The sequence below is a fragment of the Polypterus senegalus genome, chromosome 3, assembly GCF_016835505.1.
Source record: "Polypterus senegalus isolate Bchr_013 chromosome 3, ASM1683550v1, whole genome shotgun sequence".
Lineage (NCBI taxonomy): Eukaryota > Metazoa > Chordata > Cladistia > Polypteriformes > Polypteridae > Polypterus > Polypterus senegalus.
In genome coordinates, this window is record NC_053156.1 from 75,723,262 (window position 1) to 75,795,350 (window position 72,089).

Below are 72,089 nucleotides of genomic sequence, written 5' to 3' on the forward strand. Positions count from 1 at the left end.
GCTGATTGAGCACGATATAGTCACGGAGCCCGGGGTAATCGTCCGGGAGAGGCCCTACCGACTCCCGGAGGCAAAACGCGCAGAGGTCGAACTGGAGGTGAAACGTATGTTGGACATGGACATAATTGAAGAGAGCCATAGTCCCTGGTCCAGCCCTATTGTCCTCGTCTCCAAGCCAGACGGCTCCTGGAGGTTCTGTAATGACTTTAGACGTCTGAATCAGATCTCCAAGTTCGATGCCTACCCCATGCCCCGCATTGACGACCTCCTTGAGCGGCTGGGTACGGCTCGATATCTGACTACCCTTGACATGACAAAGGGGTATTGGCAAATTCCTTTAACGGCATCCGCAAAGGAAAAACCGGCCTTTAGCCCCCCTAGCGGGCACTGGCAGTACAAGGTCCTCCCATTTGGGCTGCACGGGGCTCCGGCGACCTTCCAACGCCTGGTAGATAGAGTGCTGACCCCACCAGTCCTATAGTGCCGCCTTACCTGGATGACGTTGTCATCTATTCCGGCACCTGGGAGGAGCATCTACTGCAGGTCGCAGCTGTCCTCCTAACACTGGCTAAAGCCGGCCTCCGCATAAACCCCGGAAGTGTTTTTGGATTAAAGGAGGCCAAATATTTAGGCTACCTCGTGGGACAAGGACAGGTGCGGCCACAGAGCTCCAAAGTGAAAGACATCTTAGAATGGCCCCGTCCGAGTACCAAGAAACAGGTGCAGGCTTTCTTGGGGCTTGCGGTTTCTACCGCCGGTTTGTTCCCGTTTCTCGAAAGAGCAGCACCCTTGACTGACCTGACAAAAGGGCGCCCTATACGTGGTGTGGACCGACAAAGCAGAACAGCGTTCAGTGACCTAAAGAAGGCCCTAACGCCGGCACCTGTGTTACGGACGCCCGATTTTGGGCTCCGCTTATTCTCCAGACCGACGCCGGACACAGGCCTGGGTGCCGTGCTGAGCCAAAGCGCCGATGGTGTCGAGCACCCTGTGATGTACCTTAGCCGAAACTGATGGACCGGGAGACCGCACGCGGCAGTGGAGAGGGAGGCCTTGGCCATTAAGTGGGCAGTGACCCACCTCCGGTACTACCTGCTGGGTCGCGAGTTCGCTCTGGTGACTGATCACGCTGCACTTCAGTGGATGTCCCTGCACAAAGAGTCGAATCCGCGGGTCACCAGGTGGTTCCTGGACTTACAGCCGTATAAGTTCACTGTCGCTTATCGGCGGGCACCCTTCAGGCCAATGCCGATGCCCTCTCGTATTCACGACCTCTCGGTTAGGTCCGCCCGACCTGACGGTCCTGGGCTAAGGGGGATCGTGTCACGCGCTGCAGTAGGAGGCCGCGGATTGATTCGACAGCACCTGGGAAACCACTCCGCCAGGGAATGGTGGGGTATTAACTTTCTCCCTCTGCTTCCTCATAGGAAAAAAGACCGTCCTGCACCATAGGCATGGATGACCGCAGTGCGTACTTCCGCCCTTCCTCCGCCATCTTGCCCTGACGTCATCCTTCCCATCCTCCCTTGCGGTCCTTCCCGACATTCCTCCACTTCCGCTCCTCCCCAATAAAATGGCGCGGCGCCAGGAGTCGGCGCGATATGAACTGTTTTGTTTATAGTTTTGACCAGTTTTTGTTTGCAAATTGCAATATACGGGGCCGGAAAACCCCAACCCTTGCTACTGTCTCTCTCAGTTCTTCACACTGTATATATTATAATTATTATGGAACTTTTTAACAGTTATCCCAAAATTGTATATGCTTTATTTAATGTGATTGCATTTTTAAATTGTGGTCTTAATCCTGTCATATATGGCTTGTTTTACCCATGGTTTCGAAAAGCCTTTAAATTAATTTTGTCTTTTAGAGTTTTTACAGCAGATTCATCTTTAACAACTCTTATGTGAGAAAAACATTAATAAAGGTAATATTACAGTTGAGAAAACAAATAGGTAAATCATAATTTTATGTTTAAAGAAGATCACTAAGAACACAATGTTTTGGCTATTCACCTTTTATCAGGTGTGTATTAAGCTTGGATCAAAATATGGATATATTACAGTAGTCAAGTTCTTCCTGAGTAATGGAATCAGTAATACTAGATACATAATTTTATTTATTTATATAGATAAAACTTTTTTCCATCTGAACCCACAATCACAAAATGGAGTACAAGTTTATACTGAAACGCTGTATGTTGTTTCTGTGTTTCTACGCTATGTGAACAAACAACTTTCAAATTATCAATGCACACTTAGTTTTCCTTTTTCTGTAATTTGGTCTCTGACAGGTTAGGTGTCTTGCTCTAGGTCACAAAATGAGCAGAGATCAAATTTCTGTGGTTAATAGTCAATATATAGCACATGGCAGTTATTAAAGAAAAGTCCATAAATATTAAATAATAAATAAGTAGTTTCAATTAAGATCATGTAGTGTTTCAAATAGTATCTTTCACTAGTCTAGCCAATTTAATCGTATGTAGACGTATTTTTATACAAAAAAATGTTTCATTTCAAAACTATGTAAATAAAAGACTTATTTTTAAAAGGCAGGGTAAAATAAACTTGTAAACTTGTATAAATTGCCAAAGTACAAAATACCTGTAAGACTTTTACCTATTGGCGATTATTTACATATGTTGGCTGTTTCCTTCATTTTCTTTGTATGACAGATGGCAGATTAGTATTAAGTCAGTACTCCACAAAACAGTATTTTGGCCATACATTGGACTTTTTGTGTGAGACTTTTAATAAAATGAATTATCATTACCTTTACTAAAAATATGAATGCATGTAAAGTACTCATAATGTTCTAAATTATAGTTTTATAAAACCCGACATCACTGTAAATGGATGTTTTACACTGCTTTACTATAATTAAGGAATCCACAATTATGGACTTGGTGAATTTTTAATTTTTAAAGGATACGAGTGACAAAAAATTACACTTTAATATGAATTGAAAATTTTCTGCATCTTGAAAATTAAAAATGATCTTTGTGGACATGCCAAACTTACAATTTTAAACTTTTAGATAAAAATAAATTTTTTGTAATTTTCAGTAGATAAGGAAGGTAAACCCTCTCTCATAGTGTGTATTTTGGATAACCTTACTTAGAAAATGATGAATGGAGACTGAATATTAAAATAAAATTACCAGTAGTATTCACATTAATTTATTTTTGCATGGTTGTCTTTATTGAGCATTTGAACAAGACTGTAATGCAATAACGTTACACATTGCAACGTTACATTACATAAATCATTTTAAAGTACAAACTGACTTGCTAGACTCATTTTTCAGTATCATTTATTATCCTTTTCATGGAAAATGTATGGCTAGGCTTTACTATAGTTTTGCATTTTTCTATCATAAGCATACATTTTAATATGTATATTCTGTGTTATGCTTACTTTAGTCAGTTTTCATTTTCAGTATGATTTAATGGGTGTAATGCAAAAAAACTCAATCAAAAAGCACTGTAAGGCTTTTGCGAATTCTTTGTATGTATTCTTTTTAAAATATTCTGCAGTAACCAAATTTACTGTTTATTAAGTGAAAAATTAAAATCATTAGTCAACAGTTATACTGTATTTTTTTAACATATACAGTATGTTTCAAAGGAGCATATTCATTGTAACACTAACTTCCATGGAATTTTTTAGTCAGTTCAATTTTCAACAAAATGTTATACTAAAAATAATGTAGAAATATCAATATTAGTGATATTCTTGTTAATTCTGTTTTTTTTTAAATACTGTGCTCTGTACAATAAACCAATTTAATTGCATGTCATCACTAATGTTATTTTGAAAAGTCTGCTAAATATCTAAATTAACTAAATTAAACTTTAAAAATGATATATAATCTATTTGATTTGCACAGATGACTTTGTGGAATTTTTCACTGACAAAGCATTGTTTACCTGGTAACATATGCAATAAATAAACATGTGTTTTAATTAGTAATCTAGAAATAATTGATTTTAAAAGTGTTCCCCTTCTTTTGTACACACTTGGACATTGATGAATGTTTCTGTCATAAATGGGCTTGTCAGTATGCAGAAATCTAGCTGATGACAAACGATATAATGTGACAAGGCTTGGAGATGACAGGCAAAAGGTTATAAATAACATGTTTTAACTTTACCTTGCTTTTTATGATGTTTATAATCATTATGATTTTTAGTATGTTTTGCCAGGTGTTTTAGTTATTTACTCCATTATTTACTAATGAATATATTAGTGGGTCTGATGCTGAAGTAGCTGCAGCCTTTTATCATTCTGTGCTTGCTCCACTTATTGTCAGTTATCATTATTTGGGTACAAATAAAGAATCAAACTGCACAGAAAAAGACAACCCAATAGAAAAACAACAAAAGAGGGTTAATCATTTAAAGCTAGAACAAAAATACAGATATTTCCAAATGTCTTAAAAATGAAATAATAATATGGCTATGCTTTTCTGAATGCAGAATAAAAGAAGAGAAAAAGTCCAGTTTATTAAACAATAAGATTAATTATAGGGAAAATGACTCACTGATTGTGATACTAGTTGGAACAAAAACCTGCAACCTACATGGGGTATCCAGGGCTGAGTCTAAGCATAGGTCCCTAAACATGTCCTTTAACTTAACTGCAGTTCTGGCCTGTGCCACCACAGAGTTATCAGCCCATATGCTGGCTGCTCTTGTTGTTATCCATACACATCTGACCAGCTCATCACTGGAGTATCTGAACATTATCCTTACCCATCTTTTTACCACCTTGAGTTCTTCTACTACAGACGAGAATGGGAGCTGGATATGATCTGATCGAATGTAGCGACCTACTAAAATCAAACTAGGAAGAACTCTAAGCCATATTTGGAGGTGTTTATTTACTCTTCTTTTCACATTTTTCAAACAAGCATTAGTATTTTGTATACTGTCATTACCCATATCAGTCTAGGTAGCAGTCTGTGCTGGGAGGACTTGAATATACCGGGAAGTCCTGATCTTTCGATAATCCTCAGTCAATTATCTACTTGCTTTTATATGCTAGCAAAGTTGTTTCTATTCTAGCAAAGTTGTTTCTATTGATGATAGAGTCATCATACTATTTCCCCTGGTGTTTGATTTGATTTTTCTAAATTAACTTTACCCTGAACTCGGAGCCTGAACTTTTCAGCCACTATCACCATGCTACTTGATTTCTTAGGCCTGAATGCCTTTCTTGCCTATGATGCCAAGTCTCCCATCATCTGTGTAAACATTCAAAGCACTATCCTCAAAAAGAGGTCTTTCTACCAAAATAGAATATCCTGTCCTAAACAAATTATATAGAAAGAAACTTTAACGTACAAGCCATCTGCAGATTAAAGAAGAACTAAGAAAAGTGCAATGTGACCTGGGTGGTGCTCAAAAGCAGAGGCTGTAGAGCACTGGGTCAGAAACATAAACTGACTCTTTGGATGTGGAATTTTACCTCTCTTAGGAGGAAGGAGCCAGAGTTCGTGGGTGAGTGGGAAAGATACCAACTAGATATAATTGGGTCTCACATCCACTCACTCGCTTGCTTCTGGTACCAAACCCCTTGAAGGAGACTGGACTATCCTTTACTTTGGAGTTTCCAAGGAGGTAAAACATCGGGTGGGACTGGGCTTCACATTGAGTCCCTGCTTGTTTGATGCCCTGTTGGAGTTTGTCTCAGAGAACAGGAGGGCTGCTCTGTAAGGCTGATGGTCGCAGAGCATAGAACACTGACTACCATATGTGCCTATGCACCAAATGTAAGTTCAGAGAACGGTGCCTTCCTGGAGTCACTGGAGAGAATCTTGGAAAGGGTCCCAATTGGGAATTCCATAAATCTAAAATTTTGTTATTGGTCTTCAAAGCTATGCATGGTTTGTCCATAATGAACACCATCTTTGAACATGAGGTGGCTCATAAGTGTACATGGTACAAGAGCACCTTAGGAAAAAGATCTATGACCAATTTTATAATTGTATCATCTGATTTGCAGCCGTATGGTCTGGACACTTAGGTGAAGAGAGTGGCATAGTTATCAACTGATCACCACCTGATGGTGAATTGGGTCAGATGGCGGGGGAGGCACGTAAACAGACCTGGAAAGCCAAATCAAATAGTGAGGGTGGTCTGGAAACATTTGGGAGAGGCTTCTATCCAGAAGACATTAAATTCCAACCTCTGAAAGATCTTTTAACATATCCCGGAGGAGGCTAGGTACAGAGTCAAAAATGGGCCTTGTTCCAAGCCTCCATTGTGAAAGTGGCTCGAAAGAGCTGCAGCCTGAAGGCCATAGGTACCTCATGAGGTAGCTACCCAAGGATCCAATGGTGGACAACAGAGGTGTGGGATGCCATCGGGGTGAAAAATGAGATCTCCTTATATGGTTAGCACGGGAGACTCCCAAAGCAGCAGACAGGTGTTGACAGGTCAAAAGAGCTGCAGCCTTGGGTCAGGGAAGCAAAAACCCGGGTGTGGGAGGAGTTCAGAGGGACCATAGAAAGTGACTATTGATTGGCTCAACGAAGTTCTGGCAAACAATCAGGTGACTCAGAAACGGCAGGCAGGGATTCACCCAGGCTGTTCTCCGCAAGGGTGAAGAAATGCTTACCTGGACTGAGGATGTTATTTGGCAGTGGAAGGAACACTTTGAGGAGCTCCTGAACCCAATGGATGCCCTCTGTGGTGGAGGCAGAGTCAAAAGCTGATGCAAGATCAATGGCCATTACATTGAGGGAAATCACTGAGGTAGTTAACACTAGAATTCCTGAAGTCTACTAAAAAAGTTGTAATCCCAGCCCACCTTAAATCCCTTTGCACCTCTCCATCAGCATCTTTTATTTTGTAACTGTATCAATGAGCACAAGCAGCAAGCTGCCTGATGTCCTATCCCCCACCTTGACGGAGCTCAGCTCAGGCAAAAAGTTCTCCCAGCTCAAGCCAAGGCTCCTTATCTGCATGTGAGGTTAGGTGCCTGGAGTTGTATAGGGTAAATAATACAGTATGTCGTTATTTGGAATACATGCATTTCATATGTGTTCTGTGTCTATAAAGGTCTGGGTAAGTGTAGGATGAAAGGAAATGTGAGAAATTCAAGAAATGCTGAAAACATACCTAAAGCAGAAACTTTTTCCATGTTATACTAATAATGATCTGAAGTGTATAATGTGTGAAGACTTTAGTCCAAATATCAAATAAACATGTGCGCTTTTATTCAAGGATATAGCCAAAGAATAAAAAAAGCATTTAATTTACATGTGGCTGTCAATGAGTTAAAAAGTCAAGCTCAAATGTCAATCAACAGGGAGTTTACATGTTTTGTTGAATGGTGTGGAGTTAAAAACTGCTGCCTTATAACCCAAAGGTCCTGGGTTTGAGACTGGGTGCTCCGCGTTTTGAGTAGTAAGCTACTATTATTATTATTTCTACAATATAATAAAAACATACATTTGATTTGAGTCTTTAACACCCGGTGTAAATTTTGGCTACTTGCAAAAGTTAGCGCTTCTGTTTTTATTATTCAATTTTATTCTTTCAATGACGTTCACGTGGTACAACAAACTTGCCTCTCCCTCTCTGAGTTGATGGCATTTATCTCCATTCTTTTTGCAAGATCAGCACTATGGCCGAAGCCTGCTCAGAAGTATTTGTACCAGCAATCAAAGATACAATGTACCGTGACTGCTATCGGACTGGACAAAGGAAGGACCGTAACAACAGACAGCTTCTTCACAGCGCTTTCGCTGGATAATACACGGCTGCACCACAATGCAGCTCTGCTTGGCACCATAAGTAAAATGGGACTTCCACCTGCAGTTAAAGTCACTTCAGTATTGCACAATGTGTACACAATTTGCCACGCTGCTAGATGAATAAGGGATCAGCTCCCAGTATCACTGGAAAAGGTGGATTTGGAAAGACCGCCACAGGGAATTTCTTTAGCGATCCTCCATTGCTGATAAGGCATAAGGCAGTTTTATATTGTTGGATTTCTCAGTGTATACAAGTTATACTGGTCTTTACTTTCACTCAATGTCACGGTAATACATATTGGCAATCAACAATTGAAATTTTGCTGCCGGAATCAAAGAGTGCTTCAAGTTTAAATCCAGTTACAACCACTACTCCTGTATGTGATATTGTCAGGGCATTTGTAAGTGCACACAACCCTCCTTTCTCTCTCCATGTGCATTCCTCTCCATTCCTGAGTAAGATGCGCATCCACAGGTCCAGGGACTTTGGAACAGGCTCCAGCTTGTAAGGGACAGACAGATTTTGTGGGACGTAATCTCCATGGTGTCCGCTAGAGAACCGTTTTGCTCTCCCAGATTGCGAGACTGTCCTAGAAGTAACAAGTCCTCATTTATGAGTGGTGTCCAAAGAAATCCACCACATACCGTATTTCAGTCTATAATGGATTTGAATAACTTGCAGAGGCCCCGCATATTTGAATGATGAGCTAATGGTGAAAAAATAATCTCCTATCGTGAGGCCCCCCTCAGGCGCGGGGCCTGAGGCGATTGCCCTAGTCACCACCCCCAAAGGCCGCCTCTGCGCCATTCTACATAATGACTTAGTCTACATATGCCAGCACACAAACTTGTTACAATATCAGCCCCTGTAAAGTAAAGAAATGTTAATGTGTACAGAATCATAAAGAACCAGCAGAAAATCCAAAGACCCATTCTATTATTAGTTACTTTAATGCTGTAAAAAAATGGCTCATATAGCAAGGCAGTGGTCAACTGATATGTTCACCATGTTTGCAACAGAAACTGTATTTAGAATTTATAGAAATAAGTGAGATAAGAACAGCAAAATGTCTTAAAATACCAGCAATTTTCTATAGCTGCAGAAAACTGGAAAGGCATCGCAAAGAAGCCAATAAGGAAATCTGCTGCAGCCAAAGACACAACAAGTAAGTTTGAAGGTGTATGAAGCTGCTTGAAATGAGAGACTGAAATAATCACAAGAAGGTTTCCACAGATTGTTACTGTTGTTACAAAACCTGCAAAAATGTAAAGAAATAAATAGAGTTCTTGTTTCAAAATGTGTCTAAAGCAGGATGTATTATTGTTAGGATAGCAGTAATCCAATCCAAAGTCCTTTGGTCTCATTTTGTTTCTTGGATTTTTTTTCCAACGATATATCAATTGATTCAGAACTGAAATTGTGTAAACAGATGTTTAGAATATGGTTATTTATATAAAAGGCACTGGCAGAATATTGCTCTGTGGTTACCCTTAGAGGAATGCAAGGTCTCCTGTGACAGGAAATTCCTTATCAATTTCACAATTGCTTAGTAAGCATCAAATTTAAAAAAAATGACTCCATGGTGTCAAGGAGGGGCTTGGAAGCTTTTGCCTCAATTTACTTTGATTGCTTAAACATTTTAACTTAACAAATTCAGCTTGACGATATTGGAAAATGTGAAGTATACAGGAAATACTGAGTTTTGCACAGCTAAATATACTGTTCACATGAAAAGGTTCTTTTATTACTATAGACATCATTAAGCAGGTTGAATATTCAGGAAAAAAAGAAAAAGTAATATGAGACAAGTTCAAAACCTGTACAGTACAGATAACAGTGTGTTGTATTTTACTGAAAAATTAATTGTACACTTTTAGGAATTTCTGAAAAAGAATGATGAGTAACATTTAATGAAATGGAGTGTTAAACATGTAAGTTGGTTTCTAATTGAGAATCTTGTTAGAGCAAAAGCTGACAGTAGCAAAACCTGACATGTCATAAAATTATGATGTGTTATTAAAATAACCTAAATTTAAACGTAAGTATCCAATACGTAGTGTAAAATACTTGACATTCAATAATATTTTGGATGGTCGGGTAGTGTACTGTTTAGCATAGCACCCTTACAGTTTCAAGAGGCTGGAGTTAAGAAAGTCCCAGCTAGGATTACTTTCTATGCACAGTTTGCATTTTATCAATGTGCCTGCTAGGTAGGTTTGGTGTGGTGGTGGAAACTGCATTATATATTTTGAGCATAATGTCCCTTTACCTATATTCAGTACTTTTTATGATATAACCCTACATTTTATTTGCTTTTTTGATAACTTTAGCACCTTGCTTAGACAGTAAAAACTTTGTGTCAACATAAACCCCTAATACTTTTTAGAAGCTGTTTCCTGTATGACACTTTCTCCCTTCTTGTATTTATAACTGATGTTCCTTTTGCCCATGTGTTGCACTTTGCACTTTTCTAAATTGAACTTCACTTTCTAGGTGTTCATCCAGTTCTGAAGATTATTCTGAAGTCTTTTTAAATTCTTTTTGCTGCCTCCTCACTGTCTCCAATTTTAGTGTCATCTGTGAATTTCTCAAATTAATAACTCTACTAGATTCAATGTAATTAATAAAAATCATGAAAAAGTAACAGTTTAAAGAGAGACCCCCTAAGGAATTTGACTGATAATCTCATTCCATGTGGAGCATTCTACTGTTATCTCTATTGTTGTCTGCTACCAATTAAATATCTAGAGATCCTGTTTTGTAGGTTATACCTACAGCTATGATTTGGTACTGTATCAAAGGATTTTTGAAAGTCTAAGTAAATTATGTCATATGCTTTGGCTTTGTCAACTACTGCCTTTTCAAAAAATCTAAAAGATTGGTTTAGCAGGACCTTCCTCTCATAGACCTATGCTGGCTGTTATTTGGTACTGTACATTATATTAATTTAGATCTCCTTCTTCTTTGGGCTGCTCCTGTTAGGAGTTGCCTTCTGCATCTTGCTCTGTTACACCCATACCCTGCATGTCCTCCTTCACCACATTCATAAACCTTCTTTTATGTCTTCCTGTTTTCCTCTTGCCTGACAGCTCTATACTTAGAATCCTTTTCCTAATATATACCCAGCATCTCTTCTCTGCACATGTACAAACCATCGCAATCTCGCTTTCTGAATTTATCTCCAAACTTTCCAACCTGTGCTTACCCTCTAATGTATTCATTCCTAATCTTATCCATCCTCATTACACCCAATGTAAATCTTAATATCTTTAACTCTGCCATCCGCAGCTCTGTCTCCTGTTTTTTGGTCAGTACCACCGTCTCTAACCCATATAACACAGCTGGTCTCACTACCACCCTGTAGACTTTCCCTTTCACTCTTGCTGATACCTGTCTGTCACAAATTACTCCTGACACTCTTCTCCACCCATTTCACCCTGCCTGCACTCTCGTTTTCACTTCTCTCCCACAATCCCCTTTACTCTGTACTGTTGACCCCAAGTATTTAAACTCATCCACCTTCGTCATCTCTTTTCCCTGCAACCTCACAATTCTACTGACCTTCCTCTCATTCACACACATGTACTCTGTCTTGTTCCTATTGACCTTCATTCCTCTCCTCTCTAGAGTATATCTCCACGGTCTTCTCAACCTACTCTCTACTCTCACTACAGATCACAATGTCATCAGCAAACATCATAGTCCAAGGGGACTCCTGTCTAATCTTGTCTCTCAACATTGAAAATAAGAAAGTGCTGTCACACACATGTGCATGGGAGGCAGCTAAAGGGCTTGAGTAAGGGCAATTCCGAATCAGACCGGGATGTGGCAGAGTGCACTGACCTATTTTCTCCCTTTCCTGCAGACCATTCACAAGAGATTCCACCTGGCCTTCTTGAAGTCACTTCCGGGTCCGAGCCTGTGAAAGAAGACCTTGCCGGCTCCGGTCCCTGTGATATCACACCGGGCTCAAGCCTATGGCTGAACACCCTTATGAGTCCGACCCCTTTGACCTCACTTCCTGTCTTCCCCTTTAAAAGCCTCCACCTTTTCCCTATTCCCTCATTTCTGTTTTGGACTCGGTTTTGTGCACATCAGTGCTGTATCCATTTAAAGCAACTTTGCAGCCAGGAAACCAATTATACGGGTCGTTGCCCCCAAAACTTTGTATGACTCTGTCTCGAGTATATATATATATCATTGCGTACACAAAGCTTCAGTTAGTAGCACACATTATCTGTGTGATGAAGCAGCTGTGAAGGACTGGCTCATTCCACCATTGTTTGATGTTGCAACTTCAGACACAAATAGAATGCCTATTTCTTTGCTATCTCTGTGCAGGTGCTTTGCATTTTTTTCCTTCCATGAAGATGATAGAAATTCCTCTTTCCTTATAATTATTATTTCACAGGGTTGTATGTGTTTTTTTTCTTTTGGGGGTTCCTTTAAGGCTTGTTTTGACTAGTAAGGGCAGCACACTTCTAATTATGCATGCGAAATAGACATGTGTTGCTGTGCTGCTAGTGTATATTTACTAGTATTATAATGTGGCAGTACAGGTATCTAAAGATGTACATTCTGTGCTTCCATTCAAGTTATCTATTTTATATTTGTCCTAACATTTCAAACAATTAAAAAAAATGATTGCACTGCTAGACATATAAGGGTACAGTACATATCTAAATTATAATGCAAACTGTATATGCACTTAACAGCTATAATAAACAGATATGTTTCAGATATATGTATGTAATGTGGACTTCTCTTTTTACTAAGAAAAAAGAACATTGTACTGTATAACATTTTGCCATCAGTCTCATAGCGTATCAGGCGCCAACTCCTTACATTCAGTCTTGCTCACTTACATCTCCTGTGTGCGGTTCATTTTTAACTCCTATTTTCGTAAAAGCAAGTGCATCATGACCCTTAAATGCCACAAGCATAAAAAAGGGTGAGATGAACAGTGAAGCAGGTTGGATGGTCTGACCTGGCAAAGGAAAGAAGGCAGCCAGTGCTGTGTGGAGACTCGGGAGGACAATGATTCCCCTTGACGATGAACACAATGAGAGTTGTTTCTTAAAGAGACATTAAATGGTCCTTTCAAGGACCTTTAAACAGATGCTTATGTTGGTGTGTCTATCTGCCACTCATGATCTGGCTCACAGGAAAACCTTTTAATTCTTACAGCTAGCCATTACAACAACATCAGGATCACAACAAAAGGAACTTGAAAGACATGTGTTTTGTTCATCCCAAGTCCTAGAATACCCAGATGCAACATTAACATTTGTGTTTGAAGCTTATGCCTAGAATATTGGATACTGCACCATAGTGTTACAAATGTTCCAGATGTTGTAAAATCGATTTTGCCACTGACTGGAGAGGGCTGATCATCACATTGTGAACTATCATGTACTTGAAAACAGACAGACAAGTAAATGTCCAACAGTCATGCTGAGGATTTTTCAGCTGCTTCAGATGTGTTATTTTTATTCATTGCTGAAGTGACTGAGAAGAAATAAGAACCAGATTACATAATAGCGGCTTATTTGTCTGAAAGCCTACTCTCAAATATGACAGGAAAGACTGTGTAAAGGCAATTGAGGTAAATAATTGTGCCAGAAAATAAAATTAGAGCTCTGTTTATATGCCTCAAGGCCAGAAGGAAATGTCTTCAAAACTCCAGGACCGAGTTTGAGAATCCCTGGTTTAGATCATTAAGGAATTCACTTTGCTTTAGGTGGGTGTTTGTAGTGTGCAACTGCAGATTTGAGCATGCTGGCCTAAATGAAAATCAGATTTTCAGTGCCAAAATAAGAGGGGAATGCAAGCATTGTTTTATAATAATTGTATTCATATACACCTGTAATATTTTTTTGATACATAGTGGATTTGTTTTGTGTCTAAGTGAACCTGTAAATTAAGTGGGAGTGTTGAGAACAGTAATTGACAGGTGCAAAAGTAAAAATACAGCCAGCTAAGTTCTTGGTTTCTGTGTATCTGGTCTATTGGCCAAAAAGGGGAAATGAAGGGAGTGGAGCAATCATGCATATGTGCTGTAAAAGAGCTTAGTGGCTGAATCTGCACCACAGTATTTTTTCTCTTTTGCTTGCTAATGAGATAAAAATAAAAACAGTGCTGTTTAAGAACACATTAATGTTTTTGGAGAATCCATCATGTCAAAAGCTACTTTGCTTCAAAATGAATGAATCACAGGCTGACCTGGGCCACATGTTTGCAAGTGACATCTTGGATGACTTGTGCATTAATGTAAGGTAACTGGTTACATTTAACAGAAGCAGCTTCATTCTCGCTAGGTGCCATTATTGCAATACAAATGAAGTCAATTGCTCTGATTAAGTTATGAGAACCATGCACTGCTGCAAATGACCTTTTTATTTTGACAAATGTGTTTTTTTTTATATGTACACCCTTACCATATCAAAAAGGATGTCTTGCCAGTTAGTTAATGATGGTGAAGCCTGGCTGAGATACTGTTGACCTGTCAGCCAATATAAACTGATGAAAAAAAACAAAAAAGTTCTTCAGTGCAAGTATGTATTATTGGCCCTCTTAAAATGGAACTAAAATACAATCTGTACATAATATTCATCATTTTTCAGGTGCAATATGTTTATCACATCAACTCAAATTGTAGTAATGGCACAGTGATATTAATTATTATGTGTGCAAGTAGTCATTTAGCTGCATTTCCTTCCTTGATCGATGATGTTGTCATTTTTCCAGTGAAAAGTTGTTTATGCATGGACAAGAGATGCCATAAATATATGTATATGTATGTAAGTTCCATACGTACACTTCAAGTTTATGTCTTATTCTGTGTACATAAGCTTTATTAATGAGGCCCCTGGAGGAGAGAGAGAGAGGTAGTAATTTACATTTGGGTATGAACATACAACAACCTCAATGATGTTGATTAGAATGGATTTTCTAGGTGACAAAAATATGCAAATATGATCAGGTGCAAGCTAGAGGTGAAAGGCAGCAATTCATACTTGATTACACAGAAAAATATAATTAATTAAATGTTTACAATAATATATTTGCAGTGCAGCTATTTAGGAAAAGTCAATGACAGACAGAAGCCTTACATGATTACTTATAAAATAATTAAAAATGTAAAAACACAGCACAAATTTTCTTTTATAGATGGAAAATGATGACAAAATACTGAATACCACATGCCTTGACTGACAAGTAGTCAGGAACTAGCATAAAAACAGTAAACAACATGATTGCAGTCATGAAAATCAAGCAAGAAATTGTCTAGAATGCAAATGGTATCATGGTAATGTTACTGAATACAATGATAAAATTTAAAACAAAAAAAAACACTGCACAATTTGTGTAAAAATTAAACATAGTGTGACTGACAAGGTATTATATTAACACATTTTTATATGTGCATCTTTGTATGTATTTTGTGTTTTTTATTTGAGGATTTTTGAGGTTTATTTTTCATTTTGATTTAGTTTTGTAAAGTTAACTTTTTGTTCACATCTTTTTTCCTTTGTTTACACAAGTTACAACTGTCACATGACCACGTTCGTTCCTTCGATGATGTCACAAGGGTGATGCTATAAATCTGCAACAGTCACTACTGTGGATACTCAATGTGCTGAAAGTTGTCTTCGGGTTCTGTTACATCTAAGTGCTTTTGTAGTGTGACAGGTGTCTGGTCACACTTACGGGTAATCTAACTTAGACACCATTTAAATATCCAACTACGCCACCCAGTTTTATTAAGAGACTGGGAACTCCTGAAATTTACCAATAATAGCACACAGGTTTCTTTAAATTGGGCAGTGAGTAAACACACAATGAAAGACACAATAGTAATTTCAAGAAAAGCAACAGTAACATCTATTACACCTGACAATAATAAGTACATTTAAAAGATAAATGAACATAAACAAAATCTAACAATATCAAGAACGAATTTCCTTTTTTTAAAAGGAAAACACACAGTCCACACTCTAAAAGTCCATTAAAAATAGAATTGGAGGATACAATCTTTAGTAGTGCAGAGTCCAGTTTGTACACTGTGCTACCCCAACAATTAATCGTCCAACTGTCCACCGATGCAGCGTCTCCTCGCCGTTCTTTTTCTCCATTCTGGGCTCCTTGTGTTGCTGTGACCTAGTCACGCCTCACTTCTCGTCTGCCAGCTTTGCTCGGTCCTTTCATGCAGCTTCCTTCTCTCGCTGGACCCACAACCGTCTTCGTGTAGAGCTGTCTCTTCCTCCTTCGGGGTAAGTGTTGCTGTCCGTGTTCCTCATGTCGCACCAGCCACGTACCCCAGTCTGCAAGTGAGCCCCTGTGCTCTCTGCGAGTCTTGGCAGCGTTCTCAGTGGACTGTCCCTCTTTTGCCTTCTCCTTCCCAGAAGCTTAAATCTCCTTCAGTCCCTGCAATTATCAGTTCTGGACAATCGGATTAAACAATGGCACACCTAAATTTCCTAGGTTTAACAATTAATGAAAACACAAGTTAACAAAATGTATTGTTACCAACCATCAATGAGTACAGATATGCTGATTAGAAACCAATATTGTCAGACATGTAATCTCCAAGTCAGGTAGATACAAACATCCTCCAAGGAAGGAGCAGGTCTGTTATCACAACTTTGTATTGTTTGTATACTCAACCAGTCAAAGTTCAAAGAGGTGACTCTTTTGCAAGACAGCAAATACCTACATCCTGTAGACAGCCATCACAAAAATCAGTTACAGGATAACCCAGGAAATTTGCCTTTTAACTTCTCACCTCAGTCCAAACAATGGGTGCCTATTGCCTGTTCATCTGCTGGGTTTTAAATGTAATATTTACATGTTTCTTTTCCTAAGAGAGAATTGGAATGACCCAGTGTACAAAAATGTCCCCCTCTGACAGTTGTGCTTTAGTACCAGACTAGAATGTTCCTAAAACATGAGTAGTGACACAATTCATTGTTTTTTAAGTACAGTGGGGAACAGCCCGGACACAGACAGGCAGACACCGATGGTTTACACTCAAGCATATGTTTATTTGGCATTTCTGTATACAAAGTAGCACGCACAACCCAGTACTCCCGCACTACCCTTTGTCAATGCCTCTCCTTCTGATTGCCTCCACTCCTCTCCTCCAGGCTTCGTCCTCTTACACCCGACTGCAGCTAACGAATGGAGGGAGGCGGCCCCTTTTATGTTCACCCGGACATGCTCCAGGTGTCTCCCGAGGAACTTCCGCCAGCACTTCCTGGTGTGGTGGAAGTGCCGGCTGAGCACCCGGAAGCACTCCGAGTGTCCCTGGTATTCCTCCCCCCAGCACCTCCGGGTGTGGCGGAAGTGCTGATGTCCAGGGCTTCTCAGGCATCCGGGCGTCCCTTGGCGGTGACTACTGGCCCCTATAGGGTTGAGCTTCTGTGCTCTGTTCCCGTGGTCCCCATACCAACCAGGCCGGTTTCCCTCTCGTGGTCCGGACGAGGTGTAATCCCTATTCCGGTCCTTCAGGGTGTCCCTGCTGGGTGCTGCTCCCAGCTGCTCGCCACAGTGCATACAGCAGTGTTTGTGGGTTTTCAGCCAAGAGGATGTTCCATTGAAAGTGCTGGTTAAAAAGAAAAAAAAATTTTTTAAAGCAGTTTTATAGGAACTCTTTCTTTTACAGGAACCTAACCACTTCCTGAAAGAGAAGCAGCTTTTCATCTAGAAAAAATCATTCTAATGTTGTTGTGCACACATGTGCCTCAGTCATATAGTGACAGCTATTGAGGAAGATGTGAAGTATGCACATATCTTGCAATTAGGTGAGATGAACTGAACAATAGTTACAGGTAAACATTTAGTTTTTAACCAAGCTGATGTTTAATAAGTTTAGTACAGATGTTTTAACATGCAGGGACCATTCACACTTGAGAATTGTATATTTCCAGGGTTTGTTTGGAATTTTCAAGATTTTTATGCTTTTTTTGCCATTTTCAGGAGTTTTTCACATATTTTCAATGAATTGTTTTGCAGGAAAGTGATTGCAGGAAAATGACTGACAGCACTTCCTCTTACCATTTTATGGGTTATGAGGTGAGGTCTCCAGCTGTGTTGGGCAGAATACTCTAAAAATTATTTAGATGCTGCATATGGAATAAACAATCCTTAATGTATTCAAATTTGTATTCTGAATGGATACTCAAAATTATGCTGAATACTTTATGAATACTTTTCAGATACTTTTATAAATTAATTTATAGGCCACTTCATAAAAATGGTATAACAAGTTAAATGTTTAAATTAAATTGTGAAATGAAAATGCAGTCCAACCTCACATAAAAAAGAAACTCCTGAAACCATTTACAAATAAAAGCTGAACACTTGAAAAAAAAAGTCTGTAGCTCAGAGTGTGTTTAAACTATTTCACATTCTTGAGTTGTCCTGCTTTTAGGAAACAAACTTAACAAACAATATTATTAAAATTAAGGTTATGCATTTTCCACATGGCATACTTAAACTTAACTAGCCTGCCAACTAAATCATTCACAAAAATATTGATAATTATATAAGGTTGTATACAGCTGGGGGCACAAACTTCCTGGGAATGGGCATTTAGTGATTGCAGCGTGTCATTTAAACAGAATCTATAAAGATATAAAATAAATGGTGGTACTGTTACTTGTATTCTGTTACAGCTCAACCCTGGTTTTCAGAAGGTCTTCTATGACTTTAGTGCTTTAATCCCGGTGATCACAGTACTGAAAAGGAGGTGTTGTCAGCGCTATGAGAGCAGATACCAGGTTTACCCTGTTCTGTGGGAAATTGAGGAATATACATGGGTGTGGATAATCACATACTTCGGTATGTAATAGTATAACTTGTTCCCTGCACATCCACACACACTTAATGTGTACCACATCTCTCATGTTCTTCTATCATAAAGATCATGTTAATGTTCAATTCTGTTGACACATTGTCACATATAGAAAATGTTATGCATGTACAGGATATGCAATTTGAATCTAAAATATATTTTATCTAAATTAAAATTGTTATTAATATTTATGTTTAACCTTTAAAAGAAAATGCAAAGTTCATTTTTATTTTTTATCTTGTAATTGGTCATCAATACTTTCAAGTATTTCCTCAGTTGAATTATACCATGTTTCATCATTTTGCGGTTATACCCCAGGGTTTACATTAAAGGTGTAAAGGGTAATTGAAAAACAAGTACAAATGTCACTTTCTGTTTCCTGCATGTTTGCAATTAACAAATTGCTTCTTTACCAAAACATCACAAGAAGATATACTTTGATATTACTAAGTAAAACCTATTTCTGAAAAATATGGGACTACAAGAATTTCAACAGCAGTATTGTGGTCAGAAAGAAAATATAACCTGTTCCAAGAAATACACATCACTTCTTCCTAATGTAATACTTTATTTTATCTACACAATTGCAATTTCCTTAACTACTCTTGGAAACTTGCTAGTGACCATTTCAATTTCTCATTTCCAGCAGCTTCATACCCCAACAAATATTCTTGTGCTATCAATGGCAGTCACTGATTTACTGACTGGACTATTTATTATGCCAATCGAAATGGTGAAGACGTTGGAAAATTGCTGGTACTTTGGAACTGTAATCTGCATGGTTGAAAAGTTTATTTATTCTTCATTAACAAGTATTTCTACTGTTCATGTTTTATTTCTTGCTGTTGACCGCTATTATGCTGTGAACTATCCTCTGCTTTATCCAACAAAAATGACTATTAATATAGCATGGATATTTGCTTTAATAAGCTGGCTTTGGCCCATTCTGGAGTATGCTCTGTACTACATTTTTATTATTAATATACTGGATAGTTTGCAAAATGACTGCTATCAGCTATGTAGATTTTTGATAAACCTGATATCAACACTCACTGATTTTCTTTTTTCTTTTCTCATGCCTTGCTTAGTTATGCTAGTGCTATATGGCAAAATCTTTATTATTGTGAAACAACATGTAAAAGCAATTGAGAATGTAAAAGATGGAAAACAAAGTGAAAAAAAGAATGTGAATGGATATCAAAATAAACAACATAAAGCTACTAAAACAATTGCTATTGTAATTTTCACATTTATATTATGTTTGTTACCTGTATATATTATAATTATTATGGAACTTTTTAACAGTTATCCCAAAATTTTATATGATTTATTTAATGTGATTGCATTTTTAAATTGTGGTCTTAATCCTGTCATATATGGCTTGTTTTACCCATGGTTTAGAAAAGCCTTTAAATTAATTTTGTCTTTTAGAGTTTTTACAGCAGATTCATCTTTAACAACTCTTATGTGAGAAAAACATTAATAAAGGTAATATTACAGTTGAGGAAACAAATAGGTAAATCATAATTTTATATTTAAAGAAGATCACTAAGAACACAATGTTTTGGCTATTCACCTTTTATCAGGTGTGTATTAAGCTTGGATCAAAATGTAAATACAGTATAGTAGTCTAAGTTCATCCTGAGTAATGGAATCAGTAATACTAGACAAATGATTTTATTTATTTATATAGATAAAACTTTTGCCAACTGCTCCCACAATCACAAAATCGAGTACAAGTTTATATGGCTGTATGTTGTTTCTCTGTTTCTATGCTATGTGAACAAAAACTTTTAAATTATAAATGCACACTTAGTTTGCCTTTTTGTGTAATTTGGTCTCTGCCAGGTTAAGTGTTTTGTTCTGGGTCACAAAATGAGATGAGATCAAATTTCTGTGGTTAATAGAAAAGTTGATAAATATTAAATAATAAATAAGCAGTTTCAATTAAGGTCATGTAGTGTTTCAAATAGTCTATTTTACTAGTCTAGCCAATTTAATCGTATGCAGATTTATTTTTATACACAAAAATGTTTCATTTCAAAACTATGTAAATAAAAGTGTTATTTTTAAAAGGCAGGGTAAATTAAACTTGTAAACTTGTATAAATTGCCAAAGTACAAAATACCTGTAAGACTTTTACCTATTGGCGATTATTTACATATGTTGGCTGTTTCCTTCATTTTCTTTGTATGACAGATGGCAGATTAGTATTAAGTCAGTACTCCACAAAACAGTACTGTATTTTGGCCATACTTTATGTGTGAGACTTTTAATGAAATGAATTATCATTACCTTTACTAAAAACTCATAATGTTTAAAATTATAGTTTTATAATACCCGACAGCACTGTAAATGGTTGTTTTAAACTGCTTTACTATAATTAAGGAATCCACAATTATAGATTTGGTGACTTTTTTATTTTTAAAGGAGACGTGTGAAAAAAATTGCACTTTAATATCAATTGAAAATTATGTGCATGTTGAAAATTAAAAATGATGAAACTTACAATTTTAAACTTTTAGATACAAATAAAATTATTGTAATTTTCAGTAGATAAGGAAGGTAAACCCACTCTCATAGTGTGGATTTTGGATGACCTTATTTAGAAAATGATGAATGGAGACTGAATATTAAAATAAAATTACCAGTGATATTCACATTCATTTATTTTTGCATTGCTGTCTTTATTGAGCATTTGAACAAGACAGTAATGCAGTAACATTACACATTGCAACGTTACATTACATAAATCATTTTAAAATACAAACTGCCTCCCTAGACTCATTGTTCAGGATCATTTATTATCCTTTTCATGGAAAATGTCTGGCTTGACTTCACTATAGTTTTGCATTTTTCTATCATAATAAGCATACATTTTAATATGTATATTCTGTGTTATGCTTACTTACCAGGATTGTTAGTCAGTTTTCATTTTCAGTATGATTTTAATGGGTGTAATGCAAAAAATCTCAATCAAACAGTACTGTGAGGCTTTTGAGAATTCTTTGTATGTGTTCTTTTTAAAATATTCTGCAGTAACCACATTTCTTGTTTATTAAGTGAAAAATGAAAAACATTAGTCAACAAACAGTTATACTGTATTTTTTAAACATATACAGTATGTTTCAAAGGAGCATATTCAGTGCAACATTAATTTCCAGGCATTTTTCAGTCAGTTCAATTTTCAAATGTTATAGGGAAAATAATGTAGAAATATCAATATTAGTGATATTCTTTGTTAGTGCTGTTTTGTTTAAATGCTATGTTCTGTACAATAAACCAATTTAATTGCATGTCATCACTAATATTATTTCGAAAAGTCTGCTAAATATCTAAATTAACTGAATTAAACTTTAAAAATGATATATAATCTATTTGATTTGCACAGATGACTTTGTGGAATTTTTCACTGACAAAGCATTGTTTACCTGGTAACATGCAATAAATAAAAACGTGTTTTAATTAGTAATCTAGAAATAATTGATTTTAAAAGTGTTCCCCTTCTTTTGTACACACTTGGACATTAATGGATGTTTCTGTCATAAATGGGCTTGTCAATATGCAGACGCTATAATGTGACAAGGCTTGGAGAGTACAGGCAAAAGGTTATAAATAAAATGTTTTAACTTTAACTTGCTTTTTATGATGTTCATAATCATTTTGATTTTCAGTATGTTTTGCCAGGTGTTTTAGTTATTTACTCCATTATTTACTAATGAATATATTAGTGGGTCTGATGCTGAAGTAGCTGCAGTCTTTTATCATTCAGTGCTTGCTCCATCCACTGTTAATTATCATTATTTGGGTACAAATAAAGAATCAAAATGCACAGAAAAAAACAACCTAATAGAAAAACAACAAAAGAGGGTTAATCATTTAAAGCTAGAACAAAAATAAGGATATTTCCAAATGTCTTATAAATGAAATAATAATATGGCTGTGCTTTTCTGAATGCAGAATAAAAGAAGAGAAAAAGTCCAGTTTATTAAACAATAAGATTAATTATGGGGAAAATGACTCACTGATTGTGATACTGGTTGGAACAAAAACCTGCAACCTACATGGGGTATGCAGGGCTGAGTCTAAGCATAGGTCCCCAAACATGTCCTATAACTTAACTGCAGTTCTGGCCTGTGCCACCACAGAGTCATCTGCCCAAATGCTGGCTGCTCTTGTTGTTATCCATACACATCTGACCAGCTCATCACTAGAGTATCTGAACATAATCCTTACCCTTCTTTTTACCACCTTGAACTCTTCTACCACAGGCGAGAATGGGAGCTGGATATGATCTGATCTAATGTAGCAACCTACTAAAATTAAACTAGGAGGAACTCTTAAGACACATTTGGAGGTGCTTATTTACTCTTCTTTTCACACTTTTCAAAGAAGCATTAGTATTTTGTATACTGTCATTAGCCATTTCATTCTAGGTAGCAGTCAGTGTTGGGAGGACTTGAATTTACCGGGAAGTCCCGATCTTTCGATCATCCTCAGTCAATTATATACTTGCTTTTATATGTTAGTAGAGTTGTTTCTATTGATGATAGAGTCATCATACTATTTCCCCTGGTATTTGATTTGATTTTTCTAAATTGACCTTACCCTGAACTTGGAGCCTGAACTTTTCAGCCACTGTCCCCTTCCTTATCACCATGCTACTTGATTTCTTAGGCCTGAATGCCTTTCTTGACTATGATGCTAAGTCTCCCATCATCTGTGTAAACATTCAAAGCACTATACTCAAAAAGAGGTCTTTCTACCAAAATAAAATCTCCAATCCTAAACAAATTATATAGAAAGAAACTATAAAGTACAAGCCATATGCAGATTAAAGAAGAACTAAGAAAAGTGCAATGTGACCTTGGCGGTGGTCAAAGGCAGAGGCTGTAGAGGACTGAGACCCAGAAACATAAACTGACTCTTTGAATGTGGAATGTTACCTCTCTTAGGAGGAAGGAGCCAGAGTTGGTGGGTGAGTAGGAAAGATATCAACTAGATATAGTTGGGCTCACATCCACTCACTCACTTGCTCCTGGTACCAAACCCCTTGAAGGAGACTGGACTATCCCTTACTTTAGAGTAAAACATCGGGTGGGACTGGGCTTCAAATTGAGTTCCTGCCTCGTCGATGCCCTGTTGGGGTTTGTCTCAGAGAACAGGAGGGCTGCTCAATTGAGGCTGATAGTCGCAGGGCATAGAACTCTGACTACCATATGTGCCTTTGCACCAAATCTAAGTTCAGAGAATGGTGCCTTCCTGGAGTCACTGGAGAGAATTTTGGAAAGGGTCCCAGTTGGGAATTCCATAATTCCAAAATTTTGTCATTGGTCTTCTGTGCTATGCATGGTTTGTCCATAATGACACCATCTTTGAACATTAGGTGGCTCATAAGTGTACATGGTACATGAGCACCTTAGGAAAAAGATCTATGATCAATTTTATAATTGTATCATCTGATTTGCAGCCGTATGGTCTGGACACTTAGGTGAAGAGAGTGGCATAGTTGTCAACTGATCACCACCTGATGGTGAGTTGGGTCAGATGGCTGGGGAGGCACGTAAACAGACCTGGAAAGCCAAATCAAGTAGTGAAGGTGGTCTGGAAACATTTGGGAGAGGCTTCTATCCAGAAGACATTAAATTCCAACCTCTGAAAGAGCTTTTACCATATCCCGGAGGAGGCTAGGTTCAGTGTCCAAATGGGCCTTGTTCAAAGCCTCCATTGTGAAATGGCCGCAAAGAGCTGCGGCCTGATGGCTATAGGTGCCTCTTGATGTAGCAACCCAAGGATCCAATGGTGGACACCAGAGGTGTAGGATGCCTTTAGGGTAAAAAATTAGATCTTCTGTGTATGGTTAGCACGGGAGACTCCCAAAGCAGCAGAGAGGTGTTGACAGGTCAAAAGAGCTGCAGTCCGGGTGTGAGAGGAGTTCAGAGGGACCATAGAAAGTGACTATTGATTGGCTCAAAGTAGTTCTGGCAAACAATCAGGTGATTCAGAAAGGGCAGGCAGGGATTCACTCAGGCTGTTCTCAGCAAGGGTGAAGAAGTGCTTACCTGGACTGAGGATGTTGTTTGGCAGTGGAAGGAACACTTTGAGGAGCTCCTAAACCCAATGGATGCCCTCTGTGGTGGAGGCACAGCCAGAAGATGATGCGGGATCAATGGCCATTTCATTGAGGGAAGTCACTGAGGTAGTTAACACTAGAATTCCTAAAGTCTATGAAAAACGTGTAATCCCAGTGCACATGCTTCCGTTAGGTCAGATTATCTCAGGTTACAACGTGAGTTACCACAGCTATGCTGATGACACACAGCTGTACTTATCAATAGCACCTGATGACTCTGACTCTTTCGATACATTAACACAATGTCTTACTGGAATTTCTGAATGGATGAATAGTAATTTTCTCAAACTAAATAAAGAGAAAACTGAAATTTTAGTAATTGGCAATAATGGATTCAATGAGGTTATCAGAAATAAACTTTATGCACTAGGATTAAAGGTTAAGACGGAAGTAAAACATTTAGGGGTAACCGTCAACTGTAATCTGAATTTTAAATCGCATATTCATCAGACCACTAGGACAGCATTTTTTCACTAAGAAACATAGCAAAAGTTAGACCTCTTATATCATTGAAAGATGCTGAGAAATTAATTCATGCTTTTGTTTTCAGTAGACTAGATTACTGTAACGCACTCCTCTCAGGACTACCCAAAAAAGACATAAATCACTTGCAACAAGTGCAGAATGCAGCTGCTAGAATCCTAACTGGGAAAAGAAAATCCGAACACATTTCTCCAGTTTTGATGTCACTACACAGGTTGCCTGTGTCATTCAGGATTGACTTTAAAATACTGCTTATGGTTTATAAAGCCTTAAATAATCTCGCTCCATCTTATATATCGGAATGCCTGACACGTTATATTCCAAATCGTAACCTTAGATCTTCAAATGAGTGTCTTCTTATAATTCCAAAAGCTAAACTTAAAAGAAGTGGTGAGGCGGCCTTCTGCTGTTATGCACCTAAAATATGGAATAGCCTGCCAATAGGAATTCGCCAGGCAAATACAGTAGAGCACTTTAAAACACTGCTGAAAACACATTACTTTAACATGGCCTTTTTATAACTTCACTTTAACTTAATACTGATACTCTGTATGTTCAATTCTTCATAATAACTATTCACAGTGGCTCCAAAATCCATACTGACTCCTACTCTCTTCTGTTTCTTTTTCCGGTTTCTTTCTGGTGGCGGCCTGAGCCACCACCACCTACCCAAAGCATCATGATGCACCAACATTGATGGACTGAAAGCCAGAAGTCTACGTGACCATCATCATCAAGTCCTTCCATGAAAACCCTAAATACAAAGAGGACTGTTTGACTTATGTTAGGTAGATTGCCCAGAGGGGACTGGGCGGTCTCGTGGTCTGGAACCCCTACAGATTTTATTTTTTTTCTCCAGCTTTTGGAGTTTTTTTTTGTTTTTTCTGTCCACCCTGGCCATCGGACCTTACTTATTCTATGTTAATTAATGTTGACTTATGTTTATTTTTTATTGTGTCTTCTATTTTTCTATTCATTTTGTAAAGCACTTTGAGCTACATTTTTTTGTATGAATATGTGCTATATAAATAAATGTTGATTGATTGACCTCTCCATCAGTGTCTTTTATTTTGTAAATATGTCGATGAGCACAAGCAGCAAGCAGTCTGCTGTCCTATCCCCCACCTTGACGGAGCTCAGCTCAGGCAAAAAGTTCTCCCAGCTCAAGCCAAGGCTCCTTATCTGCATGTGAGGTGAGGTGCCTGGAGTTGTATAGGGTAAATAATACAGCATATCGTTATTTGGAATACATGCATTTCATATGTGTTCGTGTCTACAAAGGTCTGGGTAAGTGTAGGACAAAAGGAAATGTGGGAAATACAAGAAATGCTGAACACATACCTAAAACAGAAACTTTTTCCATGTTATACTAATAATGACCTGAAGTGTATAATGTGTGAAGACTTTAATCCAAATATCAAATAAACATGTGCGCTTTTATTCAAGGATATAGCCAAAGAAAAAAAAAAAGCATTTGATATACATGTGGCTCTCAAAGAGTTAAAAACTGAAGCTCAAATGTCATTCAACAGGGAGTTTACATGTATTCTTGAATTGTGTGGAGTTCAGAACTGCTGCCTTATAACCCAAAGGTCCTGGGTTTGTGACAGGGTGCTCCGCGTTTTGAGTAATGAGCTACTATTATTATTATTTCTACAATATAATAAAAACATACATTTGATTTGAGTCTGTAATACCTGGTGTAAATTTTGGCTACTTGTATAACTTAGCGCTTTTGTTTTTATTATTTAATTTTATTCTCTCAGTGATGTTCACGTGGCACAAAGAACTTGCCTCTCCCTCTCCTAGTTGATGGCATTTATCTCCATTCTTTTCACAAGAGCAGCACTGTGGCTGATGCCTGCTTGGAACTATTTGTTGTACCAGCAATCAACGATACAATGTCCCGTGACCGCTATCAGACTGGTCAAAGGCTTTCACTGGCTAATACACGGCTCCACCACAATGCAACTCTGGCACCATAAGTAAAATGGGACTTCCACCTGCAGCTAAAGTCACTTCAGTACGCAAACAATTCGCCACACTGCTAAATGAATAAGGGATCAGCTCCTCCCTTTAACAGGGTTCTCATCTTTTGAATTATTATATGGACGACAACCCCGGGGCATATTGGATATTTTGAAAGAAGAATAGGAAGGAAAGGCTCTTCCCTCTACAAACATATTGGAATGTACTGCGCAGTTACCTGATCGATTTGGAATGATTCGGCCCATACTAAAAAGTCACATGGAAGAGGCGCAAGCAGCACAGGCCCACTATTATGACTGTGGTACAGTATGACTCTCTGAGAATTCCATCTGTGGGATTGTGTCATGGTCTTAGTTTCTACCTTCCATTCTAAATTGCTAACCTGTTTCTCCGAATTGAAATTGCATCTTGGAGAAAGGGTCCAGTCTGACATCAAGGGGCAGGGTTTCTTACTAGCTCGTCAAATCTCTGGGTGATGATGTTTCTGCTTGCGACAGGAATCTCCCCTTCCCCCTCTTGGTCTTCCATATCTCTCTCTGACAGCTGATCACATGGTGTGGAAACAGCTTGAGATGGGTCATTCCCATTTAAAACTAGGCCTAAATTATTTTTTGGAGTAGTCAGTACTAAAGCACAGTTATTGTCAGACCAGTCCCACACCAGTATCACTGGAAAAGGTGGATTTGGGAGGACCACCACAGGGAATTTTTTTAGCAATCCTCCATTGCTGATGAAGCATAGGGCAGTTTTATATTGTCGTATTTCTCAGTGTATACAAGTTATACTGGTCTTTACTTTCACTCACTGTCATGGTAGTACATATTGGCGATCAACAATTGAAATGTTGCTGCCAGAATCAAAGAGTGCTTCAAGTTTAAATCCAGTTACAACCACTACTCCTGTATGTGATATTGTCAGGGCGTTTGTAAGTGCACACAACCCTCCCCTCTCTCTCCACCTGCATTCCTCTCCATTCCTGAGTAAGTTGCGCATCCACGGTTCCGGGGACTTCGGAACAGGCTCCGGCTTGTAAGGGACAGACAGATTTTGTGGAACGTAATCTCCAAGGTGTCCGCTAGAGAACCGTTCTACTATGCCAGATTGCAAGGCTGTCCTAGATGATTCAGTGAGCTCTATGAGTTCATCCATATTTTGAAAGTCTCCCCAGACCACCCGGGTGAAATTTTTGGGAAGGGTCTTGATTAACAGAAAGCAGGCTAGCTGCTGTGCCATCTGGATGGTGGTATATTCAAATGGCCTTGGCCATAGTGCCATCTTTTTCCAAAGAGCAAAGGCTTGCTTCTGGGTTGGTCGCTCTGGGTCAAATATCCACTTCTTTATTTTTTTCACCTGCTGGTCTGGGAATGCCCCATATTTAGCTAGGGTCTTGACCCTAGTGGGGGGTGGCAGATCTCTCCTCTGAGAGCACATAATAAGCCCCCTTCGCTTTCCCCATAGGGACCAGCCCACTTCTGTGTGTCTCTCCCACACACTACCTTGGTTTCTTTGATACCCTGGTTATGTAGATTGGGAGAAACCCCCCACTTGGAAACTCTGCCCTAGTACTGGTTATCTGTCAGGTCCTGTCCCTGTTTCTTCTGGGCTTCTTGCATCCTTTCAACTACGCCACTGTCACAAGAATAGCCTAAAGACATCAAAAAGGTTTGGGGCAGTCACCAGTATATTGTGTCCTGGCTGTAAAATACATAAAAAGATTGTTTGATGTTCACAGTTCTGAGTTCAAACCAGAACTGACTTATGGTTGCAAAGATGGTTGCTTTAAAGGCCATGGCAGGAAGTGACATCATCAGTGGGGCCGGAACTGCAAGTGATGTCATCAGTGGGGCCTGAACTGTACGGGATTTCCCATTGATGGTCTGCAGAGGATTAACAGAGACAGTTAGTTCACCTTGCCACCCCCTGGTCTGATGTGGAACTACTATTATTCAGGTCCTTTAGCTGCCTCCCAATTGCACGTGTGTGACAGCACCTAAAAATAAGAAGCATTTGATCTGTAACAGTTTTGCTACCTGTAAAAGACATCACTGAAGGCATATCAGCAGACACACAAATGCTGGTGAATAATGTCTGCTGGGTATCTTGATTTTTTTGTTATTCAGTTTCATCTATACTAATAAAAGGCAAAGCCCTCACTGACTGACTGACTGAATGACTCACTCACTGACTGACTGACTCACTCATCACTAATTCTCCAAATTCCCGTATAGGTAGAAGGCTGAAATTTGGCAGGCTTCATTTCAAAATTCTATGCGTAATGGTCATAACTGGAACCTATTTTCGTCCATATACTGTAATAAACGGCAGCTCCATAGCCACGGGAGGCAGAGTTTCTTATTAAAGCATTTAACCAATCACATTTCAGCCATCATTTGTTGCCAGGCAGAGAGGCTTTCACAATCCGTTGCGAAGGCACTCTTACACAGAATAAATGTCGATTAACCTGTTGCTTCAACCAGTCAGATTATGAGTTGGTGTCAGTAGGGCCCTTTAGCAGGCGTATGGCAAAGTCACCATATTCAGACCCATTGATTGGATAGAAGCCGATATGAGTAACTCTACGAGGCCACTGAACGCACCGCAAACGCTCCGAGCGAAAGATCATCGCGCGCACTACGGCCAACTCCATGGCAGGATTCTGGACAATATTATTTGCCAGACACAGACTAGATTTTAAGACCACGCAAACCTGATGTTTGTCATGCTCCTCGAGCCCCAGAAGTTTCGGGAATACAAGAAAAATTCACACATGCACTTTAACACAAGAGCCACGGAGCTGTTTTTGATCTGTCTCGCTAAAAACAGAACTGACTGTAATGTATGCCATGGATGATTTTGCAGGAAAATCTCCCACTGATCTCCTTGACTTCCTTCATCAGAAAAATCTGAAAGAGAGCATGGGGCAGCTGTTCACATTGGTATATTTGGCGGTGAGCATTCCGTGTACACTGCTTCTGTCGAATGGACATTTTAGCCCTAAAGCAAATTCAAACTTATGCCAGAAATATGACAGTGCAGGTTCGACTTTCAGCATTAGCTTCGATGGCAATAGAAAGGGACGTATTGATGAAACTGAACCACACGGATAATCCGTGCGACAGAGTAATTGAACTGTTTTGAGGAAAGAGAGAAGGATGGATTTTGTTTACAAATAATCCGAATTTTTGGTGAGTAAAATGTTGCAATTTTCCTAAATAATATTGCAAGTTTATGAGTTATTATTGATGTTTTTTATGTGTGTCGCGGCTGTGGCTGCAGTAGAAAGGAACTTGTTCACTCCTGGTTTGTCTATTCAATAAAGGAATTTATTGTGGCTACAGGAGTTATCTTATATATATACTAGAAAATACCAGCCTCAGCGGAGAAGTAGTGTGTTAAAGAAGCAATGAAAAGAAAAGGAAACATTTTGAAAATAACGTAACATGATTGTCAATGTAATTGTTTTGTCACTGTTGTGAGTGATGAGTGTTGTTGTCATATATATATATATATATATACATACATATACATACACACACATATATACACACAAATACATATATATATATACATACACACACATATATAAACATATATATACATATACATACATATCTACATATATACACACACAGCTATTTCAGATCAGTGCAATACGCTGCTTGTTAAAACGGATAACTCCGCTCTTACGTGCAAGTCTGCGTGGATATTATGAACTATCGATTTGTTCAAGTTCTATTTAAATTTTAAATAGAAGGAATTTTTATTTAGTCGACAGAAATATCTTTGGTAGGAATGGTAAAACAGACAGGAATATTATTCTGAATAAATCAACTCAAACCTTAAACAACTTATAATATTTTGCTCTCCATAAAAATATATCCTGTCTAAATTATACAAGTTAGAAATAAAGTAAACGTTAAAAGAACAAACATTCAAATTTCTTTACTCTTATGTAATTTTATATAAAAATAAACTTAGATTTTAAATATCCCAAAAGATTTTGCTCTCCATAAAAATATATCCTGTCAAAATTATACAAATTCAAATATGAACATGCTGCATAACAAAACCTGGAAATATAAATAAAATGTGTTCCTTTCAGCAATAACAAATCAAATCATTCAGTTGTCTTTGCTCATATGTCATTTTAGAGCTGGACGCCTGGCATCTTTTTGGCAACAGGTTCGTTTATGTTTGGTGTGAGGTTCTGTGTTGTGGAGATTCTCAGGATGGATTGCAGGTGCTCATCAGTGAGGCGACTCCTGTGTGCTGTTTTGTTAGTCTTTATCACTGAGAAGAGCTTCTCACACAGATATGTGCTACCAAACATGCACAAGGTTCGAGCCGCATGTAGACGGACTTTTTGTTCTTCAAAGTCACCAAAGCGCCGTGCAAACTCAGTGCAGTGCGCTCAGTTTATCAGCAAAGTGCGTGTTTGGGAACACCGTAGTGACGACTTGGTTTAACATTACTTGGCAACAGGGAAAGTGGGCAAGGTGCACTGGTGCATTTGTGTCTCCCATAAAAGCAGCTTCACTTGAAATCACTTTGTGATTGTGCACGGGTAAAACGTCCGCTGAAGTGTCAGATTCTTATTTAATTATTCTGCTTTCTGTATCTTCTGCATTGCATTCAGGTTACCCTGATGTTTTGTCTCATAGTGCCGTCTTAGATTAAATTCTGTAATTACAGCCACATTAGCTCCACAAATGAGACACACGGGTTCAGTAAACATATACTCAGCCTCCCATCGGTTTTAAAGGCTCTATTTTCAGAATCAACTTTTCTCTCAGCATCGTGTGAGCTAGCTTCGCAATAACTTGCAGCATCATAAGCTAGACTTGATTAACGCGTAAGTGTTCGCAAGGCAGCTGAAGCGCTGCATTATGGGATCTGTAGTTTATTGTGTTACCAGCGCTTCATATACCGGGCCATTAATAACAATAATACAGTATATAAAATGATCTCGGGCGGATATAATTACACGCCGGGCGGATGTGGCCCGTGGCCCTTGAGTTTGACACATATGGACTAAATAGAACTTGAAAAGATATATTTTTCAAATGTGATCGCGCAATTCAGATAGAGTTGACGCCAAGACTACAGCCTGCATGCCTCAATAAGTCATCCTCCCTCGCTCTTACTTTTTTACCGTTCATCTAATGAATACGCTGAGTATGGCTTTACCAAAACAATCATTGATGGCGAATAAAGTATCCATTATTCGAGTATGTAGATCGGGATATATATATACATATATATATACCCGCGATCGCAGCGAGAAGTAGTGTGTTAAAAAGCTAGAAAAGAAAAGGGAACATTTTAAAAATAACGTAACATGACTGTCAATATACAGTATTTGTTTTGTGAGTGTTACTGAGTGTTGCTGTCATCAAGGATTTGATTATCATTATTTCTTTCAATCAGGTTCGTATTTGTAGGATGTGTTGTGTTCAAGTTACATTCCGTGTTTGTCAATCGTTGTAAAGATGACAGGTTTCATTCATCGATTCGTTTCTTACTGCATCAATAAACAGCTCGTCTTCTTCTTTATCTGAGACCTGACACACTGCATGCACGGGTTTTTTACACTGTCTTCCTTTAGCGGGACATTGACTTTTTCCACCGTGTGCTTTGTTTCCGCAGTAGCTGGATTTATGAATATGCTTATCAGACGCTTCATATTTTTGCTGCCTTTTCAATTGTGTAATTCGGTTTTGTTCAGCGCTTTTGGAACTGTTGCTTTTATCTGTGCACTGCGCCAGTTCACGTGAGCCGCTCGTGTACATGCATCGAAGGTTCCCAGCTGTGCTGGTGCCATCTCGTGCTATGTCCATGGCTGTATTTAATGTTACCTTAGTCCTGGCACTTAAAACTTTCTCTCGCAGTTTCGCTGAGTTTGTGTCAAACACCACCCTGACCATCTCATCTTCCTCTCCATAAGCACAGTCCTTCACCCGTGAATATTTAGTGGCAGTTTGCTATTGGATTGCCGCTGACGGACGGCCTTATATGGGCAGGCACTAAATTACAAACGCCAGCGCAGCCTGTCTATGAACTTAATTTAAAGTGTAGGTTTACATCGTGCTTTGTTTCAAGTAGCAGAACTCATGAATATGGTTGTATATGTCACTCGCCGCTTCTTATTGTTTCGCTGCCTTCTCAATTATATAATGCATGTTTTCTTCAGCGCTTTTGGAGGTCTTCCTGGTTTTCTATGTACTGCGTGATTACGTGGGAGGCGTGATGATGTCACACGAAACTCCGCCCCCACAGCGTTCAAGCTCATCTCCATTACAGTAAATGGAGAAAAACAGCTTCCAGTTATGACCATTACGCGTAGAATTTCGATATAAAACCTGCCCAACTTTTGTAAGGAAGCTGTAAGGAATGAACCTGCCAAATTTCAGCCTTCCACCCACACGGGAAGTTGGAGAATTAGTGATGAGTGAGTGAGTGAGTGAGTGAGTGAGGGCTTTGCCTTTTATTAGTATATATATATATATATATATATATATATATATATATATATATATATATATTGTAAACGCTGGCCGGACACAAACAGTTCACCCAACACACAGTTTATTTACAATATTTACAAGTTTGTAGTGCATCAACCCCAGTGCCTCTTGCACCGATTCCCCCAAAGTCCAGGGCTCACAGTCTCTGTGCCTTCTCTTCCTGGCCGCCTCCAGTCCTCTCCCCAGCTCACTCGCTACCTCCCGACATCCACCAATGACTGGAGGGAGGCGGCCCCTTTTAAGGTAACCTGGATGGGCTCCAGCTGCTTCCAGGCAATTAGTCCTGGCCACACCCCTGTGTGGCGGAAGTGCCGGCTGCGCACCCGGAAGCCGTCCGGGTGTCCGCTGTCGTCTTCCTCCCGGCACTTCCTGGTGTGGCGGAAGTGCCGGGCTCCCGGGATAATAAGGCACTGGGGCTCCAGCCCCGGCCGGGGACCACATGGGATAAACCGGCATCGGGGCACCGCCTGGCGGTGGCCACGGGTCCCTACAGGGCTGGGCTTCCAAGCCTAAGCGTTTTCCTTCGGAGTCCGTTAAAGGACCCTTTTGTCATGTCAAGTGTGGTCAGATATTGAGCTTGTCCAAGCCTCTCGAGGAGGTCGTCCACGCGTGGTATTGGATAGGCATCAAATTAGACCTGGTTAAGTCGACGGAAGTCATTGCAGAACCTCCAACTCCCGTCAGGCTTACCGACGAGCACAATGGGACTGGACCAGGGACTAAAACTTTCCTCAATTACACCTAGTTCCAGCATGCGCTTGATCTCAAGCTCCACTTCAGCCTTTTTTGCCTCGGGAAGACGATACGGGCATTCTCGGACAATAACCCCGGGCTCTGTCACGATGTTGTGCTCAATCAGAGAGGTCCTTCCGGGATTCTCACTGACTACCTACCGAACGGTCCGGATAACTGTTTACAGCTCCTGCCGCTGTCTGGGACTTAAGTCTGTGCAAAAGTTAAGGTCGTGTGTGTGAGCGAAGAGTGAGCGGGGCTGGCCGGAGGAGGGAGTGGGGACCCTGTCCTTCCACTGTTTCAGCAGGTTCACATGATAAACCCACTCCTTCGGCCGACGATTGGGTTGACTCACCAAATAGTCGACCAGTCCCTTCCTCTCCTTAACTTCGTAGGGGCCCTGCCAGTGGGCAAGCAAGTTAGAGTGGGAGGTAGGCACTAGGACCATGACCCGATCTCCCGGGCGGAACTCCCGAAGAGACGTGCCGTGGTTGTAGTACCGGGCCTGTGCTGCTTGAGCCTCCTCCATGTGACTTTTAAGGAGAGGCCGAATCTTTCCAAATCTATCGCGTAACTGCGCGATATACTCCAGTATGTTTGTAGAGGGAAGAGCCTCTTCTTCCCAGCCTTCTTTCAAAATATCTAATATGCCCCGAGGTTGTCGCCCATACAGTAGTTCAAAAGGGGAGAACCCCGTGGAGGCTTGTGGGACTTCCCGATAGGCAAAAAGGACGAGGGGTAGGAGCTGATCCCAGTTCCTTCCATCCTCGCTGACCACCTTGCTCAGCATTTGCTTGAGAGTTTGATTAAACCTCTCTGCTAATCCATCAGTTTGAGGATGATACATCGAGGTCTTTAAATGCTTTATTTTCAGTAACCTGGCAGTCTCCTTGAACGTCTCCGAGGTGAAAGGGGGTCCCCTGGTCTGTCAAGACTTCCTTGGGGATCCCCACGCGCGCGAATACCCCTAGTAATTCCCGTGCGATGGCTTTAGAGGTAGCTGAGCACAACGGAACAGCTTCGAGGTATCGTGTAGCATAATCCACGAGGACTAAAATGTACTTGTGTCCTCAGGCTGAGGGCTCTAGAGGTCCCACCAGGTCGACCCCGATTCTGTGAAAGGGAACGTCAATCAGTGGAATAGGAACGAGAGGAGCATGGTCCCTCCTAGGAATTTGTCGCAGTTGACAATCCGGGCAGGAAGCGCAAAAGCAATGAACCTCCTCATTAATTCCTGGCCAGCTTGATCCGCTCCAGAGTTTTCTCGGTGCCCAAGTGGCCACCTAGGAGGTGGGCGTGTGCTAGTTCGCAGACCTGCCGCCGGAAGGTACGCGGAATTAGCAGCAGCTTTCTCTCCTGCCCGTCATGCATCGCTACACGGTAAAGAAGGTCGTTGTCTAACACAAAGTGAGGGCCCTGTGGCATCGACTGATCAGTGCGCTGGCCATTGACAAGGACCACTGCATTTTTTACAAACTTCAGGGAGTCGTCGTTCCATTGCTCCTTCTAAAAGAAGCCGGCGTTTCTTTAAATTAGAACCGCAACACGGAGAGAGGGTCAGCGTCAACCTCCCTGGGCGTGGTTTCCTCCCGGCCCGGGAGTTGTCACGTCACTTAGGGCGACCGCTTCATCTCTCTCTGCCGGCTGATTACACTGCGTGGAGGCAGCTTGAGACGGTTCATCTCCGTCCATAACGAGGCTCAAATTAACCCCGGGAGTGGTATGTGTCTCACCGCTTTTAATTTTAGACCAGTCCCGCCCTAGTATCACTGGGTGTGGAGGATCTGGTAGGACAGCTACGGTGAGTTTATGAACTGACCCTCCGTAACTGATGACAAAAGCAGCAGACCTGTACCAGCGGATTTCTCCATGGACACAGGTTATACCGGTCTTAAATTTTAGCCACTGTTGCGGTTGCACAAAGCGCACAAATAAGAGGGAGTGCAGTGAGTGTGTACGCCTGATGAGCCCAGAATTAGGGCGAAACACGTGTCGCGTACTCTTTGCATTATTTGACAGAAAAACTATTTCAACCATTCTATGATCTTCTTCTCGCAACTGAAAGAGGGCACCGTGGCGGACGTTAGCCGACTTGCTGACCAACCACGAGTGTTACCTGGTAGGTAACCACCCACACAGTCAGATTGTGATTCAGACTATGAATGCCTTGAATATGTATATATACACTCATAACAGTGACAAAACAATTACATTGAAAATCATGTTACGTTATTTTCAAAATGTTTCCTTTTCTTTTTCATTACTTCTTTAACACACAACGTCTCCGCTGTGAAGCGCGGGTATTTTGCTAGTTCTTGAATAAAAGCACAATTGTTTTGTTATACCTTTGCAAAAGTGTCCCACAGTATGAGCTGGCAAGTGTGGCTGGGGTAAAGGACATTTGGGCTTCACTGCTAAGATTGTTGCCCCTGTGACCTGGCTTCAGATAAATGGTGGAAAATTGAAAGTGTAAAATAAGAAAAGGCCACTCCATACAATATATATATATATATATATATGGTTTATGAGCTGTTTGTCACAGTACATCCAGTTGCACAGAAATGCAGTAAGGCAGCCACAAAACACCTATAGTCGTGGACAGGTGCTGTGGGTCAAATCTGCTTGACCTGTAGGTGAGCATAACTAGAAACTGCTCCAGTTTGGAAGCATACAGCTAATTCGAGATGTCTTGCAACTAGCCCACCACCTTCTTTTTGCCGCAGCAGCACTCCAAGTACTCAGTGGTCTGGACGCTAGGGATCGTTGTTGCCCTGTTGAACCCACCAGACAGGCGTTCCAGACACACGTGTAAAAGCACAAGAAGATTTTAATAATTATATTATTCAAATAAAATGCACAAAGCATCGCACTCTCCACAATTCTCCAATAATTAATAACAATAATCACAATGATCAATTACAAATAAAAATCCTCCACTCCCAGCAGCTCCGTCACACTCCCACCTAACTCCGGCTCTGTCTGCTGGGGTTTCCCAAAGTCCTTTTAAAGTCCATGACCCAGAAGTATTCCATCTCTGGATCAAACGCCTTCTTCAGGTGGTGCCCCGGAAGTACTGTGGGTTTCCATCCTCGTGACTCCTATATACTTCCGGGATAATGTCGTGATACTGTCCCCCTGGTTCTTGGTGAGCTCCCTCTGGTGGCCCCCATGGCACCCAATAGGGTTGAAGAACCAGACTCCATGTCCCATGCTGCCCTGCAGGAATCCAGGAAACCATTTCTGTCCAGGGAAGCTGCCATCTAGCGTCCCGGGGGATGTAGTGCCATAAAAAGACTCTTTCTTCCAGTTGAGGGACAACCCGGCCAGACTGAAACGCTGTCTGTCCATCACAGTGGCCATGAAGTATCATTCTTCCCTATCAAGATCCACCAGACAGTCTTGTAGAGTCCTGCTCCCATCAACCTGCGGTTGCACGCCTGGCAGGTGAGCTTGATCCCAGGAACTGGAGTTTAAAATTGCAGGCCCTTATAGGGAGCCGGGGTGTGCCATAAAAGACTATCACAAAACATAATCACAAACAGAACTTTGAATGACACCTTGGCAAGCTCTGTAAGCCCTGCTGTATCGTTGAAGGACATACATGTGGCAGATTGACTGTCAGGATGAAAGCCAACCTGTTGCTGCATCCAAACAGTGCCATCTTTCGCCAATACGCGTAGTGCAGCTGTGTTGTTCTTATGTGTGAGTGGATGTTTCTTTCTTCATCTGAGTTCACCTGTGTTATGGAACATCTTTATTTGAAAACAGCAGTGTTAGATTGAGAGAACAAAACTGAATAAAAAAAATGCTAACCTTTACAAGTACCATACATTTACACCGGCTGTTATAGACTCAAATCAAATGTATGTTTTTATTCTATAATAGTAACAATAAATGACTTCTTTGGCCGGTTTGAGAGACAAAACAGCACACCATAATTCCTGTCCCTTAGGGCAGGTTTATACTTCACGCTCAGAACGCATACACGCCCACATCATGGCTGCCACGCGTTCCCACCATTCATTTCACGTGTCCTCTGAGCAGGTCCTCAGAAATTAATGCGACGTGTGTGCAAGTTGCAGTTCCATCAAAAAGTCAGGGGGGCACAGTGTGCTAAAAGTCGGAATGTGACGTCAGAATCTCTGTTTATTATCTACATGTGACAGAATGCCTCTATGCAGATCCTATGATGATCGATATGCCCGCTTTGATGTTAAATAAATGGTTTGATGTGGTGAAGCAAAATGCCAACATACAGATGCATTTGTGGTGCTTTTATATTCAAGTGTTGCATATTACTGAACGTAATGACACAATACATTTTAAAATTCTCACATACCTTTTTTGGTCCTGTGTTTTTTTTTTTTTTCAACTTCACAACAGAAACATAATGGACAGTGCTGTATTTGAGCCACTGAGAAAAAAATATTAAGGACATGGTGAAAATGTGTATTTTGTGCTTAAAGTGGAAATTTCGACTTTAATCTCAAAATGTCCACTTTATCCTCGTAGTTTACTTTATCATTAAAGCAGACCATCGTAAACGTCATCCCAGTTTTTAATCACTATGGCAAGCAGCAATAGATCACCACACAGAACACATTAAATGTATGATATTCCAACTCTCTGCACATTTAGAATCTTTAGATTTATACTTGATATCACTTTCATGATGAAATGCATTAATTTATGTTACATTTTACAGATAAGTCGTTAATTTCGTTTAAATAATGAATACTGTTAATAATTACACACATGGGGGTCACACGGTGGTGGAGCGGTAGCACTGCTGTCTCGCAGGGAGTCATGTTGCTGATAGTCCCTGCTTGGATTCCACATTGTGCTCCGGTTTCCTTCCAAAGATATGCAGATTTGGGGATTTGGTGCCACTAAAATGACGCTAGTGTATGTGTGTGCTTGCATTCACCTTGTGATGAGGTGAGGCCTCGTCCAGGGATTGTTTCTCACTAGTGCCCATTGTTTGCTGGAATGAGCACATCGTTGGATTGATAGATTTAATCAATAGGCATTCTTTTCAGAGATATTGCGGTAAGGTGTCATCGGAATTTAATGAGTGTTCCAGGCAATTCACAACACAGAACATGTTCTCACCGTGATAATACCTTGCACTGCCACCTGTTGGATTCCTCCAGATTTATGTAAAGTACGCGCACAAGTATAAACACTACAGTGTTTGTGTAGCAGGAGTGTCCTCTGCAGCATGCATTGTGTCATGTGAAGTATAACCCCGGCCTAAGAAGCCCCTCCCATCTAGCTATAATGACTATCAGCCCGTAGCACTGACTTCCACCATCATGAAATGTTTTCACCACTGCACCACCCAAGCAGTCATATCAGTGTTGTACCTTAACCCGATTTATTTTTCTTCAGTTATATTCTTCAATAAAAGTACACTTTTTGTTATATGTGTACCTTTTGTGAAAGAGTTTATTTGATATTTTGACTTCATTCTTGACACATTATACACTTCATGTCAAAATTTTGTCATTAGTACATCTTCTCTAATGGCTGCTTTTCTAACCCTCTTTAATCTTTTTCATTTCTCATGGAATTTTTCCTTCCTTTCCTCTATATGTAGCCAGTTTCTTTCATTTTTATTCACAATTTTGATTATACCTACACAGCGAAAATGTTGAATCTCAAGCCTTATTTTTATTAGTGTGGAAATTAACCTTTACCTTTTTTCCTTGTGCAGATGCACACTGACCCTCCTCTTTTACTAATTAAAGTTAAATTATTATAATTAAGACATGAAACGCCATTATAACACAAAACTGTTTTGTGTATTATGTTAGCTCCAATATAGTTATTACCAAAAAGAACTTTCTAAAAATTTCTGCACAATATACACTTGTCCCAAATGGCTATTTATTGGCCTTTGCCATTTGGACATTGTTAAAAGTACCTGTGAAAATTAACAAATTCTTTATTTTGACTTTTACATAATTTACAGTATAGTACTCTATTTAATATACAGTAACTCTTTCTTAGATTATATAAAGGTTACAGTGATTTGTGGTCTGAAGCTTTATGAAGGTTAGGACAGCCAATTTCTCACTGAAGAAAAAGTGCTACAAGGTAATTGATTTAAAAGATGACTTTCTGAGAAAACATGGAGGAAGTAAACAGAAACACATGCAAATAAATTTGTCTCCCATTCTCCAGACACAGTGGTTTCATTTATTTTTATTTCTATATTGTAATCTTCTCGTGAAGACATCTTGCTGATATAAAGTAATATTTCACAGAAATTCAGAAATATGTCAACATGGGTTCCTATAATCTGAAGGGAAAATGCCCCATTACCAAGCAGTCAAATAAAATGCTCAGTATAAGCATTAAAGCTGAAGAATACTTCCAATTACTTGCTACTTTAAGCCTGTCATGTTATTATAAATGCACCCATCCAGCATGTTTTACAACAAATTAAATTTTAGTAAAATATTGATTATATATGGGTTGTTTTGAATGGTGTAGTCACTCTTTATAGTGTTATAGGTAAACATGTAACATGGAGATAATATGAGAAATAATGCAGAATTATTATTAATACATTTTTTATGTATTACTTTGCACAAAATATACATAATAGGTGTCTACATAAAATGCCACATTACAAGCAGATGGTCAAAGTAAACAAATGAATCTGACACAAGAATAATAGCACTAATTCTTTAGTGCATATATATTTCAAATATACTGTACATTTGCAGTTCTATTCAATATTTTGAACTACTCCTCTCGGTAAAAAAGTATGTATTGTTTAACGTTGCAGTTTTAAGGATTTTTTTTGTATTTATTTCTTTTTTTCTCTAATTGCAGTCTTACGCATAATCTTAGGTTGCAAAAAAGTTTGTTTTGCATTATATTCTTGTTTGTGCTGTGAAATACATGTTTATGAAACACATTGTGAAAGGCAAAATATCAATCAAAAGCAGGTTATGCTATAACAAGTTGAAAAAAATATGAAAAAGGTTTTAAGACAAATAATTTGCATATATGCTTCGATAGTGTCTTATACAATCTGTACTATTTTGGAAATAAGTTCACTACTGAGGAATCTCGATTAAGTATTTTTAAAGTTATTATCAGTTTTAATGACTTTCGGAACCAAGGATAGAAAAGAGCATAAATAACTGGGTTAATTCCTGAATTTATACAACTTAACCAAATAAATCCATCTAACACATCCATCAAATGTATCTCTGAAACCGATGTAAAAATTATGCATGCATCCAGTATATTCATAGGTGACCAGCAGATAATAAAGACTGCTACAACTATTCCTAGTGTTTTTGCAGCTTTTCTTTCTGATGAAACGGAAACGTTACATTTTGTTCTGTCTATAGATTTTATTTTTTGCAACATATCAGTAATAGCCTGTGCATGAGTTTTTGCCACTATAAATACTCTTGCATAAAAACATATCATGAGTGTAAACGGCAAAATAAACATGACTACACAATGAATTATCCACCATTCTACATAATGACTTAGTCTACATACGCCATCACACAAACTTGTTACAATATCAGCCCCTGTAAAGTAAAGAAATGTTAATGTGTACAGAATCATAAAGAACCAGCAGAGTAAAATCCAAATACCCATTCTATTATTAGTTACTTTAATGCTGTAAAAAAATGGCTCATACACAGCAAGGTAGCGGTCAACTGATATGTTCACCATGTTTGCAACAGAAACTGCATTTAGAATATATGCATAAGTGAGATAGGAAGAGCAAAATGTCTTAAAATACCAGCAATTTTCTATAGCTGCAGAAAACTGGAAAGGCATCACAAAGAAGCCAATTAAGAAATCTGCTGCAGCTAAAGACACAACAAGTAAGTTTGAAGGTGTATGAAGCTGCTTGAAATGAGAGACTGAAATAATCACAAGAAGGTTTCCACAGATTGTTACTGTTGTTACAAAACCTGCAAAAATGTAAAGAAATAAATAGAGTTCTGGTTTCAAAAAACGTCTAAAGCAGGATGCATTATTGTTAGGATAGCAGTAATCCAATCCAAAGTCCTTTGGTCTCATTTTGTTTCTTGGATTTTTTTTCCAACGATATATCAATTGATTCAGAACTGAAATTGTGTAAACAGATGTTTAGAATATGGTTATTTATATAAAAGGCACTGGCAGAATATTGCTCTGTGGTTACCCTTAGAGGAATGCAAGGTCTCCTGTGACAGGGCATTCCTTATCCATTTCACAATTGCTTAGTAAGCATCAAATTTTAAAAATGACTCCATGGTGCCAAGGAGGAACTTGGAAGCTTTTGCCTCAATTTAGTTTGATTGCTTAAACATTTGAACTTAACAAATTCATCTTGATAATATTTGAAAATGTGAAACATACAGGAGATACTGAGCTTTGTTAGGCTAAATATACTGTTCAGAGTAAAATGTTCTTATATTGCTATAGACATCATTAAGCAGGTTGAATATTCAGGAAAAAAAAAGAAAAAGTAACATGAGACACGTTCAAAACCTGTACAGTACAGATAACAGTGTGTTGTATTTACTGAAGAATAAATTGTACACTTTTAGGAATTTCTGAAAAAGAATGATGAGTAACATTTAATGAAATGGAGTGTTAAACATGTAAGTTGGTTTCTAATTGAGGATCTTGTTAGAGCAAAAGCTGACAGTAGCAAAACCTGACATGTCATAAAATTATGATGTGTTATTAAAATAACCTAAATTTAAACTGTAAGTATCCAATATGTAGTGTAAAATACTTGACATTCAATAATATTTTGGATGGTCGGGTAGTGTACTGTTTAGCATAGCACCCTTACAGTTTCAAGAGGCTGGAGTTAAGAAAGTCCCAGCTAGGATTACTTTCTATGCACAGTTTGCATTTTATCAATGTGCCTGCTAGGCAGGCGTGGTGTGGTGGTGGAAATTGCATTATATATTTTGAGCATATTGTCCCTTTACCTATATTCAATAATTTCTATGATATAACCCTACATTTTATTTGCTTTTTTGATAACTTCGTCACATTGCTTAGACAGTAAAAACTTTGTGTCAACATAAACTCCTGATACTTTTTAGAAGCTGTTTCCTGTATGACACTTTCTCCCATCTTGTATTTATAACTGATGTTCCTTTTGCCCATGTGTTGCACTTTGCACTTTTCTAAATTGAACTTTACTTTCTAGGTGTTCATCAAGTTCTGAAGATTATTCTGAAGTCTTTTTAAATTCTTTTTGCTGCCTCCTCACTGTCTCCAATTTTAGTGTCATCTGTGAATTTCTCAAATTAATAACTCTACCAGATTCAATGTAATTAATAAAAATCATGAAAAAGTAGCAGTTTAAAGAGAGACCCCTAAGGGATTCGACTGATAATCTCTCTCCATGTGGAGCATTCTACTCATTTTCTCTATTTTTGTTTACTGCCAATTAAATACCTAGAGATCCTGTTTTGTAGGTTATGCCTACAGCTATGGTTTGGTACTGTATCAAAGGATTTTTGAAAGTCTAAGTAAATTATGTCATATGCTTTGGTTTTGTCAACTACTGCCTTTTCAAAAAATCTAAAAGATTGGTTTAGCAGGACCTTCCTCTCATAGAACCATGCTGGCTGTTATTTGGTACTGTACATTATATTAATTTAGATCTCCTTCTTCTTTGGGCTGCTCCTGTTAGGGGTTGCCACAACGGATCATCTTTTTCCATAACTTCCTGCCTTCTGCATCTTGCTCTGTTACACCCATAACCTGTATGTCCTCCTTCACCACATCCATGAACCTTCTCTTAGGTCTTCCTGTTTTCCTCTTACCTGGCAGCTCTATACTTAGAATCCTTTTCCCAGTATAGCCAGTATCTCTTCTCAGAACAAGCCCAAACTATCTCAATCTTGGTTTCTGACTTTGTTTCCAAACTGTCCAACCTGAGCTGACCCCCTAATGTACTCATTCCTAATCCTATCCATCCTCATTACACCCAATGCAAATCTTAACATCTTTAACTCTGCCATCTGCAGCTGTCTCCTGTTTTTTGGTCAGTGCCATCATCTCCAACCCATATAACACAGTTGGTCTCAGTACCGTCCTGTAGACTTTCCCTTTCACTCTTGCTGATACCTGTGTGGTACAGCGGGTCTGCAGCTTCCAACAAACAATGCCAGGTTTTAAATCCATATAGCCATGCCGTTCTCTGTGAGCGGGATTGCATGACCACGGGGAGCTAATGAGGTAGCTTGAGCAAGTCGCACCTGCACGTGTGGGTGTGGTCATTCTTGATAGTCTCATTGGCTTTCTGCGGTTTGTGATTAAGGTGCTGTGCCCATGGAAGTGCGCGGAGATATGTACTGTGTATATATATATGGGTCGACACCAGGAAAGGGGGAGAGATAGAAAAAATGGAAGGATCGAGGAAAAGAGAAAGGAAGTTAAAGGACGGGAAAGAGCAGTCCTAGGAGGATGATCTGGACACCTCTAGCAGGAGACACCACGAGCTGGGGCCCCGCGGAGGAGCATTTGTTTGTGACGCTATGGGGGCTAGTTTGCCCCACTGAAAGTCTGAATGAATGGGGTGAGTAGATCAGGTGTCTCCCGAAGGATCCGAGGAGTGACTACGGGTGCGTGAAGGATGAAGGGAGGAGAGACGACCTTGTCGGTTTGGCAGTGACATCCGTAAGGGGGCCGACGGAGGTTGGCTTAAGGAGCTTGTGACTTTTGGGTCTCCGCCGGCTGCGAGAGCAATGGGTGAGCCGGAGAGAAAGATAGACGGAGGTGGGCCGGAGAGTAAAGGGAGAGAGAGACTGCATTTTAACTTTTGCATTTTTAACCTCGAGATTTAAAGGATTTATTTATTGATGATTTTATCCTCACTGGACACTCGTTATATGGATTTATTGAAAACTGATGTACTGTACTATTGACTTTTGTTTGAACACTGTTTTGATTGATTGTAATAAAAGAACTTTTGGAAATATCCCCTGGCTTCATTTGAGAATTGTCCTCACTTTTCAGCACATCTCGGTGACATTACTGACGGTGTTGGGTTCAGGGCTCCCATAGGGACGTTGTGAGCGTGGAGCGAACCCAGAGCATCACATCCTATCTGTCACAAATTACTCCTGACACTCTTCTTCACCCATTTCACCCTGCCTACACTCTTTTTCACCTCTCTTCCACAATCCCCTTTACTCTGTACTGTTGACCGCAAGTATTTAAACTAATCCATCTTCGTCATCTCTTTTCCCTGCAACCTCACAATTCCACTGTATTCTGTCTTGTTCCTACTGACCTTCATTCCTCTCCTCTCTAGAGCATATCTCCACCTCTCCAGGGGCTTCTCAACCTGCTCCCTAGTCTCACTACAGATCACAATGTCATCAGCAAACATCATAGTCCAAGGGGACTCCTGTCTAATCTTATCTGTCAACCTGTCCTTCAACACTGAAATAAGAAAGTGCTGTCACACACGTGCACATACGAGGCAGCTAAAGGGCTTGAGTAAGAGCAATTCTGTGTCCGAGCCTATGGTCTTGCCGGCACTGGCCCCTGTGATGTCATGTCCGGGTTCGAACCTATAGCTGAAGACCCTTATGAGCCCAACTCCTTTGACCTCACTTCCTGTCTCCCCCTTTAAAAGCCTCTACCCTTTCCCTATTCCTTCAGTTCTGCTTTGGACTCGGTTTTGTGCACACCAGTGCTATCATTTAATGACAATGTACATCCAGGAAACCGAATTTACGGGTGGCTGCCCCAAACCTTGTTATGGCTCTTTGTGGAGTTTGTGACAGTGCTCATTGCTAATCCCTCATGTAATCCCACCTCCATGTTGAATGCATCCGTCACTCCTACTGCAGACCTCACCACTGTCCTACTTCCCTCATACATATCCTGTACAACTCTTACATACTTCTCTGCCACTCCCAACTTCCGCAAACAATAGCACATCTCCTTTCAAGGCACCCTGTCATATGCTTTCTCCAGGTTCACAAAGACGCATTGCAATGCCTTCTGGCCTTCTCTGTACTTTTCCATCAACACCGAATAATATTTCCCCTCATATATAACAATCTTGCACTAATATCACACTTCATAAATTCAACTTCAATATAACATAAAAGAGAACTTTCATGGATGCTAGGTACAGTACCAGTGTAGTCCCTGAAAGCCAAGAAGTGTGGGCCAGAACAGTTGAAAGAATAAGACTCAGCTTGCTGTCTGCCATGCAATTGGATCAGACCTCCCCAATTCCAACACTGTCGTATAAAAACAGACCCAAACCTGCACTCATGACAACAGAACAACAGTGTGTTTTAAAATTAGAAGTCATTCGATAGTGATCCATAATTTCCAGTCTTGTTGTGGACCTTATTTCAGAACTTTTTGTGCGCCACCACATCTCCAAAATACTGACAACACTATTCGAAAGGATGCTCTAGCCAGCTACTGCCTTCTTCATGTACAGTTTTCTACAACACCATGCTGTGCAAATGCAAAGCTAGTCACACTTGATAGGACAGAAGACTGGAAGATATTTTTATTCTTTTTCAGAGTGCAGCATGTAGACATGCATGGACTGGTGCTGAACAAGTAGATTGGCTCTATGCAAGACTCAGAAGACCAGCTATGGGTTATGTGTGTTCACTCCCTGAAATCATATGAGAGGACTAAGCCCTTCTGGGTGGAGCAGCTAACCCAGTGGTTTGGACAAGTGGACCTTTCAACCACCATTCACAGACAACTCTGTGAGCTTCACCAACAAAAGAAGTCTGTGGCAGAGTCCACAGAGGAAGTGCATCATCTGGTAACATTAGAATATCCTGGACTAAATTTGGACTTGCATAACCAGTTAGCTGCTGATATTTTTCATGAATGAGCTCTGCAACTAGTGTATGTCTCATCAGTACTGAATAAAGATTCAATAACTCTATCTGATGCCCAAAGGTTGATTGAAGTGCATGAGCACAATTGTAGAGGAAACACTTTGCAGAGACCCTGAAGCAAGAGGAGAGGTCAGATATTTTTACTGGGGCAATTAATAAATGGATGTTACTCAAAATACTGTCCTATATCATCAAGAAACCCCAAGTCACATGCCTGTGACTAGGGAGCAGATTCAAGCTATACATAATAAATTGGAGAGACTGCAAGTAACTCTGGATGATGTCCTAAATCATAGTGGGCACCCTTCACATGTGCCATCCCCACACCCAACAGACAGGTCTTCTAGTATTCAACCTGTAGTGGATAGGAGAAGGAGTAGTGCATGCTAGCTCCCAAGCCCTAGCAGAACAGCACAGCTTTATTCACCAAGTCCATGTGCCTCTGGCAAAGGAGTTTGCTACTATGGTAGTGAAGAAGGCCATTTCAGACGTGAATGCAGAAAGCTTAAAATGCAAGAAAAATCTGTCCCAGATGTTTCACGTTCCAGAGACCGTGATGGAAGTGTCAATAGGCTGACCAACTTGTCTGTTGCCATTGTGGGAAGGATTGCTGCCCTAGGACCCAGCCTGCATATTTCAGTCACCATAAACAATTTTCCTATTCAAGCCATTGTGGATTCAGGAGCTGAGGTCACCATCATTTCATTAACACTAGAATTACCAGAGCCTATGAAAAAACTCGTAGATCCATCCCACCTTAAATCGCTTCTCACCTCTCCATCAACGTCTTTTGTCCTTTAAATGTGTTGATAAGCAGCAATCAGCAAGCAGTAAGCAGTCTGCTATCACATCCCCTACCGGCACAGAGTTTTTTCTGCTCAAGTCTGTTTACCTGCGTGTCAGTTGCTTGGAGTTGTATAGAGTGAGAAGTCAAGCAAAATCACACCTTTTATAAAAACTATATCGCTATTTGGAACACATGCATTTCATGTGTGTTCCGTGTCTACAGCAATCTAGGTAAACACATCATTAAAAAAGAAACGTTTTTCATGTTTTAGTAATAATTGATAAAATGTAGACATGAAGTTTATAATGTGTGAAGCCTGAAGTTCAAATATCAAAGAAACACTTTCACAAAAGGTACAAATACAACAGAACAAGTGCGCTTTTATTCAAAAATATAACTGCAGAAAAACAACATGCATTAGGGTGCAACATTGACATGCATTTACTACGACTGCTTCGGTGGCGCAATGGTATTAACAGTTGACTGGTAATCAAAACTTCACGGGTTTGATCCCCAATGAGTCCGTTTTGAGAAGTGAGCTGCTTTTATTCTTACTGTTTTAGAATAAAAACATAAATTTGATTTCAGTCTGTAACAGCCGGTGTAAATGTATGATACTTGTAAAGGTTAGCTTTGTTTTTTTTTAAATTAATTTTCATTCTCTCAGTCGCGTTCACGATCCTGCCCTACCCCACCCCTCCCCATCTGACACTGCTGTATTCACATAAAGATGCGCTATTGCTCTGCACTCTGTAGGAAATAAGTAAATGGCATTCGATCTGGCTTTTATGTAAGTAACATATAAATGTTGAAGTACAAGTATAACAAAACGAGTGCACTTTTATTCAAGACAATAACCGAAGAAAAAAGAAACTCACAAGTATACCGCAGAGCTTCCTGTGCTTTAGCGACATGGGCATGCTCAAAAAATACACATGTAATGCCACAAAAAGTGCACAGAGACACTTTAGTTCACAAGAATTAGTACAAGAATGCAGTCAGACTTCTTTTTAGGGCACATACACCGTCCAGATGTTATTTATTTGGATTTATTTACTTACTTCCTACAGAGTGCAGAGCTATAGTGTGTCTTCATGTGAAAACAGCAGTGTCAGATGGGTTTCATTTCATTCAGTTTCATTCTCTCAGTCGCATTCACGATCATAAACCACAACCTGCCCGCCCGCCGCTGCCACCACCGTCACCACCACATTTGACACGGATGTTTTCACATAGATGCACTATAACAGAGGTAAAACTGTCCTTTGTATGTAAGAGCTAGATCGATCTGGCTTTTATGTAAGTAACATATAAATGTTAATGTTTTGGGCACATACACTGTCCTTACACTGTCCTTTGTGTGTAAGAGCCGGTCATGATTTGAGTTTACCTCTGTTATAGTGCGTCTATGTGAAAACAGCACTGTCAAATGCCCTGGGGGTGGGATCGTGAATGCGGCTGAGAGAATAAAACTTAATAAAAAAAACCAAAACTAACCGTTACAAGTATCATAAATTACACCAGCTGTTACAGACTGGAGTCAAATGTTTTTATTCTAAAATAGTAAGAATACGTGCAGCTCACTTCTCAAAACAGACTCGTCGGGGATCAAACCCATGAAGTTTAGATTACCAGTCAACAGCTGATACTGTTGCGCCACCAAAGCGCTCATAGCAAATTTGTGTCAATGTTGCACCCAATGTTGTTTTTCTGCAGTTATATTCTTGAATAGAAGCGCACTTGTTCTGTTATATTTGTACCTTTTTTGAAAATGTTTCTTTGATATTTGGACTTCAGGCTTCACACCTTATACACATGTCGTAAATGTAAGAAGGACGGTCCTTGGGTGTGTGTGGGAACTGTTAACATTTGAATCTGATGATTGTATATAGCGCGGAACTGACCTCTCTGTACTATTCTGTCCTCTGCATTTCCTTGTGTTGAAAAGAGATATCAACATGCAGCAGCATATGGACACTGGCCAAGATTGGAAAAAAAAAAAAACAAACGCAGTCACGTCATGACTACAGCCGCATGAAGGTATTAAAATGAATATAATGTTGCATTAGTGAAACAATGTTTTCCGAAATGTACAATACAGGTCATAAAATGAATTATTCCAAATGTCATGTACTGTATATCCAAGTCTCTCTTTTTTTGTCAGAGCGGCTTTGACATCATGGATCAGAAGGCACCTACTAATTCAGCGTGAGCAGGAACACACAAGAATAAAACTGAATAAAAACAATTCACATCCACAGTCATTCTCAGTCACACACAACACTCACATCCACGTCTACAGTTTTCCCAGTCTTATTCGCGCACAAAATCTGACAAGGTTTTCAAATAAAGAGGGGTTATAACAAAACAAGTTTGTACCTACCACGTCTTTATCTGAAAAACAGAATAAAACTGAAAAGAGAAATCAACAAGTACTATAAATTTACAGACGCAACTCAAAAGTATGTTTTTATTCATATGATATAAACAATAAGAGTAGCTCACTACTCAAAATGGTAAATTTGGGAAGCAGCTGATATCGAAACTGCGACCTCTTGATTGAAAGGCATCAGGTCTTAGCATTGCACCACGCAAGCTGTCATATTAAGCGCCTACCATAACCTGCTTTCTCTTTTCTTCAGTTAAATTAAAGTAAACCAGAGAAGATAGGAAATCGGGCAGCAGGTCGCAAGTACGGTGTTCCAGAGTCATGTGTTCGAGATTGTCGACAGAAGAAAGAAAAACTTTCGTCATACAACATAAACAGATGGGCATTTCGCGGAAAACGTGCCCAGTTCCCACAAGTTGAAGTTGCACTCGCTGATTACATTCAAGGCAGGCGTCAGCTTGGATATGCAGTGTCCATGGAAATGACTCAGATGAAAGCTTGTGATATAGCGAAAGAACATGGAATACCCATCACTCAGTTTAAAGCAAGCTGCGGATGGGTTATGCTCTTCATGAGAAGGAATAGTTTATCAATAAGACGCCGCACGACCATTTCGCAGTGTCTACCAGACGCATATGAAGAAAAGTTACTAGCTTTCCAAAAATACGTTATTCAGTTGAGGCAGCAGAAAATGTATTTAATTGGGCAAATTGGTAATGCTCATCAAACGCCAGTTTATTTTGAGAACCCCTCAAACACTATTGTTAATGCAGTTGGAGACAAGAGTGTCCCTTTACACACGGGAGTCAGAGAGAAGCAGCGGTGTACCGTGATGTTGACAATTCTTATGGATGAAAAGAAACTACCGCCGTACCTAATATTTAAAAGAAAGACCTTGCCGAAAAATGAGAAGTTTACTCCTGGGATCATTGTCAGAGCTCAACAAAAGGGTTGGATGGACAATGATCTTGTAATCGATTGGTTGAAATGTGTGTGGCAACGTCGGCTGGGCAGTCTCTTGAAAATGCCAAACATGTTGGTCATGAACAGCTTTCGTGGCCATTTAACGGAAGGTGTTAAAGAAAGACTGAAAGATTGGCTCCTCCAACCTCTAGATGTCTGCATCAATCAGCCGTTTAAGGCTCATGTATCAAGAATGTACACCAAATGGGCTGCAACAGCGGTACACGACACAACGCCAACTGGCAAAATGAAAGCCCCAACATTGGCGCAGATGTGTGTCTAGATCATCGCTGCTTGGAAGCTTATTCCAGAGGATTTGGTTGTGAAAAGCTTCAAAAAGTGCAGCATATCCAAGTGAAGATGACACCTTATGGGACATCAATACTGATGGCGAATCAGAATCCAGCAGCAAATTGGAAGATGATGATTAAACTGGAATAGTCTGGTGAGCACAATAATTTTCCACTTCCCGTTACAGTCCTTTACCGATTGTCTCTGTATGGTTCTTTCTTTTCTCATTTCACAGGGCTATTTGTCATTCCCACCTTTCGCAGCATGGTGTGACAAACACTTAACGTTTTGCAGTAGGGGTACTGCTTACAGTTAGTACTCCAATACAATATACTGTATCATGTGCAGAAAGAATTAAACGAGACATAATTATTCTCCATTACAGTTATTCACGTCGGTGTCTTACTCCAGCCCCACTCACTTCCTATGCAATCACAATGCGCGTCGTACACGGGGCAAAAGATTTTTTCCCAATTTTCTTTGTAAAAACTAGGGTGCGCATCTTACACGAGGGCGCGTGGTACACGAGTAAATATGGTATTTATAAATGTCTAATAAATGTAAAAATCATGCTGCTGTGCTTTTCTGAATGTCGAATAAAAGAAAAAATATACCAGCTAATTAAATGAGCTCAGTGTTATCAGGTGTTCCTGTTCCCCAGGACCGAGTTTGGGAAATGCTGATCTAGAGCGCTCATCAACAATCTTTCCATGTAGTGAACATAGGGGAATGTTAAATATCCAAGGTCTGTTGTTACATCAATACTAACGCCAACAAGTTTCACAGATGGCATATCTTCAGGTAGTGTGCTGGTTCAGATGGAAAACCATATACCTGGTCACAATTTATTTGGGAAATTCCAGACTGGTTTCCGCACAGGTCATAGTACAGAAATGGCAATAATGCGAGTTGTAAACGACATTCTGATATCCTCTGATGAAGGAAACTCCACTGCAATTATGTTGTTAGACTTAAGAGCAGCATTTGACACCATTGGCCATTCTATTTTACTGCACAGACTGGAAAAAGATGTTGGGCTTACAGGCACCGTCCTTGCCTGGTTTTGTTTTTATTTATCAAATCGATTCCAGTATGAACAAAAATGTGCTGACAGTACTCCATCATTATATACAGAACTGAGATATGATGTCCCACATGACTCAGTACCGGGACCTTTACTGTTTTCACTTTGCATGCTTCCACTAGGATCTATCATTAGAAAACGTGTTAATTTTCACTTGTACACACTTGAACACCCAGTTATACCTTTCTGTTAGACCAAATGAAGTTTCTCAAATGTTGTCCTTAATTAGTTCTGTTAGTGAATTAAAGGAGTGAATGGATGAGAACTACGTTTCTTTAAACACTGATAAAACAGAGATATTAATTATTGGAGGGAATGGTGCTGATCGCAACAGTATTTTGTCATCATTTAACTCAGTTGGAATCACCATTACTTTTACTGAATCAGCCCGCAATCTAGGAGTTATTTTTGACTCTAGCATGTTGTGGCCGGGACACCCCTTTGACACTGGGGAGCAGCCATGGGATGCACACTACGTCCCCCGGAATGCATGGTGGCAGCCCTCCTGGGTTACACTGGGGGCCATCAGGGCTCAGACCACCCAGAGGAGCTGCACGGCTTAACGAACTTGTGTGGGCTGGAAGGCAACCACACCCGGAAGTGCCGCCTAATTAGGCCAATTACCACCTGGAGCACTTCCAGGAGGTCTATAAAGGGAGCCTGCGGCCACTTTCCAGGGCGCCAGAGTCGGAAGGAGGAGGACGATGCTGCCTGGGAGGGTTTAGTGGAGGAAGTGTGTTTTTGGGACTGTGTAGGGCCTGTGGGACATGGGGAAGATGTGCCCCATGGTTGAAGACAAAAATAAATCTTTTTATTTATTTTTACCTGTGCCTCTGTTGGCAGTCTGTGTCGGGTCAATGCCGATATAGCGCCTTTGCCACACATATCATAACATTGCCAGCTGCAAGAAGGAGTTGAAAAGGTCATCACATATCACTCATGCTTACAAATCACCAAGCAGTGTTACTGTGACTCAAGAAGAGAGCTCCTTGTTGTGGTGATGTTTACATAGCACTTTACACATTATCTTCTTGGCTGTAATCTTCTCATTCTTACTGATAATAATAGTTTTACTTGCCTCTTTAGATTCAGATATCCAGAAGGACAGTTAGTCTAATGGTTAGAGGAGCTCAGCAAGTATGACTTCCAAAATGAACATCGCAAGGGAATACAACATGCCAATGCCCTTTCCAGGAAGGAAGTGGAGTATGCACGTGAGTGCTACCAAGCTGGATTGTGACAACCTGCCACATTGTCAAAAGCTGCAATGGCAGTGTAGTCACTTTGACAATGATGGTGATGATGTGACCCTTCTTGCAGTGTGGCAGAGTGCACTAGGGGGTGGGCACACTGAAAATGAAGTCTCAACTTAGACAAGTTCAATAGGAGACCATAATGAGGTCCAGGATGCCTCTCAACCAGTGAGTGGGCCAGGAACTAGCTGAACTCTGGAATTCAGCAAGCACCGTTTGAAGGAGGAACAGAGAAAGGGTCTTATTGTGTCCATTCTTCATGTTTCGATTAGGTGTTATGTGGATGAAAATCAAAAGAACTGGGACTTGGCCACATGCAGTTTCTCTCTATTGGGACTTACTAAGACTCAAGACAATGTCATACAGCTGCCCATTGTGACACTGTAAAAAATTATTTAGACTTTTTATTGTTATAAACCTTTATGTTTTGTCAAATCAACTTACATTCACCAATGTTAATAAGATAACCTAATAATGTGTGTTTTTGTCCTGGAAACTAACATTTTCAATTAATTGATATAAATCATTATTTTTTGTTGGTTTCACAACATTCATTTGTTAACTGTGAATTTGCGTTATCACTTTGCCGCCACCAAAATTAACACTGCCAAGGAGATGCAGGACAGAGAACTTCTTCAGAATTTTTGGTAAAACGCCAATACATTTAGTTCAGCTGAGCTCATAAAATAATATATAAAATATTATGATTTTTATAGTCACTTGTTGCATAGTTTTGTGTGTGGGTGCATTTTTAAATTTTGCGTGGGATTGCTTTACCTGGACTAGGAACGACCAGAAGACATGCTGTGATCTGGGTGGCTTTCCCAAGTTGATTTACAACTTGAATAAAACCATTTCAGTTTTTTATTGTTGAAAGCAAAATTACAGTTTTCAATCATTTGGAAACATATTAAGTCAAGGCAATACTTTTGTGTACAGTGAAAAATTGTATAATATTACAGCATTGCTTTCACAATTCACAGATTATGTTGCAAATGTTAGGCAGCTTAATGGACCAAGTATAATGCTTGTGTACATTACCAGCCTGCAATATATTTTGAGGCTTGCGCACCTAAAAGGTGTGCACTGGATTCACTTTTGTTTTGCTGCTTGTTTTTCTACACTACTTCTGTACATTCCTAGTGTCTGGTAGCTCCTATCACATTTTGTATTCAATTCAGTGAGGGGCAGGTGCTGTCTTCTGGAGAAGTATCTTATTTGTTATGCTAAGTCAGTACTTAAAGATAAACAAATAACTGTATATCCTGTCATGACAGCTTCTTCTTCCTTTTTGTACATATATAACATGATGCATTATTTACTGTACATATTTAATTTGGGGGTGTGAGGTCATAGTGTGTGGTGGAACCGCACCAGTATCAGTCCACTTCAGGCGATGTGCAGAGTGATGTGAAAATTTTGTCCCCAGTGACTTTTTTACTTTGCCTGTAAAAGGCTCATGATTTGCACTGTCTTTTCTTTACAATCAAGTGTGATCTTTCTCAAAATAGGGCATAGTGTTACTTACATTAGCAGCTTTTCAAAGTTTGTTTCTCAACATTGTTGGGTTTATTTGACTTTCACTGTGCCAGAGGGGTTCAATATTTCATCTGGGACAACTGCCTATCGATGGTTATGTCTGTTCATATTTATAATGCAGGCTGCAGTTCTGCATTAAATGTGCCAAATGTCTGATAACGTAGCAAAGCTGCCTGTAATTGTGTTTGTGGCTGTCTACTACGTGGCACTCAGCATGTTCTCCCATCCTTACGTCAAATTCATGCTGCAGTCTATATTGTATTCCACAGTGTGCGAAAAACATTGTGATGCTATTTCAAGTGAGTTTTTTTTTTATTTCCTACTTAACTGAACTAACTGGGGCATTGACAGTTCATCACAAGTACTGACACAAAGTGAGTGATTATCAGTACTACCTCTGACATTTTTGCTGTTCTAGGCAAAGCTATAAATGCCAGCCCAATCAATTGTATGACCGTTTCTGTAAGATGAGTTTCATAAATGAATAGTTATTGCTATTTGACCCTTTGATACAGTTTTCCTATAGAAAATTGTGTTTCTAATCTTGTAGTTTAAATGGATAATGAGCTGATTTAAATAGTCACATTAATATATGCATTTAAAGTGGACTAAAATGCTTGCATTAGTTTTAGTGACATTTAAAATTCATGGTAAATGATGTCAAAGAAAACTATCAGTAAACTGCAGATATTAAGTAAATAAACGTAAATTTGACCTAGCATTTAGGACTAAGTAGATATTATTTTTGAAATGTATAAACACAAATGTACGATATATAAATAACTATAGTCAATATGTTCATTGGTTGATGGGAGTTTCATTTTATAATCAGAATTCTGGTTTTAAAAAGTAAACAAGTATAGTATGTTTAATTTTATAGTATGGTATGTTTAGTATGTTTAATTAAAATTATCTGCAGCTAAAATGGTACAAATCAATGAAATTCAAAGCTACTTTTTTCTTGACTTCATCTTTGTGAACCTGGAAATTATTTATGTTCAATTAATTGTTTTGGCTCATTCTCTCTTTGCTGGTAAGATTGCTGAAAATTATATGAAACATTAGGGACCACCAGGAGTTCCATGCATAGGATAAAGTTAATATTGAATTTTTTTTTCAATATTCTAAGTTCAGTTGACAGTAAAATTATCATTGAATGTGTAACTATCACAGTAGAATTTTTAAAATGTGAATTCATTAGTATTCTGCGACTTGTTAGATGTCATTTTGATTTTTAGAATGGATTTAAAACAGATTTTATTCTGCCTTAAAGTATGGTAATGTTTGTGTAATTTATTATCTAAAAAAACTTCAGATTGCACAGGACCAGATAGAGAGGGTGGTTGATGTTTTGGACCTGTAAGTTCCAAATAATAATAAGAAATCATAAAGCATGGATATCATGGAAGGTCTTGTCCTCTGCCATGTATATACAGTACATAGACTGTCCCTGTACATTCAAAACTCAAGCTGCTTTAAAAAGACATCTTGTGGCACAACATGTTACTGTGTGGTTTGTGTAATGTTTGTGAACCCTGCAACTTGGCCAAGTACTTTGTTTACTTAGAAATGCACACTAAATGCAAGGAAAGTGTATTCTGCCACTTTAAACACTGTTCCTTAAATTCAAATGAGCATAACACTTTTAAAGCTCACAAGAGCAGATATCATCATGCTTCTAGTATACAAGATTTAAGAATTGAGTTTGTACGTTATGGGCATAATGATTATGTACTTGTAGAACCTGAACACACCACATTAGTTCTAGATAGACCATTTGATGAAGTGAATGAACTCCAGGAAGATGTCGATGAAGAGTTAGTACAGTCTTGCTTCCTTGTTTTTATGAATTCAAACAGTTCTGAATGTTTCAGCAATTCAAATAAGACTTTTAGGTCCAGATTCTGCACATAGATCAAGTAGAAATGTACTGCAACTACATAAAATATAACCTTGATAACTCTGCACTGACTTTGGTATCTGAGATTATTCAGAAAACTAATCTATTAAGTACACTTTCAAAATGTGGTTCTCTGAGCATAACTCATAAAAGGTCAACTTTCTATAAAGAAAATTTCACAATCATTGAACCCATTGAGTATGTACAAGAGGCTGCTAGAAAGATAAATTTTATTTATGTGCCAGTATTAAATGTTCCCACAGAGTTACTGAATCGAAATGAAGTTCTTGACAAAGTTCTGACATAAAGTAGTTCAAGCCCACACTTCTTGCTGGAGATAAATTTCACATTGCTTTGGGATTTTGTATTAATATTTTTGAAATAGTACTTTCAGTACTTCCAAAAACAAAAACCACAAGATTTGTAGTGCCTATTGAGTGCTTGCTAATTTGCTTGTCAAATACATCCCTTTATTCTATCTGTCTTGGAACCTTGTGTTACAATATACCACAGAATTTAAAGCCTCTTATAAAAGATATTGAGCTGCTTGAAAATCAGAGTGTTTTTGTTCAGAGACTGGATGCAAGTGTTATCAGGACAATACATTATGTATCCTCTAATAACCTAGGCTCACACCCTTTAGTTGGGATTTAGGAAAGTTTCAATACAGACAAGTTATGTAGGTTTTGCTTAGCAAGTTGGCAGGACATAAAAGGATGTGAAGTAAGTCAGAAACCAACAGTCTCTTGATAGAAGTGTGATAGAAGTGAATCTTCTCATTTTCAGATGTCACAAGGATTTTCTCCAGACTTTTTGCATGATATGTAAGAGGGCATAGTTCCAGTTAAGCTAAGTATTTGTTTAAATGTTTTAGGTTCAAACTACATTTGATGACTTGAACAATATGATTCAGACATTTCCTTACAAATTTACTGATCGAGTTAACCAACCTCAGAAAATACCAAAAATGTTTAATATTAGAGGATCTATTGGGGACAATGCCCATGAAAACGGGATACTGCCTTGTTGCTCCACCTAATGATTGGTCACTTTGTACCTGAAAATAAAAAGACCTGGGGAATACTTATGGAATTAAAAGACATTATTGATAATTTATCTAGCTCTAAATTTACAGATAAACCTCTGTACTACCTTGAAACTAAAGTATCAGACTGCAGGCATCTGCTTCAAGAGGTGTTTCCAGAGGTAAACCTGCGACCCAAGAACCATTATTTAGAACATTACCCAAATCTTTTTCGGTGCTTTGACCCCTTGCTGGAGGTTTGGACCATCCACTTTGAGTGGATTCCCTAACATATCATACCAGGTTTTGTAGCTCTTCATTCATAATATCAAAGCGATTTAAATATCTTCAGAAAAACATCACAACTAAATATAAAGGTAGTTTGAATTACAATTTTGGAAGTACTATAGAAAAAAATCAAACAAGATGTTAATAGTTGGCCTATCAAAAAAGTCACTTTCATAAGCTGATATATTTATTCAAGATCGACCCAATGTACATCAATAAATTTTTGTTCAAGATATTAAACTTAATTGTAACATCTTTCAAAATCACCACACATCAATAAGGCTATTCTACAAATGTCTAAAGAAGAATGTGGTATGGCACCACTTAACTTTCAATTTTACTACTAAAATCTAGGAAATTGTCAGAATTTCATGAATATACCCCAGCCTGGCTTGCAAATCTTGTTCTAAATCTTCTTTTTATGTCCTGCTCTGTACTTCAGTCAGTACTAGCTATTCTTAATTTACCAGAAATCCAGTCATCCACCAATTACTTAAAATGTGGAGTCAATGTAAAACACATTTTTAATGTAAAGCAGCACATATCTGTTGTTCTACAGTATACTCGATGATCATCTTTTTTAATCATAATTATATAACTACAAGTCATCAACTACTTTAAATCTGTACTTTGATTTGTTCTAAAACTCGACTAAAATGTATTGAGAATAATTTTTATTTAAGTAATCCTGTAACTGCTAAAAAACTATTTTTCCAGGTTTTTACTTAGAAAAGCTAGAATAGAGATAGGTCTAAAATTGTCAAAGAAGAAGCAGTCAAAATTATTTTTCTTCAACAGTGGTTTAACTATTGCAGTCTTTAAAGAAACTGGGAACATACCAGTATTTAATGAAGAATTAACTATTTCTTGCACATTATTAATTCGGATGTCAGAGACTTCTTGAAAGAGCTTCTTGGGACTAGATCAACGACACTAGTGTATTATTTTTAGCTGAGTGATCATTGTACAAAGACGGAGGTATAGAATTTAGGGGTAACTATTCACTGTAACCTAAATTTTAAATCGCATATTAATCAGACCACTAGGACAGCATTTTTTCACTTAAGAAACATAGCAAAAGTTAGACCTCTTATATCATTGAAAGATGCTGAGAAATTAGTTCACGCTTTTGTTTTCAGTCATCTAGATTACTATAACGCACTCCTCTCAGGACTACCCAAAAAAGACATAAATCGTTTGCAACTAGTGCAGAATGCAGCTGCTAGAATCCTAACTAGGAAAGGAAAATCTGAGCACTTTCCCCAGTTTTGATGTCACTACACTGGTTACCTGTGTCATTCAGAATTGACTTTAAAATACTGCTTATGGTTTACAAAGCTTTAAATAATCTCGCTCCATCTTATGTCGGAATGTCTGACACCTTATATTCAAAATCGTAGCCTTAGATCTTCAAATGAGTGTCTGCTTAGAATTCCAAGAGCAAAACTTAAAAGAAGTGGTGAGGCAGCCTTCTGCTGTTATGCACCTAAATCTGGAATAGCCTGCCAATAGGAATTCGCCAGGCTGATACAGTAGAGCACTTTAACTTTTACTTTAACATGGCTTTCTGATAACTTCACCTTCATTTAATCCTGATACTCTGTATATTCAATTCATTATAATAACTATTCATGGTAGCTTTAAAATCTGTACTACCATCACCACCTAATCAAAGCACCGTGATGTCCTACATTGATGGATTAAAAGCCAGAAGTCTACATGACCATCGTCATCAAGTCCTTCCAAGAGAACCTGTAGAAGGAAATTTTTTTATATTAGCATAAGAGGATAGCAAATTTACATAAAGAGGCATAAAAAGTAATTAAAAGCTTCTAAAACATTAGATTAAGTATTAATTAGAATGTGAAGCAAATAAGATAGGTCGAGCAAATAGTTAACTAAAAAATCAGTTATACTGCATTATTTATAGGCTTACAGTAAAATTTCCAGAGTAAGAAAAGAACAGAAAATTGACGCACCAAAACCAGCTTCGGACAGGATAAGAGTTTGAGAACACCTGTGATTCAAGGCTAGGAAGCGATAACACAGAGAAGATGAATCTAAGAGGCACGTATTGAAAACCAGCTGGGTTGATGAATCAGCAGAAAGGCAACAAAAGGCTTTTGCTGTAAGCAAGGTCACACTGACATAATGCATGAAGAGAAAATCTTAGTAAATTCAGGCATTAGCAAAAATATTAGAAGAATATATTAGAAATTAACTTTAGTGTAGAAATTAAGACAAATCAAGCATGCCAAGCAATGATGAAATGAAAGCACATACTATACTTCTTTTTAATTAAAGCTTAAGCTTCAGGTCACTATTATAAAAAAGTCTGGAAGGTTTAAGAAAGGAAATGATGAGAAGAAACCCATATATGGAATTGAAGCCTTGACCAGTTAGAGAAAATGGGAACATCATAGAAAAATAACAAATACCACGAGGGGGCCAGTGATAGGAAAATAAGGAGATGATAAGGGTTCCCATGGAAACTCAAGGTTCGGCCGGGCAGGAGTAGAAGGGAGTCAGAGAAGATGGGCAAGAGAGCTCATTCGAGTGAGGTCAGAAAACGACATAAGAAAAGCCCAAAGATGGTAAGAGGAAGCCATCCACCCAGTCTTAGACCAATCAAAATAAGCCGAACAGACACCAAGAGGAATAATGGACAGTAAAACCAGGTGCAGAATGAGCTAATCGAGAAAGGTCAAAATGATAAGAAATTGTTATAAAAACTTCAATTGCTGTAATGTTCGGGGCTCAATCTCATTCGGCCGAATTGGGTTGAGTCCGTGTTGTTGATTTATTAGAGGCTTTATAAAGTCTTAAAACTCTGTCTGTCTATCTAGAGTCCTACTAGCCTTTATTTTTAGGTAAAAAGCCTTCTGATGATGAATTTTTCGCCACGACAAACCCTAAATACAAAGAGGACTGTTTCATTTATGTTAGGTAGAATGCCCAGAGGGGACTAGGTGGTCCCGTGGCCTGGAACCCCTGCAGATTTTATTTTTTCTCTCCAGCCGTCTGGATTTTTTTTTTGTTTTTTCTGTCCTCCCTGGCCATCGGACCTTACTGTTATTCTATGTTAATCAGTGTTATCTTATTCTAATTCTTACTTTGTCTTTAATTTCTCTTTTTTTCATGATGTAAAGCACTTTGAGCTACATTATTTGTATGAAAATGTGCTATATAAATAAATGTTGTTGTTGTTGTAGGGTAATAACATTCAAAAGAATCTATGAGCGACCTTAAATGCTGTTGAACAGTGATTATTATTTTATTCTGGTTGACATCATTCACTTTGACATAGTCAAGATTCAGGAACATTTGCAAATCTTCAATCAAAAGTGTTTGCCACAGTAGAATTTTTTCTTAAATGCGTCCATTTTACCTGTTAGTGTGAACACATCTGTAAGTTGTACTTGCAAGGACAGGTTTAGCTCGTTTAACAGCGAAAAAATATCTTCCACGTATGCAAGCTTGGCTAGCAGGTCATTGTTGGACAAGATATTGTGATACTTCGAATTACTTTGTTGCTGGAAGAATAACTTGACTTCTTGGCGCAGGTTGAACAATCGGGTTAGTGTTTTACCACTTGACAGCCATCTCACCTTAGCGTGAAGAAGAAGATGAGTATACTGATATCCCATTTCTTCAAAAAGTGCCTCAAACATGCGAGAATTGAGGGTTTTGTGGCGAATTTCATTTACTATTTTAATTACATCAGAAAGTACCTCGTGCAGTTCTGGAGACATTCTTTTTTCCATAAGTTGCTTGTGATGTATAATACAACGAGTAAATATCAAAAAACAATGTCCAAACCCTCATCCCAGATTTGTAAAACCCACTAAATTCTGTCTTCTCTTGACCTTTGCCTATATTGGCCTATTAATAGAAATTATGTGGAATCTTTTCTTGTAACACAGTGCTCACCATTTAGTGTTTCCTTTTCTGTGCTTTAGATGGCAAGATTTGCTTTAGCTACCAGGCTGCAATTTTTAGCCTGCTTTTTCCAAAGGCCATTGTTCCCATTGTCAGATTCAGTAATACCACCATATCCCTTTCCTAAATCTGATATAATTTGTACTACATCACACTCCTTTGAATGTGAAATGGGATGGTTTTTTGTACCGATCAAAAGAACCTCTAAGGTTGTGTATGTTCTTCTAAATTATTCATCTTTCAATTACCATTTTCAAAATAGTCATACACAAGTGCCTTGATACCTTTTGGTTTCTTCATTTCTGTTTTTAATTCTACATGTTTCTTGCTTTTCTCTAGGACAATCTGTTCTAACTCTAGGTACAATTGCAGGTGGTTGTTTATAATGTGCTCTCTGGTTTTTCATATGCCAAATATACTTTTTCTACTCAACCAAGATGCTATCTTGCTTTATAGCTTCAGGTATTGGCTCTTCATTTTTCCCTTTCTTCTAATTTCATTTCTTTTTGCAGGAAGATCAGGAGTCTATCCTTTGACACAGCTGCTTTTTGGGAAAAAGAACTGTCCATTCTAAATATCCCCTGACAATACATTATTATTGTGCTTGTACGTCTATTTTATGTATTACGATAGTCAGCACATCTTGAGACGCTAAATCATATCTAGTAAGTACATTTTGCATCTCAGATCAGTATTCAGCATTGGTTTACATGTTTTTAACTCTGGGATTTTTTTTTTCTACAGATTCATGGTTTAATACAGATAAAAGGCATTATTAAGTGGATGTGCACCCACTACTTGATTTTGTGGGGACTCAGGGGCACCTGGCTTGCTGTATAATTAGGTATCTCAAAAGTTTCACTTAGAGAACTATATAAATTTCAATATGGACTGGATGGTATATCAGAACTCCACATTTGGAAGTTAGAGCTCCCAGGGCACAATGGAGATGCATTAAGATTCCTATTTACTAGACTAGAGTTTTGTTGATAAAAGAGTTTGTTGTGCCAAATAATTTTGTAAGCTGATGAATGTTAGGTTATATAGTACGGTGTGTGGAGTACTAGTCCAATGAGGTTACGCTCAAGCTTTATGATGCACTGGTGAGGCCTCATTTGGAGTATTGTGTGCAATTTTGGTCTCCAGGCTACTAAAAGAACATAGCAGCGCTAAAAAAGGCCCAGAGAAGAGAGTGACTAAGCTCATTCCAGGGCTACATGGGATTATGAAGAAACATTAAAAGAGGTGCGCCTTTTCAGTTTAAGCAAATGAAGACTAAGAGGTGACATGATTAAAGTGTTTAAAATTATGAAGGAAGTTAGTACAGTGGACTTATTTTAAAATGAGTTCATCAAGAACAAGGGACACAGTTGGAAACTTGTTAAGGGTAAATTTCACACAAACATCAGGACGTTTTTCTTTACACAGAGAACCATAGGCACTTTGAATAAGCTACCAAGTAGCGTGGTAGACAGTAAGACTTTAGGGACTTTCAGAACTAGACTTGATGTTTTTTTAGAAGAATTAAGTGGATAGGACTGGTGAGCTTTGTTGGGCTGAATGGCATGTTCTAATGATCAAAGAAATATTCAAAATTGTTTCAGATTAATCCCCGTGATCATCAGAGGAGACTGTGTGCAGAGGGTACAGACCTATAAATACCTGGGGGTGCAGCTGGATGATAAATTGGACTGGACTGCCAGTACTGATGCTCTGTGTGATATTTATTTTTTCTCCAGCCGTCTGGAGTTTTTTTGTTTTTTCTGTCCCCCCTGGCCATTGAACCTTACTCTTATTCGATGTTAATGTTGATTTATTTTGTTTTATAATTGTGTCTTTCATTTTTCTATTCTTTAATATGTAAAGCACTTTGAGCTACTGTTTGTATGAAAATGTGCTATATAAATAAATGTTGTTGTTGTTGTTGTGTAAGAAAGGTCAGAGCTGACTATACTTCGTTTGAAGGTTGGCATCCTTCAACATCTGTAATAAGATGCTGCAGATGTTCTACCAGACGGTTGTGGCGAGTGCCCTTTTCTACATGGTGGTGTGCTGGCGAGGCAGCATAAAGAAGAAGGATGCCTCACACCTGTACAAACTTGTGAGGAAGGCAGGCTATATTGTAGGAATGAAGCTGGACAGTTTAACATCTGTGTCGGAGCGACGGGCGCTGAGCAGGCAACTGTCAATCATGGAGAATCCACTGCATCCACTGAACAGTATCATCTCCAGGGAGAGGAGCAGCTTCAGCGACAGACTTTTGACAGATTGACAGACTGAGGAGATCGTTCCTCCCCCACACTATGCGACTCTTCAATTCCACCCTTTGGGGGTAAATGCTAACATTATTCAAAGTTATTGTCTGTTTTTACCTTCATCAGTATGCTGTTGCTGGATTATGTGAATTTCCCCTTGGGAATTAATAAAGTATCTATCTATCTATCTATCTATCTATCTATCTATCTATCTATCTATCTATCTATCTATCTATCTATCTATCTATCTATCTATCTATTCTGTTTTTGTGATGCTGCTGGTGAGGGAAATGGGCAGTAACATGGTAGAAGTTTTTCATATATGGAGTGGAATTAATGAGTCTTTGAGGTAAGGATGACAAATGTGTAAGTACAGTAGATAGTCATTGATATGGCTAGAGATTTATCATCAAAGCCAGAGTCAAAATCATTACTTCTTTACTGGTTTTATTTCAATAACTGATCACTTCATGGCCTAATTACAACATTCTTCACTTGCTTGTACCATGATAAGAATACTTTTTTAATACTACTTACAGTATACTTGCCCTAGCTCTATCTAGTATCTTGTTTATTTATTTATTTGTTTTCCTCTTGTAATTTATTTTGTTTTTGATCACATCTCTTAACTGTTCTTAAAAATATTCATAATCCTGAATCTGAAATTGTACCTCATTATTTTCATGTGCTAGTTTCAAGTTGTAATTTTAATTTATGAATTATATGAGATATGGTACTCTGTAGTTTTATTCACCTTTCAACTTTCTATCACTGTTATTTGCAGTAATTTAGATCAAATCAACATGGAAGACCATGTTATATGTTTTGACTGTTACTGGTGGTATTTCAACTTCAAGCCCAAAACAGGTTATTTTCAATGGAAAAGCATTTGTTATAATGTATAATTACATTAAAAAATAGTTACACCAGAGTAAACATGAGCACACACTTGGTTGAAAAGAAAAAGTGCATCAATAATAAATAAAACAAAAAATGAAGTGACTTTTTTTATCATGTTTTATATTTTACATGCAGAAATGTTGCTTTTTTCCTTCAACACAAGTGCTGTATATACTGTATTTTGTTCCACCTAATTCAACTAAAATTGTTTTAATTGTTTAATGGCTTTGATTAACATATGCTACTATCCCAAGAAGCTGTTCATGAGTGCGGCAACTCTGCCTGTTGTTTTGCTTTGTATGGATGATGTAATTCTGGCACAAATCTATACTTGTGGTAAATAAATTCTGAAAAATTATAATCTCACTTCTAAATTATCGTAAAATATGCTCTGTCCCCTTTTTCAAAGTTTTCCTCCACCTTTTGATTTTGTAACACCCCCACCCTCTTGCCACACCTCTGTCTTTGTTGTCACCCACTTCCCCATAGACAACGTTTATGTTCTGTAATAAGCACACAGCCTCTGCATTTATCAGCCACCATGTCATCCCTTCCCAGGTGAACAGCTGTAAAGAAAATGTCTCCAATTTGTTTTTTATTTGAGAAGACAAAAACCTAGTTAAGCTTTGTTAAAGATTAATTAAGTTTTCTTTTTCGTTATATGTGTTGCTAAAACACCCCAAAACTGTTTCTACAACTTCAAAACTAAAGTGTGCATGGAAAATAATTGTTTATTATTTTGTTTGTGTAACACAAAGTTCAGAAGGCTACAGTAGGCTGCACTTTATTAAAATCATTGTCCCATAAATTTTGACAAGCATTTATAGTCTACTGTACAGAAATGCTTTTTTCTGAATCTAGTCCAAGTGGTGATTTTGAGTAGAATTCTTTCAAAAAAATACAATATCAATATCCCCTCACAGTAGCATACAGAGGCAGATTGACTGTGATTAACTAAATTGAAAGATAATAAAATAAGAAATAATCTGCACATAAATTTAATACATAAATATATCAATACAGATGTAACTGCACTGAAACCTCCATTACTATTGACAGGGTTCCAGGCAATCAAAGTCATGTCTGCCCTTAAAGGGACTGAGTTTAGAAAACATAGTAAGAGATGGGCCAAGTAGGGTTTGTATTTTGTGAAGGTTAATTCCAAAATTAAAAATAGTATAATCAATTGGCCACCACATAACTATATGACACATATGATTGTAGGAGAATCCAGGTCTCTGGTAAAATGCACTGGCGGCCACTAATTTTCTTATCATATCCTGGGGAAATAATAAGAAAAATACAAAGTGCTACAATTTGAGTAAGGTGCCTGGTACAGGTAGTTGTGTCTGATTAATTTACATAGTTTATTAGATGTATCTACTCCATGTACATTGACATACCAGAGATATTTTGTAGAACAGGAAGGAGGCCCCAGCATAGAATACCTGTGTGGAATAGGTAGGGAGCTTCTCCAACTTTTGGGAGTCTGGTGGTATTTTGGATACCTAATGACCAGAGATGTGGTATGCAAGAATGTCTGGAAACATCAGGGGGCAGCCAAGACACATTTCAACTGGGCTTTCTGAAGACACGGGGTGCAGTACTAACTATGGAAGTTGTTCTGGGTTTGCCCAAAAATTTGCTTAGCTAGCCACCTCAGAATGGATTGTTGAACTTAAAGTTCTGGGAACACCATGACCTTTGATCTTAGAGTTAGAAGATGAATGTGGTTAGTGTGCTTGAAGAAACAGAGAGAGGGAGTGAAAGTGGTTAGTGAGTAGAATAGGGGTAAGCAAGTGTATGAGCTACCTCACCGAAACTGGAAGAACTCAGTGCTGTTTAAACCAGTTCAGAGAGGCAGGTGACAGTTGTTTTCCATTGTTTAAATTATCAATTTAAGTTCTCTCCATACTTAACCATACTTTGTGTTCTTATTAGCTTGTTTTATGGTGTTTATTCTCAATCAGGATGTCAGAGATATTCCCATCAAATGAGTCAGATTAATCCAAAAAATCCACATCAACCCACCTCCAGACAAATAATATAAAGTTTATACCACTTAACTTAACTTGGCAAAATGGAAACACCCACTTAGGCTCATGTGGTCTACCTCAGCTATAATTAAGTATGTACTATTTATCTTGTAAGTTTTGCAATCAAAATATACAATTTGTTTTCTTAATGCCCACCCTATGTTTGGTTTCCTGTTAAACTTCTGCAGTTAGATTCATGTCTCTATACCATGAACATGAACATGGCACACATTGATGCTAACCAATCTAATTCTTTCTAGCTTGTTGTGTTTTTCAGGACTGCATACCAAAAAATTATAAATATTTTTTTGTATTGAAGAGGCCCTAATGACCAAATGTTTTAGCAAGCAGCTGAGGTTACAAAAGACCTTTTTTTTAAGAATAATCAGCGTCATTTGGCAGTGTGGGTGCATAGAAATTATCAATAATCTTTACACACTTTACTAGACAAAAGCAAGTTCAAAAAGGTAAACAAAACACTGATTTTATAATTTTTTGTGGGTTGAGATATAGTTTGTCATGAAAGTCTTCCCTTTGTTTAGCAGTAGTTTAGATACTTAACAGTTGTGCTGCACTCTTTTATAGCACAATCATGCTTACAGTATGTGCTGCATTGTCCTGTAACATCCTGTGGACAAAATGACGATGCTAACAATTTTACATGTGGTTAATGTTGCCGTCTTTTGAAAAACATGGACACAAAATAGTAATGTAATGATGATCACTGTGAGAACAATTTGAAATCAGTACAAGAAATGGGATTTAATTACATATCAGAACAAAATGAGAATGTAAACAGTTTAACACAAACATGTTCCTGACCTCTTTGAAAGACCTCTTTGCTTCTTCACAAATAAAAGATATATATATATATATATATATATATATATATATATATATATATTTAACATGCTTTACTTTTTGTTTGATTTTTTTATATTTCTAAATATGTAAATACATTGTTAACTGGAATAAAGGAAAGAAGCCATGACACAGAAAGTAGCAACATTGTTTTTTTACATAAAAAAAGTGTTTTTTAATAAAAATATGTTAAGTCAATACAAGCCCTGTGAAAGAAGGCATCATTTCACTTACAATCAGGTGAGTTTTGACCAAAAGGTATGGTTCTATATGTACTATAAATAAGAAAAATAATCAAATAAGCATGTGTAAAATACATGCTTTGCAAATTCTGCTCTTGATTTGTCCCTTCTCGCTAGGAAATTTAAAAATATATGATATTGTACAACTACATACAACGTAATTTAATTACTAGCCTATTTTGTCCTAAACTACTTAAGCTAACCACTACTATATATTGTGTCAACCAAAAGCTATGAAATTAATCCATGCATCTTCCAAACTCACTGTCTCCTCCACAGGGTTGCAAGGAAGCTGGAACCTATCCCAGCAAGTGTAGGGGACAAGGCAGGAACAATCACGGTACAGGGTGCTAGTCCACTGCAGGATGAACACAGACACACACACACAAGCACTCTTGGTCCAATTTAGCATCACCAATTCAAATAATTTCATGTCTTTGCACTGTGGGAGGAAACCAGAGCACTCTGAAGAAATCCACATGGATAGAAGGAGGACATGCCAACTCCATGCAGAGATGAGTAGGGAAATTAAACTTGTCCTCCTTATTGTGAAGCAGCAGCACTACAACCATGCCACCATTCTGCCCACTATGCAATGAATTTTCTCTATATTATAAAAAGACACAAGTTTTAATAAATGCAAATTCAAAATTTATATGCTTCAGAGTCAATTGTTGTTAACAAGATGCAGCTTGCTGAGATACTTGTGAGAAGGGAAGACTCAATAAAGTTTTAGCCCAAAACAAAAAAAACAGTTGGATTGGCTGAATGATTTCCTTTCAGTATCAAATTTATGTTCTTATGTAAAAAATAAATTATGGGACCAATTAAAAAATGTAAATTAAATATATTTACTCGGTTTATACTTACAGAGCTATAATGTATACTCATGTGAACAGGTCTCTGTTTAAAGTCAAAATATGCCTAGAATTTAGTACATATCATCAGTTTTTAGAACATATGAAAATGGATATAACATGCACTGTATAACACAAATTATCTAGCCACTAGCATCCCAAAATAAAACAGCTAAATTCTTTGCTAGTAATGCATTCACTTGTGGTGACTAGTTATAAATCAACTAAATTGCATTTCTTTATTCAAAACAGTTTAATTTACTACAAATATTTCGATTAATACCATATTGTATAGGTAAAATAGTGCTTTGATTCAATGCACATAGACCAGACCAGAATACAGGAATTGTATGATTGTAGTCTGAAGTATGTAGAAATCCACTTTTCTACTTTCTATACGCTAGAAATATATGCTATATTCTTGATGAAGAATACACAATTATAAATCTAGTACCTTGTTAACATTAACAATAATACATAAATAAACTAACAGCAGGTGCTTTGACTGTTGTAGTATCATGAAACTTCTGATATTAGTATAAGAAAATATTTCTTAGTGTTACCGTGTTTTAAATTTATCTTGATAGGAACATCTAATATTTTTTTCTATTTGAATGATCTGCATGGTCAAATTACCACAAAGTGTGATAACTTGGTCTTTTCGGGATTAAAGGATCACTCACTGCAATCAGTTTCTTAGGAAATTCTTCTTCCTTTCTAATCTAAGATTTCTTTCTGTATCCTTCCTGCTGGTCAAATGGTGGCATATTTTAATATGCATGAGAGGGACACCACATACATTTAATATGAAGCACTTTTGCATTACAGTGCATAACAGTGAACTACAGGTAGTGTGTGAATAATTTGAAATATTAAGTGCCCTTTAGTTGCCACCCTTTTGAACTGCTAAATATGAAATTGTTTAATCCAAAGTTTTTGATGTTGTTACCTGTTTACTGAACTGAGGGTTGTTCATGATCTTTTTAAGATATTGCCCTCATGTTAACAACCGATGATGTGCCAGTTTTTCAAGCAGAAATGTGTCTCTTGTATTATGATTAAATAATAAATCGAGAAAGATAGCACATCTTACTTTAAAAAAATGCACTTGGGATCTGAAATAAACTATTTTAGACACTTTAACTTATTTAGTTATAAGGTGCCTCAAACTGGCAAAAAAAATTAAAATTAAGCACCCTGTGACCCTGTAGTTAGGATATAGCAGGTCGGATAATGGATGGATGGATGTATTGACTCTCAGGTATAGAAAATGTGTCTTAGTAAGGAAAATATGTTTACTGAACATTACTAAATGATAATTTAGAATTGCAAAAAAATTTCAAGAAATACAAATGCAGTTATTGGAGGCTTCCTATTTTTACCAAATGTTAAAAGATGTCTTAACTGTAAGAGAATCTAATGTTGAGGAAACAAATTAATAGAAGAAGATCCATTTTGACATATTTGTAAAGTTATCATAAGCTTGAAGGATTTCTGAAACCAAGGATAAAACAATGCATACATAATTGGATTCATACATGAATTTAAATAAACCAGCCATAATAAAGCACATGATAGTGCAGAAGGAACAGAGACATTTGTAAACAATGTAACAATCATAAAAATATAAACAGGAGACAAACAAAACAAAAATACTGCCATAACTATTCCTAGAGTTTTTGCAGCTTTTTGTTCTGACTTTTTACTTTTGTTCCCTTTCTTGCTATTCTCTAGTGACTTTTGCTGTGTTGAGATGGCATTAGCATGTCGTTTTGCAACAATAAATATTTTGGTGTAGAGAACTGTCATTATAGATACTGGTACGGAAAATCCACATATAGGATCCACTATGGACCAAGTTGAATTAAGCATAAGGAGGCAGTCCCCAGGACATGGATCTAATTCCAAATTGCCTTCAATACTTCCACCACTAAATACTTCTGCACATGCATAAAAAAAAGTTAATAACCAGATAATCAAAACAGCTATGCAAGTAATATGCACAGTGATTCTAGTAGAATAAAGTAAAGGATCACACACAGCAAAGTATCGATCAATAGCTATTAATACTAAATTAAACACAGAAACTGTAGTTAACGTTGTAAGAAAGCATGTATAAATGTAACAAAC

The 72,089-nt window shown here is 38.4% G+C and overlaps 1 protein-coding gene across 1 annotated transcript; it reads right to left on the reverse strand.

The window, feature by feature from the left end:
• Positions 1-5,195: 5,195 nt before the first annotated feature.
• LOC120526552 (trace amine-associated receptor 8b-like) lies at positions 5,196-42,537 on the reverse strand. Its single transcript, XM_039749715.1, has 3 exons — positions 41,829-42,537; positions 8,841-9,015; positions 5,196-5,307 (listed from the first exon to the last, which is right to left on the reverse strand). The coding sequence occupies exons 1-3, from the start codon at positions 42,535-42,537 to the stop codon at positions 5,196-5,198; spliced, it is 996 nt and encodes a 331-aa protein (XP_039605649.1).
• Between the last annotated feature and the right edge of the window lie 29,552 nt (positions 42,538-72,089).

Excerpts from the sequence above, each read along its gene's own strand:
- LOC120526552 (XM_039749715.1), bottom strand. The coding sequence starts at position 42,537 with ATGAGACCAAAGGACTTTGGATTGGATTACTGCTATCCTAACAATAAT. Across the intron at positions 9,016-41,828 it reads ATCTATAGACAGAACAAAAT|GTTTTGTAACAACAGTAACA; the intron begins GTAACGTTTCCG and ends ACATTTTTGCAG. Across the intron at positions 5,308-8,840 it reads GCAGCTATAGAAAATTGCTG|GACAGGATATTCTATTTTGG; the intron begins GTATTTTAAGAC and ends TAATTTGTTTAG.